Source organism: Coptis chinensis, chromosome 2 (assembly GCF_015680905.1).
Source record: "Coptis chinensis isolate HL-2020 chromosome 2, ASM1568090v1, whole genome shotgun sequence".
Classification (NCBI taxonomy): domain Eukaryota; kingdom Viridiplantae; phylum Streptophyta; class Magnoliopsida; order Ranunculales; family Ranunculaceae; genus Coptis; species Coptis chinensis.
The window spans coordinates 26,279,324-26,351,412 of record NC_141457.1 but is presented as its reverse complement, the minus strand read 5'-3'; the positions used below and the strand labels follow the sequence as shown (position 1 = coordinate 26,351,412).

At 37.5% G+C, this 72,089-nt stretch overlaps 4 protein-coding genes and 2 long non-coding RNA genes across 7 annotated transcripts; 2 read left to right on the top strand and 4 right to left on the bottom strand.

Moving 5' to 3' along the window:
* The first annotated feature begins 8,426 nt into the window (after positions 1-8,426).
* Positions 8,427-9,268, top strand: LOC147515559 (uncharacterized). Its single transcript, XR_015213458.1, has 2 exons — positions 8,427-8,821; positions 8,911-9,268. It is a non-coding gene; the product is annotated as an uncharacterized LOC147515559 (long non-coding RNA).
* A 6,360-nt stretch (positions 9,269-15,628) lies between these two features.
* LOC147515558 (alpha-mannosidase At3g26720-like) lies at positions 15,629-36,358 on the top strand. 2 transcript variants are annotated; one of them, XM_086588346.1, is made up of 28 exons: positions 15,629-16,182; positions 16,262-16,350; positions 16,422-16,596; positions 16,783-16,902; positions 17,048-17,131; positions 17,241-17,312; positions 18,427-18,540; positions 21,617-21,717; positions 21,815-21,908; positions 22,019-22,186; positions 22,263-22,352; positions 23,103-23,168; positions 23,295-23,351; positions 25,982-26,201; positions 26,320-26,459; positions 26,586-26,654; positions 26,776-26,835; positions 27,280-27,351; positions 30,722-30,769; positions 30,874-30,993; positions 31,180-31,245; positions 33,090-33,202; positions 33,317-33,401; positions 34,012-34,122; positions 34,206-34,301; positions 34,939-34,986; positions 35,648-35,716; positions 35,811-36,358. In XM_086588346.1, exons 1-28 carry the CDS (start codon positions 15,898-15,900, stop codon positions 36,021-36,023), a joined length of 3,045 nt encoding a protein of 1,014 aa, XP_086444472.1. In that variant the 5' UTR covers positions 15,629-15,897; the 3' UTR covers positions 36,024-36,358. The 2 variants fall into 2 exon arrangements, with proteins under 2 accessions (XP_086444472.1, XP_086444466.1); XM_086588340.1 differs by having other exon boundaries at positions 34,203-34,301.
* A 9,403-nt stretch (positions 36,359-45,761) lies between these two features.
* LOC147515557 (uncharacterized) lies at positions 45,762-46,169 on the bottom strand. Its single transcript, XM_086592962.1, has one exon. It carries the CDS (start codon positions 46,167-46,169, stop codon positions 45,762-45,764), a length of 408 nt encoding a protein of 135 aa, XP_086449088.1.
* Positions 46,170-46,208: 39 nt separating this feature from the next.
* Positions 46,209-47,828, bottom strand: LOC147515556 (uncharacterized). Its single transcript, XM_086592961.1, has one exon. It carries the CDS (start codon positions 47,826-47,828, stop codon positions 46,209-46,211), a length of 1,620 nt encoding a protein of 539 aa, XP_086449087.1.
* Positions 47,829-49,082: 1,254 nt separating this feature from the next.
* On the bottom strand, positions 49,083-50,012 carry LOC147515555 (uncharacterized). Its single transcript, XM_086592959.1, has one exon. The coding sequence runs from the start codon at positions 50,010-50,012 to the stop codon at positions 49,083-49,085; it is 930 nt and encodes a 309-aa protein (XP_086449085.1).
* Positions 50,013-59,411: 9,399 nt separating this feature from the next.
* On the bottom strand, positions 59,412-60,728 carry LOC147515554 (uncharacterized). Its single transcript, XR_015213457.1, has 3 exons — positions 60,344-60,728; positions 60,001-60,242; positions 59,412-59,915 (listed from the first exon to the last, which is right to left on the bottom strand). It is a non-coding gene; the product is annotated as an uncharacterized LOC147515554 (long non-coding RNA).
* Positions 60,729-72,089: the final 11,361 nt, after the last annotated feature.

Here is a 72,089-nt window from a genome sequence, read left to right as displayed (position 1 = left end):
CACCCCATCGCACCAAGTGGCACTTAATAGGTTAGCAACCATAGATGATAAATGGCGTGAAGCCCGGCAAATTATCATAGCATGGCAGATCGCCGAAGAAGGAGCCTCACTTCTTTATAGAAGTAGAGGATGACGAAGATGACGAATAACAGCGGAGTGGAGGTAAGTTTTAGTTTCGTTAGTGTCCGCTTCGTCCCCAAGCAATTTAATTCTGTTAACCCCATAATGGGTAGAACTTCGTATAGAGTTGTGTCGGTTTTATTTCCTATATTAGTACGTTCTAACCTTGTTTTACAGATGTTCCTGAATTTCACGCGCTTCAATGGTATTTTTCCTACCCTCTCTATTTAAATGCTTTGAGGACAAAGCATGCTTTTTTGTCAGCATAGAAACACGGTAATTAAGACATCTGCTAGGATATAAATATATAATATGCATTTGTTTTCTAGTTAAAAATTTCAAAAATTTAAAAATATAAATAAATAAGTCATGCTATACACTTAGGAATATTGGTATTGTTTCTTTCTCCATGCTCTTAACAATCTAGAAGTCTCACATAGCTTTTGCATCAGAATAATTGTTAGGAACTTAGGTTAATATGTAGGTAATAATCTTTGCATCTATCTATAAATATATTACATGAGTATCTATGATTGTTTGGCAAGATAAGTTTCAAATCTAGGCTAGAGTACTTATTCTACAAATCCTGTGAGAATATAGCCTAAAAGCTTATATGAAATAAACATTTGAGAAATGACACAAGGGAGAAGTAAAATCCGGATAGAGAAATCACACGTCCACTTGCTTGATCACTAAACCATATCCTAAGCGAGAATTTAGGCCCTTTTTGGATCGATATAGCGAGAAATTCAAACCCATGAATTATTTTCCGCTAGTCAAGCCCTTTGAGCCTTTCATTAGCCCTTCCATAAACCACAATTCCTTTACCCCCCAAGCAAAAAAAAAAAACAAAATAAATAAAAAAAAAAAAAATATATATATATATATATATATATATATATATATATATATATATATATATATATATATAATAAATCAACCTACCCAATGAAGATAAGTCCGAGAATAGAATGAGTGAAGAAAGAAGAAGAGAAAACCCCGTGTAAACAAAAATTAGTTAGTTGCTTAAAAAGAAAAGAAGTTTCCATCCAAGAAAAAAAGAAAAAAAAAAATAGAAATAAATAAAAACTCCAAAAATAGAATAAAAGGAGAGTCAAAAGCCAAAGAAAAGAAAAAAAAAAAAATATATGGCTAAGGATGGAAACAAAGTGTAGAAAAAAGTAAATAACAAGGTTTTCTCTAGTTACATAATATGAAGACTCTTATTATCTCGGACTTGTCCTTTTGAATATCCATTTCCTTCCTTCTTAAACCATCTCCTAATCCCCGTAACACCTAATAAAGACCTCTAGCTCAATTAGGAATAGGTTAGTGTGATAGTAAATGGCGGAGATGTGTTTAATCGACCCCGCTTCCTTTGTTGTCATTGAGATTGTAAGGTAAAGTGTGCCCACCGTATTAATCGGAGTAGCTAAACTTGAGTGAAAAAATCAGTGTTGTTTCTTGACTATTATTGTGAGAACCTACTTAAGGACGCTTATTCGAAGTTCTCGAAAACAAACCTCGCTAAACATTTTATAGTACTACTCATCATTGTGTATATGTTTATTGTAGATGCTAGATTATTATGCATATATTAGCTTAGGTTTTGACTTGGTTATTCTTGTTCATAGCTAGTGAGGCGATAGATAATTTGGAGCATGAATAAGGAAACAATAGTTTTATTTTCTTAGTCGTTGTAGTATAGATGAAGTTTGTGAGTACCTTCATCGAAAACTCTCACGAGGCTATAACTCGTCCACTAGGGAATTCCTAGTGGTTTAAGGCCTTGTTGCATATGGTCAATGCAATCGCGACTCAAATAAACGAGAGTAGTTAGAACTCCATTTTTGGTCACTTATTCTAATTTCTCATCTTTGCTTGAGGACAAGCAAAATGTTTGTTTGGGGTGGTTTGATAAGAGCCCAAAAAACTGTAGTTTTAACCCCTTAATAATCATACTGTTAGACCAATTATGTGAATAATAAGTAAGAGTTAATCTGATTACGTGTTTTATGCATTTCAGGCTTCAAAGTCCATTATGTGCAGAAATGTGCCACTTTAGCGAGATAAAGGAGCAAAAGTCGTGAGAACTTCCGAATGCCATATTTTTGGACTCGGACCTCTCGATTGAGGCCTACCTTATGTCAAAACGACCGGCTCGGAAAGAGCTTTGCAATGGTCCAAGCCTTGACCCAACCAGAGGAGCAGAAGTGGACGAAAAGTCTGTGGAAGCCAACTGCAGCTGAAGAGGCCTTTTTGGACTGAAAGAATTGGGTTTTGGGCCTGATTCTCTGGCCCAAAACATGGCTCCAAGCCCATGCACGATTTTTGGATCTGAATGTATAAGAACAAAAGCTTAACTCAGTGTTAATGGCAGTTAGGTTAGGTAGATAGCTTAGAATAGAAAGTAGCCATTAAAATAGCTTCTAGATCTAGATTTAATTGTTTTATTTAATTAGTTTCAAATCCTTATTTAGATTAAACCTTTGGATCTTGTTCTTCATTTGATTAGATCAATAAAGTAGTGTCCTTTATCAATTTTGTTTTTGTCATTTACAATTTATTAGATCTAAATTCAATTCTTGTTACCATTCAATTCTTAGTTATTAATTAGATTCCATTATTGTTTAATTAAGTAAATTTCAATGCTTTATATTATGTTTAGTTTTAATCTAAATGGAAATGATTATGAATGATTCAAGGCTAAACCTCCATTAGAGGGGTTGAGAAGCCTTGATGAAAGCTTGATTCCGTTTAACGTTAGAGTCGTCGTAATTTCTATTCCACGCCCGAGAAATAATTAGTTCACCATGAGAATGGGTTTGATTGTTCACATGCTAGTTATAAATTGGTAGAAATGTCATGTGTAATTAGGGATTAGGAAGAACCGATTGTTCGTGTAGCAGTTCAATTCGATTACTTACGACTTCCGCTAGTGGATTAAGTTGAGTTAAGGTGGAATCAATCCCCTCTAACTCCTTATCATCGAATCAACGTAGCATTCCCTTTAGTATTCCTCGATAACCGACTAGTGCATTTCGGTGGGTAGTTGCATCGTAGTCTAGTCCCCCTTCAAAAGCTCTCATTGACTTTAAGTAGAGTATTGAGACTAGAAAACAAGCATACGGAAGGACTAAGAGTGGAACGAATCACTCTACTCCACTATATCTCATAGGATTGAGAGTAGAAAATATCTTTGATAAACAAAGGATCACAAGTCTAGTTGTTAGTTTACTTACGTTGTGAATTCATCACTCATTTCGTAGGTAGACTAATCATTTTTATCGTTTATCAATAGTGCTGCAATAGTGATTTATATTAAAAAAAAGTGTGACTCTTGGTCATTTATTTCGTGATTGTTATGCCCCTGTAATTTTATTATAACTACAAATTTATCTCTACACCCAAACTAAAATCAAGTAAGTAAATAGTACATATAAAAAGGCTAAATAAGTAATTCAAGTTTTAGTGATTATTCTATTGATAGAATGCATCATACTAGTATTATATAACTATGATTAAAAATTTAAAATTGGAAATTGGGCCGTTATGATGCATTCTATCAATAAAATAATCACTAAAACCCAATTTCTAATTTTAAAATTTTAATTATAGTAGTTATATAATACTAGTCGAGCAATAAAATAATCACTAAAACCCAATTTCCAATTTTAAAATTTTAATTTATAGTAGTAGTTATATTATACTAGTACTAGTCCTCAACTAGTATAATTTTGTATTAGGCGCCACTCAAATTAGATCGGGCAGCCTCTAGCCCAAGCCCAAACAACAAAGCCCAATACACCCCCCCCCCCCCTCCACCAAATTGAAATCGGGAAAACCTACCCTTACCGGTCATCTCTTTCGCCCAAACCCTTCGAAACCCTAACAAAAAAACCCCAAATTCGAATTTCAATTCGTGTGCAAACCTTCGAGTGCCCGATTGAATTACCACAAATCTCCAACAATTCGAGTTTCTCACCGTTAAAAAACCCCAAATTGAAAGTTGAAAGTTGTCATTGAAAACTAGATTCAAGTTTCTCAATTCGTTCGAGTTTCTCACCTCTAAATTGAAAACTCCCAACAATTTTACCAGGTGATTCAGTAGCTAGAATTGTGGCTGTCAATGGAGTATTGAATTTCCTGAGCATCTACAACACGTTGCTGATTGTCAGGCTTGTTTTGACTTGGTTCCCTAACTCTCCAGCTGCCATTGTTAGCCCTCTTAGGTAGCCCTTTTGAATTTTGATCACAATATTTTAGTGGTTTTGAATTTCCTGAGCATTTACAACAGACTCGCAATCATGTTTGTTTTTGTGTTTTGTGTGTTTCTTTTTTAGATTAGTATGTTTGGAACTATCAAAAAATCTTGAGTTCTTAGTCTGTTAAGTTCTTGGTATATATCTTGAGTTGTTCATGTTCATGTTCTTAGTTGAAAATGCACTTGTGAGTATGTATTGCGAGTTGTGGGTGTGTATGCAAGTTGTGAGTATGTATTGCGAGTCGCAATACATATCGTTTGAGTGTATTGCGAGTTGAGAGTATGTATGCAAGTTGTGGGTGTGTTTGGGATTCGGTGAGAGTTTTTAATGGTATTGCGATGCCTGATTTGGTGTATTGGAGCTCATTAATTGAGTCTTATCTAACCATATTAGAATTTTAAATTTTTTAAGCAAGATTTGGAACTCTTGTTTTCAAAGAGGCCCACGGTCAGCTCCCACTGGAAAGGTGTGGCAATCATTGAGGTATGTTAATACTATTCAATTATACCTTCATGTATGCTTTGGATTGTAAAGTGGGGGTATATTTGTAAGAAAAAATGGGCAAGTGGGAGGATGTGTAAAGATTCCTCATCTTAATGGTCAAATGGAGTTGGGTAAGCACCAAGATCAAAGAGATATTAATAAACAGAAATGAATATGAAATGAAGGTTTAAGTAAGATAGATTCAATTTTATCTAATAATAAGAAACAAATAAGAGACAAAATGCGGAGGAAAGTGACTTTTGTTTTATAGGTGTATGAGTGTATGAGTGTAACTGATGAAAATCTATTAATCTTTAGACTTTGAAGAGAATGGCGTGTGCCTAGTCTATTAGGTTGTGTACTGGAGACAAATCTGAACTCAGGTTTTGTGTTTTTATAAACTTCTACTTTAGCAACACGAAATAAATGTACCAGATATAAATTGTAGGTATGTGAAAAGAAATACTTGAAAGCTGAAAACCAAGTATCAGAAAGTTAATAGTGAGATCGGCTAAATTTACCCTAAAAAACACCAAGTCTGCTCTATGTTTTCACTATACTTCATTCCGAGCATTACCTGAGTTTCGGATATTCGTTGCTATCATTCATTTAACACTAGATCTAGATACACATCCAAATGCATTAAACTATTCAATGGTGAAGAAATTTTGAAAACATGCTAATACATGCGCCAGATTCATTGCACAAGTGAATTTGTTTCGAAAGCAATGTCAGCAGGCACATTCAACTAATTATAGGTAAATTGCGATTTTGAAAGATTGAGTTCAAATACTCTGTTTCTTTCTTGATTTTGAAAGATTGAATTTGTTTTATGGTTTGGCTTAATTCAAGTGTCACTTGCTAAAGTGGCCAATACACCTCCTACTTGGTGTTTACATAAGGCGGCTTATAGTTTTGATCAGGATAGAAGATCAAGCTACTAGCTAGGTGTCTCAAGAAGAGAGTTAGAAATACACCTCCTACTTGAAGTTAATGGGGGGATCATCTCATTTTCGGTTCTATCCCCTGAGATAGAGAATGACAGTATGGTAGGTCGAAGAATCACAGTATAATTGGTTTGCTCATATGTTACTCGGATGAGTTAGTAAAGCATATTTTATGATACAGAGCAAGAGCCTATTGACTAATTGTTCTCTTATAATCTGTAATGGACTTAGGAATATAAAGTAGAGAACCCTCACTTGGTTAGATCAGTCACGGTTCACCCAAGTGTTGTATACCCAGAGGCTAGGGATGGAATTTAAGTGTGGGCTTGTATTGATCCATTTCATCATTGGTTAGATTTAAGGTCGCTTTCATGTTTTGAAATATTCAATACAGGTTGAGTCGTTGAAGGTTATTGTAGCAACAATTCAAAAGGTGATGACCTCAGGTCGTTCACATCACCTTAATGTTTGAGTGTTATGTACAGTCTGAGTTTTGGTGTGGTCATTGATGCTAGCTATAGAAAACATTAGGTAGTAGTGTAGCACCCTTAGTTTTATCTCTCTTTCTATTCGTCACTGACTATTTCACTCGTTGCTATGTTTGTGTTGTTGTGTTTCCCTCAGTTCTGCCTATTCACTTTCATTTTGCTAAGTAGCTTTTAACCTGCATGATTTGTGTAGGTGCTTTCTCTTTTGAGGTTTTACATTCTTCGCTATACATTCTTTATATCACTTTCGTGTCCCACTTCATTTACAGTATTTATAATTGCTGCATGATTGTTGTACGTAATAATAACAAAAACAGTCAACTATCAAGTTATTATTTACTTTTCAACAGATAATGTAAATCTCTGACTTGTCTAAAATTCTAACTACTCAATATAAAAAAAGAACTATGGCTGTGAATCAGAAACAGTGGGGGAAGTTGAGGTAGCAGGTTTATCAATCCAGAGGGTATTCTCAACTCGTTTGATAATAGGACTCTTTAGAATATGATGCTCCAGTGCTTCAAATAGAATATATATATATATATATATATATATATATATATTTTTGCAAGCCATTGTGGTAGGGTAATCATATAGTTATGAGTGTTTATTTTGGTACATGTAACTTTGTTTTTTTTGTTTTTTTGATAAATGTCATGTTGCAAACAGTAATAAGGACATGTAGAACGCACGGTGGGGGATGATTTGCTTTCTCTACACTTGTATCATTTGCTTTCTCTACACTTATTTATTTATTCGTTTTTCTTGGTTTGTTATTTTTATGGTTTTTGTGTTCTCACAAGTTTTCATTGCTTTCTGTTTCATTGATTCCTTGTTAATTGCTTCCTGTTTCATTGATTCCTTGTTTATACGTCGAAAATTGGCCAAAATTTCGAAGTTTGAAGATATCAACCTTTTCCCTTTAAACTTCCCTTTGTACTTGGATCTCGCATTTAGAGTAGAAAAGGCTTGATTAACTTTAGTTGTTAGTCTTTTGCTGCTGATACTTTCTGTTGTCCTGCACTCTAACTTTTATTCGATATTGTTATTGAATGTGAAGTTATCCTAATGGGATTTCAAAAATGAATGTGAAAGGTCTCCGAGATTTGCCGTGCAGTTGAGAAGGACTGGGTTGTTTGATCTCATGGAAGGTTATCACGAGCATATGGATCCACCATTGATCTCTGCATTTGTGGAGAGATGGCATCCGGAGACCAACACCTTCCATATGCCAGTTGGGGAGATGACTGTGACTTTGGACGATGTTGTCCAAATCTGTGGAGTCACAGTTAGAGGAAGAGCGGTGCAAGGGGACAGTGAGCTGAACTTACAACAATCGATAAATCTCCTACATCTTGGTGCAGGGCTCCCTATTGATTTGATTAGGGCGAGATGGAATCTAGCGGTGTTCACTTCAAAAGTAAGGCTAGAATTCATCCGGAAGCATTTTACTTAACAAGGTTCATGATAGCCCTATATGTGACACTCTTTGGGAAAGTAGTGGAAAGGCCTCGAAGTTTCCGGATGCTCAACGGACCGTTAGAGCTTTTATCCCGTTTTTTTTTGGATGTGCCATTTTTTTGACAAGTCCGGGACCGGAGTGCGATATATTATCCGAGGCCGTTGTTGAAATTCAGTGAGATAGAAGAGTATGCATGGGGTGCGCAATTTTGGCGTTTTATATATAGGTCTCGGGCTGCCACATGCGAAAGGTGAAAGGGGTTACAAGCTATATGACTCTTCTACGTAAAAACTTGAGTATTTTAGAGTTTATTTTTTAATGTTAATTTTATTACTCTATCAATATGTTAACTATTTGTGTATATTTAGGTATGGATCTATGAGTATTTTCCGTATTCATGACAATCCCAAACTTCAACTATATCTCGTCTCCAAGCGTGCTCATAGACACATCCCATTAAAACCACACTATTACGATACAATGTATGCATTGCAATTTTATCGGCGATAATTGATGATTTGAATGAGTTCAATGTAAGTATTAAATTCAATGACAATTTGGTATTTAAGTTTGTTTATATTTTTTTTTTAGTAATTAATCATTGGAGTTGTTAATGACACATTTGATTTTGTTTCAGGTTGTTTGGCATCCCTACAAAATATCGGAGATACAAACCCGATCGATGACATTGCATTTTTTGAGGGATTGCTATGTTTTTTCAACATTGTCGAGCTTTACGCTGTCGCAAGGGTGGTGCGTCAGTTGGGTCACGTGCAGCTTGTACCTAAAGATCCTCCAATACCAAATTGGAGGACAAGAACTGTGGCAGGACGCGGGTATGAGGTGAGCTGGACCAATATTGGGTCACTTTACTGAGAGTCGTGGCAGAATCACGTGATCCAACCCTGCAACCGAGGACCTATTTCGTCTTATCCATGGGAGTGTCATCAAAACTACATGACTTGGTATGCGAGGAATTCTCATGTAGTTTTGGTAAACCCTGAGCTTCTTCCTATTCATCCCTCCCTGGAGACACTGCCTAACTGTTCACCGATTGTAAGTATTGTGATTTTTAATTGAGTTTCTCTAACTGTGATTTTTTGCATTCGATTGGTAACTTATCTTGATTTTCCTTTTTTCGACAGAACGACATCATCGATGAAACCAGTCGTTTGCTAGAGAGAGGTCTGCAATTAGCTGGGAATGATATGCCAGAGGAAGCAAGGTCCTCCTTCGAACAGGCGTACAACTTGACTAGGTGCAAGTACATTGGTGGGCGCTATAGTTGATTTGTTTCAGTTTAGGGTTTGTAACTTTGTAATTTGTTTGATGGATGGATTATTTGAAACTTTGTTAACTTTGTTTCAGTTTTAGTTTGATGGATGTAATTTGTTTCAGTTTAGGGTTTGTAATTTTGTTAACTTCGAATGAATGGATGGATATGATGTTTGAATGAATGTTGCATGTTTGAATGGATGAATGATGTTTAATATTTGAATGGAATTTGATGAATGAGTGTTTGATATTTGATGTTTGAATGGAAAAGTCGAATTTGATGAATATGAAAGTGTTGTAAAAACAAAATGAATTTTGAAATTTTTTTTTTTTTTCAAATCCACCCCAGCGTCGTTTGGCATAAAGGCCAAACGACCTCATCAGATCGTTTTCCCTTTATACCAAACGACTTCAACAGATCGTTCTCTTTTAATCCCAAACGACCCATCCACATCGTTTGGCCTTTATACCAAACGACATGACCACATCGTTTGGTCTAAAGGCCAAACGACTTCGCCAGATTGTTTGACTTCTATACCAAACGACATGGTCACATCGTTTGGTATAAAATACAAACGACTTGTTCATGTCGTTTTTCTTTAATCCCAAACGATATGGCTGGGTCGTTTGGGATTAAAGCCAAACGACTTGACCGTGTAGTTTCGGTCATTATTGACAACATACGAACATTATTTCAAATCACTCGATTGCCGTCCGAATCAACTAGTCAATCACTCGATTGCCATCCGAATCAACTTAGTCGATTATTCGATTTCCAAATTACTCGATTGCCGTCCGAATCAACTTAGTCGATCGCTCTATTTCCAAATCACTCGATTGTCGTCCGAATCAACTTAGTCGATCACTCAATTTCCAAATCAAATCAAATAAAAGCCCTAACATTATTTCCAAATAACATAAAAATAAAATCAAATTACATTTGTTCTAAATTACATCAATATATCACTTAGTCGATCGCTCGATTTCCAAATCACTCGATTGCCGTCCGAATCAACTTAGTCGATTACTCGATTTCCAAATCAAATCAAATAAAAGCCCTAACATTGATAACATAAAAATCAAATCAAATTACACTTGTTCCAAATTACATCAAAATACAAATTACATCAAAATATCATATCAACAACATACAAACAACTTAGTCGATAACATGTATTGTTGGGTCTTCAACGAGCTCATTTTCCCATATTAAATTGGGAATGTTCAATGCCATAAATTGCAATTGCCTTGCTATCAAGGCCAAATTCCAACTTTCAGCAATATTATATCGAGCTCTAAGCCATTGGCGCATTACTGGAGGAACCGGACAATCTTCAACAAGTTCAACATTGACAAAATGATTTCCACCAACATGTGTGCTACCCAACACTTAGGTCACTCTCTCAGGATTTGCTTGGGTTCTCAGCGACATGAGAAGGAAGCACTGACGAGCTCCTAAATGCATAAGGACAACATTAAATCTTGAAGCAAATAAGTATCCAGCAAAAGGCATGCTCATCCACTTATTTAAGGGTCGTAACCTTCTTCATGTAAGATTTCCTTCATCGAATAAAAACCTCACTTTGATTGTACAAAGTACAATAAAGGGGAGGTTGTCGATAAGCTCTTCTTCGTTATAACTCCCTTCTCATCTGTGGCCATTCTTCTTGACTTCTTCCTAATGCAATGCAGAAAGCTCTATAGACGCAGTTGCCATCGCCAACAGGGTCATGGACTCTAACAATATATTTATGCATTTCTTCAGGAATATCCAACCCGTAATCTTTAGGACCCCTCGTCTTTCCAAAGTCTAAGCCATCTCTCACATTTCGTGGTGTGACTATTTTTGGAGAAGGCTTATTTCTTGGTGTAGTTGTTTTTGGTGTTTTTAGAGAAGGTTTATTTCTTAGTGTGGTTGTTTTTTGTGTTTTTGGAGAAGGCTTATTTGTTGGTGTGGTGTGGATGTTTTGGGTTGGTATTTTTGGAGAAGACTTCTTTCTTGGTGTGGTGTGGGTGTTTTGGGTGGGCGTAGTGTTTGGTTGTGACGAGACCCACTCTTCATGGTCACGTTGAGAATGTTCAAAATGAGATGGATCTCGCTCTGAAGAGTTATCATCTCCAGTTGGAAGTTTTCTGCTGCAGCTACCTTTCGGCCGACCTTTGGTTTTTGCTTCCTCACGAGGCGGTACTAGCCAATGTACTTTCTGGTACGGCAATCTCCATAAGCTTCCTAATCATAACCCTATGCTCTTCTTCAGAAACCATTGCAAACCTATTCATGAACAAGTCCATCAAAGGTGCAACATCGGGACCAACACCCACTAACACATTGGGAGAAGCAGACAATGTTTTCCAAAAGGGGTCGATAGCAGTCAAAGGGATGGACCGCTCTTGCTCTTCAAACTCAATTAATTCATGAGCACATGGCAGTCCATGGCTCGTGCGCAAATAACACCAACACCTTATCTCTCCATCTTTAACACGCTTTACGCGGGTATCTATTTCTTCAAATAACAAGTCCAAACACTTGCGTGAGACAAGGCTTCTGAGTTCACGAAACAAAGGAATCCGGTGGTGGTGCTGAGTTACAATCATACTTCTCTCGAAGGTAGCTCTAATCTCGGACATCTAGATCTCTAGATTCGGGTGGATTAAGCTAAACATACTTAAAAAATCATGACATTTTGCATTTCCTAGTACACGCTTCACCTGAGCATGAGATCCTTCAACTTTATTGGTCGTTGTACTCCCAAAGTGAATGTGTTGGTCAGTCCAACAACATACGAATCGATCCCTGTGAGGAAACCAAGTCTCTCGCAAATAACAAACAAAATTGGAGTACTCAACCCCCAGAATATTTTTCCAAAGCATCCCATCTACTGAAAATAACCTCTGTCTTCGATTTGACTCTGATGTTCCACGAACTGGGGCCTTCTCTAAAGTTACGTAGTTGAAAAAATATTGTAACATTTTGAAAGGGCGCGCGTGGCGATATGCCATCTACATAGATGCTTGTATCGTTAGGGAAAACTCATCAAGAAGACTCATCGGGGCCAAGTCCCCGCGGACACGCGATCACGAGATGGGCTTATGTCACCAAGCAAGCCACTAAAATGATGCGGGGGCCCACTCATAGTCGATTTGTTGTTTCAGATTAGGCGGCACGACACCGCGGTGAAAGATTTCCACGTTGAAGTCACCCCAACAAACTATACGAAAGGCCACCGATACCTGTTAGTTTTGTAGGTAGCGTCTAACATGAAAACAATTGGAAAAGTCCGAGCCAACTTAACACCTTCTGGATGGGCCCATAACAATCCCGTTATCTCCTCGGTATTCTCATCCTGTCTCAACTCCTCAAAATAATGTTCTTTTGCTAACAACTCACGCAATCTCTGCAATTGTGTGAGACCGTTCATATCCAATTTCCTCACCTTCTGCCTTGCAATGTAGACTTGGGATATACTAGAGATGTTATCATGATACCTATTCTTGATGGAATCCAATATTTGTTTAGGTTTTATTTCACACTTACTCATCTCTGACAAATACTCAAACTCTGGAACGGTTAGTCGAGTAGCAAATGCATGTCCTTCAAGGGTCTTCGCCAATGGATGGTTGTGAACACCATTAAGAACGACAATTTTCCAACTATCGACAGTACCACGTTGGAAAACACCTTTTAACTTAAATGGACATCCCGATTTCTTGGTTCCCGACCTTCTCTTATTAGCCCTCTTTTCGCCTTCCTTCTTGTGTGACCGATACACACCCGAGCACTCGCAAGCCAAATTCAATCTTGCTACTCGGTTTCCTTTGGCACACTCCGACTTTTCAATGACCACAACAACATTAACTTGTCTTCCTCTAGCGGTTGCCCAACCGATTGCCTCGCTACATGTATGAAAGACCTAAACACATAAAAAACAACTATTATTAATACACTAATAAAATTATATTTAGAAAATTTAAAAAAAAAATGAATTCAATGCCTACTCAATCATACCTCTTCCATAGTAAAAATTTCTGTTGTATCACTTAAAATCGGTTGACAATCCACATCATTCGAGTTTGCAGAGGATCGGTTCCCAGATAGCGGCAAAGAATTCTACATATAGAAGAATAAAACAAGAGTCTCAAACAATTTGCATTTAGTTTCAAAGTCACAAAAAAAAATAAAAAAAAATAAAACTTTTAATTAAATTTAGTCCAAACGACTCAGCCATGTAGTTTCATAGAGGGTCTAAACAACCCGCCCATGTAGTTCTATAATGTCCCCAAACGACTCGGATAAGTCGTTCTATAGTTTTACCAAACGACCCAGCCATGTAGTCCTATAGTGTAACCAAACGACCCGAACATGTCGTTCTATAGTGTTCTCAAACTACACCGCCATGTAGTTCTATAGTGTTCCCAAACGACCCAGCCATGTCGTTTGGGCTCGGGTTTTGCATTTATTCGTTTTGCATCTATTCATTCGTTCATTCAATCAATCAAGTGTTTTGTATTCATTTTAATCAAGTGTTATCTCATTATTTAGGTTTGCACTTTGTCGTCGACGATTTCTCGGCATTTCATTTGCTCGACTTGTCGCATCTTCAAATTCTTCACCTTGACCTTCAACATTTTGTTCCACTTCTTCACTTTTAACATATCTTCTATTTTCTCCTTCTCTAATTTGTTGTTCTTCTCTAATTTGTTGTTCTTCTCTAATTTGTTGTTGTACCTCAAACATTACCTCAAATACTTATTCTTCATCTTCATGTTCCATTTAGAGAAACTTAAGTATTATAATATGTAGAGAAATTTGAGTATGTAGAGAAACTTGAGTATTCTATGTAAACCCTAAACTCTAAACTGAGTGAATGAGTATTCTATATATATTTGAAATTTTGATATATTTCAAATAATTGAGTGAAATATATTTGTAAACCCTAAACTCTAAACCCCCCAAACTAGTTTATTATTTACAATTGAATAAAAAAAATAGAAAATAACAAGTTTAGATATAAAACAAATTATTATTTTAGATTTGGATAATTGAGTGAAATATGTTTGAAATTAAAATTTTTTTTTTTATGTGGATTTTTAAATTTGTAAACCCTAAACCCAACTAGTTTATGATTCAAAATTTGAAAAAGAAAATAAAAAATAATAAGTTTATAAATAAAACAAATTATTATTTTGAATAATTAAGTAAAATATGTTAGTACGAAATTTGTAAATCTAAACCCTAAACCCTAAACCCCAACCTAGTTTATGATTCACAATTTTAAAAATAAAATAAAAAATAACAAGTTTAGATATAAAACAAATTATTATTTCAAATAATTAAGTGAAATATGTTGGTACGAAATTTGTAAACCCTGAACTCAACTCCAAACCCCAAACTAGTTTATGATTCACAATTGAAAAAATAATAATAATAACAAGTTTAGATATAAAACAAATTATTATTTTAGATTTTAGCATGTTTGATTACATGTTTTAACTTGGTTATAAAGATACTGTCATAACAGATAAAGAGTGCAGAGTGCATGTAGTTTTATTGATGTAATTGTGTTGTTTCTAACCCAATTTTTTAAATCGGATTTCAATTTTTCTAATTCAATTGAAATCGTTTGAGTGCGTTTGGATGTGTTTGAGGGCGTTTGGAATCGTTTGAGTGCATGTCCACGTCGTTTGAGTGTACACTCAAACTACGTGACCAAGTTGTTTGAGTGTATACTCAAACTACATGGACAAGTCGTTTGAGTGTTACTCACACTAACACTCAAACTACGCGGCTATATCGTTTGAGTGTATACTCAAACTACGCAGCCATGTCGTTTGAGTGTACACTCAAACTACATGACCACGTCGTTTGAGTGTACACTCAAACTACATGGACAAGTCGTTTGAGTGTTACTCACACTAACACTCAAACGATATGACCGCGTAGTTTGAGTGTTAGTGTGAGTAACACTCAAACGACTTGTCCATTTCATTTGAGTATACACTCAAACGACTTGGCCATGTAGTTTGAGTGTAACTCAAACTCAAACTAACACTCAAACGATGTGACCAGGTAGTTTGAGTGTGACCACGTCGTTTGAGTGTACACTCAAACGATGTGATCGCGTAGTTTGAGTGTGCACTCAAATGACGTGGTCATATCGTTTATTATTAACTCAAAAACGACGCGACCACGCCGTTGAAAGAAAACATAAACGATCCGGAGGGTTCGTTTTGGCGATACTGGTTGAATTGGTTGCTGGGCTTGGGCTTGGGCTTTGATGGCAAACTTGTAATATGACAAATTTATAAAATTTCTTTTTTTTTGAAGGGTTGCCCAATCCAATTTGATGAGTGCCATGGAATCACCTTTTTAATTTGAGCGAGATCTAGGCAGAAAGGGGGTATGCGGACAAAAACCAAGTTGGTTGGTTTCTATCTATTCTCAACTTCTCTCTCATTTTTTTCTTCCCCCCTAACACTTTTTCTCCTTCACCCAACTCTCTCCCCCGCAGTTCCGCTCACTCCCTACTGCCACGCAGTATACTAGTAGTAAACGATATTGGCAGCCGGATGCGGACAAAAACCCAAGTTGGTTTCTGTCTGTACTCAACTTCTCTCTCATTTTTTCTTCACCCCAATAGCCTTTCTCCTTCACCCAACTCTCTCTCTCCCCGCAGTTCCACTCACTCGATTATATAACTAGGAGACGTGGCGCCTTCTCATAGGGCCAGAAGCAAACTAAAAGCATACCAAAATTGTAGCAAAAATGGGCTCGTCAACTGCACTGTCAAACGTTAAACACAGACAACATATATAATTTCAGCTCTCCAAATTTCCACTTCTCAAATTTCTCTCCAATAATGTCAATCCCACTTTTCCTCCTCTTCATTTTCTCACACTATTATTTGACCACCACAGAATCAAAATACATAGCATACAACACATCACAAGGAACAGTTCCTGGAAAACTAAACATTCATTTAGTTCCACACACTCATGATGACGTTGGTTGGCTTAAAACAGTTGATCAGTACTACGTTGGTGCTAACAATTCCATTCGTGGTGCTTGTGTTCAGAATGTATTGGATTCTGTTATTCAAGCTTTGTTTGCTGATAAGAATCGAAAATTTATCTACGTGGAACAGGTAATAATAATTATGTATTATGTTATTAGTTTGTTTTTTTAGTCTACGTTGACTAATATATATGTTTTAATGAGTGCAGGCATTTTTTCAAAGGTGGTGGAGACAACAAAGTGAGACATTAAAGATTCGAGTCAAGGAGTTGGTCAAAGCTGGTCAATTAGAGTTCATGTAAGTGTTTAGTTTGCAATTTGGTTGATTAGATATAAGTAGTGTGTGTTGATTAAGTGATGGTTTTGTAGAAATGGTGGAATGTGCATGCATGATGAGGCAACGCCACATTATATTGATATGATTGATCAGACGACTCTGGGACACCGGTTTATTAAAAAGGAGTTTGATCAAGTTCCTAGAGTCGGTTGGCAGATTGATCCGTTTGGACATTCTGCGGTTCAAGCTTACTTGCTTGGCGCAGAGGTATATTATTTCTCTTACATATTTTTAGTTATGGTGTGTAAATAATGTATCGAATACATGAAAAGGTGGGCAGCCTTGAGCCATTTCATATAATTTGAACTTTAAGCTTTATCATATAAAATGATGCAGTTAGCTTTATGAAACAGCAAGTTAAAATGTACTTTGGTATGCTTCTGTTCATTGCAGTTGGGTTTTGACGCTCTTTTCTTTGCTCGGATTGATTACCAAGACAGAGCAAAGAGATTAGATGATAAGACACTTGAAGTTGTATGGCGGGGATCAAAGTCCCTTGGTTCTACTTCACAGGTGAGGGAGTTTGCCTGGACTAGCTTTTAGTTTGAGGGAAGTAACAACGCCTCATATGATCATATCTTCTATATTTGGACCCTATCAACTTTTTTTTTATGTTAAAATTTTCCTGTTAGTCCTTTTTATGTTGCAATTTTTGCAGATCTTTACCGGTATATTTCCTAGGCATTATGATCCTCCGGACGGTTTCGTATTTGATATCAACGATGTGTCCCCACCGATTCAGGTTCAGATTTTTTAAATATCTAAGAGTGCCTTTTTTTCATTTTCATTTTATTTATTTATTTTCTATTACTACTCAGAAACTCATATTTATTTTTCTACTCTAATTCAAGGACGACATGTCTTTGTTCGACTACAATGTTCAAGAACGAGTGGATGATTTTGTAGCTGCGGCTGTAGCACAAGTACGAGTTTTTGTGCGACTTACGTAATTGAATAAAGTCATTTGCTTAAACTGTAACTGCTTTTTTTTTTATGTTTAATTTTATTGATGGGGTCAAGGGCAAAGCACAGTTACGAAAGGTGTGTGAGTTCCTCACACTGTAGAAAGGGAACTAAACATTTGTACCCGTACTGAAACATTGAAACAAGTTAGCTCCCCAGTATTACTGTAGACCAGCCGAGCACCATGTCCTATAAGACATAATTCCTTCGCTGCCCAGAAGTAGACATCCAATGCCGTAAGGTTCCTTTCACTTCCAAGATAGTTCTCTGCATAGAAAGTTCCTTGTTCTTGAAGACATGGTTATTTCTCGTTTCTGCAATTTCAGCCTCATTTAAACTACTGATACTGATACTGATACTGATACTGATACTGATACTGATACTGATACTGATACGTAATGTTGTATTTTCACTTGATTAAATGCGTTTTATGTACTTGAAATATTTTGTGCATTGCTAGTGATACATCTGGTGATTTTCCGATGCTGATCTCAAACATGGCCTTTCATTAAAAAATGACCATATCCTAATGTAAATAGACATGTTGTCGCACTGGGCTGGAATTGATATGTATTTGTCATGTAGGAAAGACCGTTTTGTAAAGGATTTTGTACTTTTAAAAGATAGAACTGCCTTGTCGGATATCGATCTCCACCTTTATATAATCTCTCTGGACCCATGGTGCACAAAGACACTTCGCAGTTTGATCCTCCAATACCAATTTTCTATTCATCCTACCTTTACCATCATTGAAATTATATATGGAGGGCAAAGGTTATCCACGAGTATCCTCGGTTTGGTATTCTATTCAGGAAAAGATCTTGACCATAGACAACATCCCAACACTTAAGCACCCCAAAAAAGAAAAGAAAAGAGATCAAGGGTAACATGTGAGATCAAAGGATCTCTCTTCCTTTCGTGTAAGTAGTAAATGGAGTACAAATCCTAGTATGATTCTCTTGCATTCACTTAGGAATGTGTTCTTTGCGATGGTTGATCTGTAGTTGTAGCTTATGTTCATTTATTGTATTTCAAGCCTGTGACTAAAGTTAGATAAACGCAATTTTACTGCAGGCTAATGTAACCCGCACAAATCATATAATGTGGACCATGGGTACAGATTTTCGCTATCAGTATGCAAATACATGGTTCAAGGAGATGGACAAGCTCATTCACTATGTCAACAAGGTAATGTTTTTAAATCACATATGGAGCTCTATCAGAATGCATGAGTTGCAGTTCATCTGTGAATTTAATCTATATCCATATGTTATCAAGGTGTTCTACTAATAATTAAGTCATAAAGTCTCGCTATAAAGACAAGAGCGTTGGCCAGGTGCCCCAGTGCACAAGGCTCCCTCCAGTGCAGGTTCTGAAAGGATCAGATGTATGAAATCCTACATCTTCAAGTGGAGAGGCTATTTACACGATCGAACCCGTGACCTCCAGGTTACAGTGGGGCAACCTTACTGTTGTTCCAAGTTTGTGTTCTGTCTCTTTGGTGTGTATTAGCCTTGCTACTAAACATATAAGTGAAAAGTTTGTGGTATGTCTTTTTCTTCATAGCATACCATCACAATCTCGAGATGTCTATTATAACTTATAACATGATTTTTTTTTTTAATCAGCAAGACAATATTTTATATTATATTAATAATAGTGATGTAGTGTGAGAGGTTCATACTACAAAAGGTACAAGCATATACAAGCATACAAAGGGTAAGTCTCAGTCACAACATCCCATCTAAATACAAGATCTTCCAATTTTAATGCCCTACAAATCGGTAAATACGACACCCAATCCCACATAAATGACTTGCATTTAACTATAAGTTGATGGACTTCCCTAGATTTGTCATCAAAATTTCTACGATTTCGCTTAAGCCATAATGACCAAGTGACTGTGTGAGCAACAAATCTTTGAGAGGAGATGACCCGTCCTTGAAATCTGACCTTGGGACATGCAATTAAATATACTCATAGGCCCTTGTAATGGATCTCCATGACACTTGAGAGACTGCATGAAATATTTCCAGACCACTTGCGCCATTTCGCAATCCAAGAATAAATGGTGAATTGTTTTCTCTTCCTTGATGTACATCACACACATGTTGACAAAGGATCTTACCCCTCTTTCTTAGGTGGGTCTGGGAGGCAAAATTCTTGTCAACAAGTGTGTCATGTGTTCCAAGGAGGAGGAAACTATTCAACACTTGTTCCTGGATTGTGAAGTGGCTCATGTAGTATGAGATTATTTCATGCAGTCTCTTAAGTGTCATAGTGACGCATCCCAAGGTTTGATAGGACAGTTCAACTGCAAGCCAGATGGTTTGATCTCAAACACCGGTCGCATATTGGCAAAAATTCTAGCTCACGCAGTTACATGGCCTATATGGCTGAAAAGTAATCGTCGAACTTCGATGACGAGTCTAGAGATGTCCAGCAGCTAATTGTCAAATGTAAATCACTTATGACTTATGTGGGAGTGGGTGTCTCTCTTACCCAGTGTTAGGGGTTTGAAATTGGAAGATCTCATATTTAGATGGGATGCTTTGTTTAAGGCTTAGCCTGTGTATGTATGTTTGTTCTTCTAATAGTGTGAATCGCTCACACTGCATCAACTTTAGTAATATAATATATTATTTTGTTGATAAAAAAAAAAGATTTTACCCCTCATTTCTTAGATTATCACAAGTCAGTGTCCTACCCCAACATAAAGCCCAAACAAAGAATGAAACCTTAGAGCATCTCTAGGTGGTGGAGGCATCAACTGCATGTTTAAGGCCGAAATTTGAATCAAGTATCCGCAAAATTTGACCAACTCTAGGTGGAGGCAAATATCAGTCGCAAATTTGTACGTAGGGCCTACCATGTACGACATTACCATTGTTGCGCGCCATTGGTATTTTCGTGTGCTATGTGAAAATAAATTCGTGCGACATTCCGACTGTAGCCATTTCACACATTTTGTTTTTGTATAAATAGTTTTCTAGTTATAAAAAAAAATGGATTCTAACGACGATTATGTCTATGATAATCAAGTAAGATGGAGTGGTGATGGCGAGGAAGAGCAAAACAAATTTGAATATAGGATTAGGTGAGCCGTTAAGATGTAGCACTGATACTTGTTCAAGAACGGTAAAACAGTGCAATGTTACCACTGTTTTGCTCTTCCTCAATGTCACCACTCCATCTTATTTGATTATCTTATCATAGACATATTCGTCGTCGGAATCCATTTTTTTAGAACTAGAGAACTATCTATACCAAAAAAAAATGTGTAAAATGGCTACAGGCGGAGTGTCATGCGAATTTATTTTCGCATAACACGCGATAGTGGTAATGTTGTTCATGGTAGGCCCTACGTACAAATTTGCGACTGATATTTGGCAGTTGGTCAAATTTTGCGGATACTTGCCTCAAATTTCGGCCTCAAACATGCAGGTGATGCCTCTACCACCTAGAGATGCTCTTAGTAGGGACTCTTTTGTTCCACACTTTTTCCATGGGAAGTTCAGACCACCCAAATGCAACACTTGTATCTTTCTCACCTAAATCAACTCATACATAGTCTTCAGAGTGAATGGTTGTACCTTTCCTAACCACTTCCATGTATCCTTATCTTCATGTACTCTTTGATTAGCAAGCACATTCAGAAGTTCATGAATCAGTTGCAACACTCTTTGAAATAAATTTCTTCTGAAATTTAGATCTCATGACCGGACCCCATTCTCCCATACAACATGTTGCTTAACAGTCCCATGCTTGTTACCTAATTATAGCAGGATTTAGAATGGATGAATTTACTTAATCAAACATTTCATTTTTCTATTGGGAGATGCTATTAAGTGAAAAAAATGGGTCGAAAATCTCAAAACACGTAAAGTAGGCAAAAGAAAAACAGCTTAGTAACAAATAGGTGAACGTCGAAACGTAATGCTTTCCTACCTAAATGTAAAAGCCACATGGAATCTCTCCCAGCTCCAAAAAGACCCTACAGAAACAAAAGAGCAAAAGCATTTTATTTTTGACCTCACCACTTCCAATATTTATCCATCTATATGGCTTATGGGGCAAGAATCCAAAACTTTTTATCTGCACAGGAGAAAGCTTAGCCAGCAGTTTTATAAATACTAGTGTTATCCCTAGCTATTGGCATTAGCGGTAAAACCAGCTTGCTACTTTAATGCTATTCTGATGAATTTTGCAGACGCTTCCTTCTATCTTTAGAAATTAAAACGGTTATGATCTTGAGTGCTTTCAGGATGGGCGTGTCAATGCCTTGTATTCAACCCCATCTATTTATACTGATGCAAAGTATGTTACAAATGAATCCTGGCCGGTCAAGACTGACGACTTCTTTCCGTAAGTTGCATAATTGAATCAGTACTTGGTGTTATTTGTTTAATTTTACATTTCTCACAAATATTCTCCTCTTAAATAATACAGTCCATTTCGTTAGATATGCAGATCACCCAAATGCATATTGGACAGGATACTTCACTAGTAGGCCAGCCTTCAAAGGTTATGTTAGAATGATGAGTGGTTACTATTTGGTAGGAGCTTTCTCTGTACCCTATGTTGACATCAAGGATATTCTCCTACTGTTTTTCCTTCAAGATTTTAAACGTGTATTTCTCATACGAGCTTTCTGTTTTTTCTTCAGGCAGCTAGGCAGCTAGAATTTCTTAAAGGGAGGAGTAATCTGGGGCACAACACGGACGCATTAGCAGATGCCTTGGCAATTGCTCAACATCACGATGCAGTTACTGGCACACAAAGGCAGCATGTTGCCAATGATTATGCCAAACGAATCTCAATGGGATATGACGAGGTAAACACTTGGTTGGATCACTTCTCTAATTTTCTTTACTTCTCTTCGAGTTCAAAACTTCACTATTTCATTGCAGGCTGAGGAATTGGTTGCATCTTCTCTTGCATGCTTAGCTGAGTCAGCATCGAAAACCAAATGTGGGAACCCTGTGGCAAAACTTGATCAGGTAAAGTATTTAGAGCCTTTGCTTAACTGTTTGTGATTCACATGTCCAACATTATTTTATGTTAATTCAGATTCTGATGTCAATTGTGGGATGGTACTGTAACTTGGTCCTTTCTGTGTCTGTTTCATGTTACTCCAAGGATCTCATCATGCTTGTAGGAGACAGTTACCCTGTTACTTGTTTAAAACAGGGTTCATAAGTTAGAAGCTAGTACTAAAGTAGCATAACAACTAAAATAGAACTGTCTTCCAGCAAGTCTGGCATCATGCTGATGTCAGCAGCTAATGCTCCTGCATCATCACGTGTGGCGTAACCTGAGGCAAACATTGTAAATTAATTTTATTGGTGACTTGGAGTGCGTGGGCTTTTGGTCCCAGATGCAATAGCTGCTCTGATGCAAGGCTTATATGGCATCATACAAGGCTTTAAATCCCCCATGTGGGACTATATAATTCAACATAAAACTTAACAGAGATGAAAATAATGAACTTTGAGAGACAGTTTAGTGATTTTCTGAAGATGGTATTTTGTCCAAGCCCTGACTATTGTCAGGGTCTTCCTTTCAGATAATTGGGCAAGTTGGTCATCGCTACCTTTCTTTGCTTTTCATCATCCTGTTTATTAGTAGGTCTTTTGATCCTAGATTTTATTTCTGGGTTCTTTATTATTTTTATAATGATCAACTTTTCCAATTTGTTTATTAAGTTGAACTTTTTATCCCTGAAATTTTGCTATCATTTCGTTTTTCAGTGTCCTCTCTTAAATATAAGTTACTGTCCTCCATCAGAAATTAACTTGTCTCCTGGGAAAAGCATGGTAAGGTTACCAGTTCTGTCACAGTTAACTTTAGTTTGTATATCTATATTTGTGCGTGGGTGGTAGTTGAAAACTGTATAAGGTCAGATATTTACACTTCTCTTCATTTATTGTATTTCATTGTAGGTCCTTCTTGTCTATAATCCCTTAGGGTGGAAAAGAGCGGATGTGATTCGCCTTCCTGTGAGTGCTTTACTCTGCTTTTTGCTGTTGTCTTTACTAAAGTGTAGTCGTGTAGAGTATGTTGCAAATTGCAATAGCATACCATGTGTAGCAGGGATCACCTAGTGCAGGCCAGCTTTAACACTGAAATGATACTGAACTTAAGGACACAAGGTAGACTTAATGCCACAAGTCGCCATCTGCATCTTCAGACCATGAAGTGGCAACTCACCCGTTCCATGTGAGTGCTAAGCTCGTGGTTGTGATGGAACAGATAAGTTGATGAATAACAGCTTGCTTCCATCCATGACCTTCGTATGACATGCCCTGCTTTGAGATGTTTGACTTGCTCTAAAGTGCCGCCTGATTGAATTCAATTTTGATTGTACCTTTGCGTTGTAGCCATTTACTTCCAGGTTGGTGTGTAACCACCTTTTGTGAAGCAATGCTTCCAATGCTGTATCCGACCACGCCCAATAGGGACAAATGCTGCTTTTAGAAAATCATGGTTTGCGGCGTGTGGGAATTTTTATGGAAGGGAATGGTTGGTTGAGTCAATATTCAGACAATTCAGTAGAAGATACAAACATGGGAGGAGGACTTCAAGATTGAATATAAAAAAGAGGCTGTCTAAATTTGAAGTCTCACACACACACACACACACACACACACAAAACTAAAGGACCCCTATTCCCCTACCATCTCTAGTAAAGGAGCTCTAGGATACAGGAACTAATTTGTAGTCCCTGTTTTTCCAATTAGCTTTTACCTTGTGCCTAATACTTTTGAACGTTGTTCAGCCAAAAATATAGGTATTCATTTTACATGTTGTTATGCAAATTTATGTTAGGTTGTGGCGTGTGGCAATGTACTATGACAAAAGCCGGGTGGGTATTATGATCATTTTAGGTGATTCTGGCCAACTTTGTACTATTAGGTTGCGCGATGTGGTTCGTCTTTTTCAGATCACGTAACTCTAACGTTGATGTATCCAGTTTTGCATGAAATTCGTACTTTTGTTGTTTATAGGTGTAAAAGAAATACATTTTTCATTTATCCATGTTTATTGTTGTTGTCAGTGGAAAGTTATTTATTGTGCAAGTTGCATCCACACATAGATGCATAATGTTGCATCCACAATTCTGGATGAAATTCATACCTGTTTTTTTAGGTTAAGAAATATTCGGTTTTTGAGAGAAAATTTCATGTGTTTATTTGTTGCTTTACAGGAATAAAATGAGATCCATTCCCCAGCAGAACAACCTTTAAAGGAGTGTATGACTGATTTTAGGCTTAATTCCTTGCATAAACACTAGAAATTAGTGTTTTTGGATAAAAAGAGTAGGGACTAGAAATTAGTGGAGAGCCACATGGAGGTAATTGGGAATTGGGGATCAATGGCCAATTCTCTTAAAATTTTGAAACAAAAAAATGAAATCAATACTGAATTTACCTCTCTTCACAATAAAAGGCCAACCAGTGAAGTCATCCAAATGATGCCCATGCAGGTGCTAATATTATGCCTTCACACCCACAATCAAAACCTATCAAGTGAAGGTTTCTCAGCAGTTGAAACTGGAAACATATAAGAAGAAAGGGAAAGGAGTGTTCAAGTAAGACGATAATCGATCTTAAAACGTTTTTATAAGCAGCAGTATTAAACTGTATGTCTGTACCTATGGGTCTTGTCATCAAACAAATATAAGGGTCGGAAGTTTCAGGGTCTGTATTAACTTTAAGAACAAAGAAAAAAAAATGTACAAAGTCTGTTACCCTGGTAAACCTGAATACCATGAGGAACCTCATACTCTCCTAGAGTAAGCTATCTAAATCTATTATAAAGCATTTGAGGGTCCTCCACTTTATAAAGGGTCGGAGGTCTTAGGGTGGAGAGTCTCGTTTTAGGTTGGGGAACGTAATTATGGGCGTAGCTTCCTTGAACTTTGGTGAGTGGCGATGTTACATATCGTGTAATACTAATACTATTAGTGCTAAATTTTACATTTACATTTGAGGACTTCACTGTTACCAAAAGGCAGCATACAGAATGATATTATGCACTTAGGAGGAGCCAGGAACCTTCTCAGGAAGGGCCATGATCATCTATATTTATTATTCTATGCTTATAATCTTAAATTCTTTTATACCTGGGTAAGGGATTTATAAGTCCCCCCACCCCCGTCTGCCCTGGTTATCTTGTCCCTGGGCACATGTGTGACATTGACTTGAAGTGACAAGGTAGCATAGGTGCAATTCAGTTCTGCTGCATGTTATGGAGTAATGTACTTGCATGATTCAACGGAATTCATTGTCGGTGAACATCACTGAACTTTGATCTCATTTTAGATTTGAGGCATGAGTAACAATATAATCGGCAGATCTGCTTCCAAATTTTTTTGAATGAATTGTATTGGAATAAATATATAAATGTAAAATATATGGAAGTGTGTGACTTCTAAGCTCCTAGCAGGATGCAATTAGACATTCTTCATGGCATGTTCATCCACTTTACTTTCTTTCTAGTTGATAAAAGTTTCAGGGGACTTAGTTATGTTCATTCTATTCAGTTTCTGGTGAATAAGACTCGGACTGAATTATTTTAGCTATCAAATTTTCATTTATTTTACTTGTGTGGTTATAATCTGTTGCAGGTGATTAGTGAATCCGTTTCTGTTCATGATTCCCGTGGAAGAGAAATTGAAACACAGCTTATACCTATAACCAATGCCTCTCTGAACCTGAGGAACAAGTATGTTAAGGCATACTTGGGAAAGTCTCCAAGTGTTACACCTAAATACTTGCTTGCATTTGTTGCATCTGCACCACCTTTAGGATTCAGTACTTACATCATCTCAAGTGTAAAAAGCCCAGGTTAATGATTCTACAATAATGCTCCTGCACAGTTGAACGAAATGGAAAGGATTTTATCTCTTCCGTTTTTACTCTTGTTAGCTGAAGTGAAATTGTGTAGTCTGTTTTGCAAATGTAGGTAGCTTTTCAACACTTTCTACCATGTACTCATCACTGGGAAATGAAAATGATACCATAGAAGTGGGGCAAGGAAATCTAAAGCTTACTTACGCTGTTGGTGCACGCAAACTTACTCGCTACTCTAATAGCAGAAGCCTGGTAAGCATGGGTTTCCACTATCTGTGTGTAGACCATTCTGTTGTGTGACTTGCATCCACAGTTTATACTTCCGTTAGAGTTCCTTTTTTGTCAAACTCATAATTTCCTACTTGTGTGTTGTCTTAGGTCAACACAGATATTAATCAGTCTTACATTTTCTACTCTGCAAAAGATGGAAGTGGTGTGGATCCTCAGGTATTTAGTGTTTCCTTACGAAAATTTCATACATTTATTCCCAATTTTGGCTGTGAGTATTCTTTTGTTCCAGTCCACTTTTTTTCTTTTGGCAGCTAACATGTTTTTCTAATTGTTGAAGGCTTCCGGAGCATACATTTTCCGCCCAAATGGTGCACATCCCATCAAAACTGAAGAACAGGTGAATTCATCCTTGGTATATAGTCAGTAGGAAATATGATGCAATCACAACTGCAGTAAAACGCATTCCACGAATGCTCAACTAAAAATCAATTTAATTCAAACTCCAAAACTGCTCTGGCCAAAGGCGTGCATGATTATTTATAGCCTTTAAAGGCTTACAATTTAGAAACTTACGGAAAAAGAAACTAACAAAAATACCTAAATGCATAACTAAAAATAACCTAAAAAGAAAGTTGCTCAATTAGTAATTATTAACCCTAATCACATCAAAATACTAACATTCCTATGATATTTGGCTATTATCAAAGGCCAAAAATTGTTTTTACATCATAGGTTTATGAAATATAAATCCTTTTATTTTATTATTTTCCAAAAGTTTGTTTTTACATCATAGGTTTATGCCATATAAGTCCTTTTGTCTTATTCTTTTTTCTTCTTCCAGGTTCCTTTAATTGTTTACCGAGGACCAATATTAGATGAAGTACATGAACAAATCAATACATGGATATCTCAGGTGCTTTTGTCTGCTCATTAGCTCTTAGTAGGCTGGCTTTTCCCAGTCAATTATTTTTTGCTCAGCCCGTAATGTATAGTTCAAGTACTTTGTTTTGAGTTGATTAATATTTAATAGTTATGGTTCACATGCGCACCCAAAATGTTAGTTATACCAATTGTTGAGGGTCCACATATAATATCATATAAGAAACTCTTTGTACACTATAAACTGTTTATTTCAAACACTTTGGGGAGGAGAAGAGAATGCAACTCTACCATTTTCTTAAAATTAGGAAAAGCTCAGGGGCATGTATATTCTACTTGTTACGTGCCAAAACTTTTGATACAAGAACTTCCACATAAGATTGGTAAACATTGGGGGATTCAACTCAAATTGGTGATGGAGAGTTTTAGCAAGAAGATTGCTGGATGGAAAGGACGCTTGACCGGGTCATTTTAATCGACTGGGTTATTTTAATCAAGAGCACTCTCTCCAGCATGTCTATGTACTACATTTTCACATGCCATTGAGTGTTGCACATAGGTTGGATGCGATAATTATGAACTTTCTTTGGGATGACTCTGGGGAAGGATGTAGGTTCCACGTGGTTGGATGGAATAGGCTCTGTTTGTCGAAGCAGGCAGGTGGTTTGGGTGTCAGGAGTTTACACGAGTTCAACCTTGCTCTGTTAGGTAAATAACTATGGCGGTTCAGGGAGGAAAGAGAGCCTTCGGAGGAAAGTGATTACTTCTAGGCTTGGTGAGAATCATATGTGGTGCATTAGTGGTCCGGTGTCCGTTCCTTATGGAAAGGCATTTACAATATTATGGAGTTTTTACAAAGGAACACTATATTCATTCTGGGTAACGGTGAGAGGATCCAGTTCTGGGAGGACGTGTGGTTGGGTGAGAGACCTCTTTTCCTTATTTTTCCTAGATTATATGGCTTATCTTATCTTAAAATTGCCAATTTCATTTGTTCATGCGAGAGGAGAATGGAAATTGTGCTTGGGACTTGGGAATTCATGTTGCTCTCTCGAATAGGGAGATAGATAGTGAGTGTGTCCATGTTACGTAGGTTTGGAGAATTGGTGATAATGATGGTATGATAGCTATATTATATGTAGGACCAGCAGCTGATTGTTGCCAGAGTGTTGTTAGTGTCCTGTAATTTCTTAGGTCTCTCTTTCATTTATATTTGGGGTTGTTACCCATTCCTGTTGTGAAACACTCTCTCACCCCAACCCTTATTTGGAACTAATTTTATCTTTTTTAATAAAGTTTCAATTATAAAAAAATAAAAAATAAAGAAGAAGAAGAAAAGAATTGATGATAATGAAGACCACTTTTCAATGGAAGTTATAAAAGCTAAATTTGGTGTGGAAGGGTGAGGATGAAACTCTAGGCCGAAGGTCTTGTCTATGGATGTGCTTTGTGGAGAGTAATAGTGAACAAGAAGGAAGTCTTGCTAAGCACACCAAGTACAAAGTCGGTAACGGGAAATAATTCTGTTTTGGGAAGACGTATGAATTTGTAAAAGGCCACTAAAAGCTGATTTTGAAGTTCTATGTGTACGATCTGACAAAAGAACATCTCACTGACGTTGTGCTAGTTTTGGCGGTCAAACAAAAAAAAAACAAAAGAAAAAAGAAACAGTGTGCTAGCTGCACATGTGATGATGGACACAATTCGTGCGAACCTGGATTGAGATGTCGCATAAAAGATTGGGAGGTACAAGATTGGTGGATTGATCCAATTGCTTGATCAGATGTTGTTGTGGGATAATGAAGGTAGACGAGTTTGGCTTGGCACAAAACAACATCTTCACATATATTGTGTTGTGAAGATTTAAACAAGCAACAAGTTGTTGACCCCAAAGACTAGGTGTGGTCCCACCTATGTCCTCCCGAGCCTCCTCTCATATTCATAATAGAATGTCATTATACATAAGTTCGAGCTTATGGAGAAATTGGCAATTTAACATGGTATTAGAACATTTGGTTTCTATGAGGTCTCAGGTTCAACTCTGTCTAGGTTAAGTTATGCACACATAAAAAAATGTGCCCACCTGTTAATTTCCAGTGTGTCCCAGGGGGGGGAGTGTTGACCCCAAAGACTAGTTGTGGTCCCACCTATGTCCTCCCGAGCCTCCTCTCATATTCATAATAAAATATGCCCTTCTACACAAGTTTGAGCTTATGGAGAAATTGACAATTTAACACAAGTGAGTGATACGATCTTTGCAACCCCAAGTTCGCTCATTGAAAAGAATATGGGCCTAGAAGGACCTCATGTGTGGCGGTACCGTTATAATCGACTACTTGAGGAAGAGAGACAAGTTCATGGCAACCAATGCATCTTGTTTGGGTTGGAAGATAGGAATTTTCAAAGTTTATTTTGGTAATGTGATTGGGCAGCAACATTTGCATTGTGTTACTGGCTACTTTTCTTGTGTTCAAGGGGTTACAAGGGCTATTTTTTCATGCATTTGTGATTCACTTAATTTCTAGCCACCTTTCTTTGTCTGGCCAAGTATTTTGGAAACTACATCTTCAAGCAATTTTTGTTGGGGCATCTGGAAGGAAGGAGGATTTTAAGAGATGTTTTCATGGTTTGACTAAGTTATATTTAGCATAAACCATTTTTGTGGGTTTGGGCTTCCTGCCTTCCTCGGATGTTATACTGAGAGGATCTCAATTTTTGGGTAGATATGAGGACCCCTAACTTAAGAAGTAGATATTCTGTTGTGCACATGGTGCATTAAATAGAATGGACCAGTTTGTGGATAGCCAAGAGGGAGAAAGTGCAGCCAGAAGGACTACGCATTAAAATGAGTGACTTTTGAATGATATCAACAAATATAGGGAAGACTGCTAATCTGGGGAAGTAATCAGACTATTCATCAGCACTAGTCATAACTGTTCCTAGAATTTCTTCAATGCAGCTTGCCGTGTCATATCCTATTCTTTCTGTTGTGCAAATCTATTGTTGTGTATGGAAAAGCGTTTCCCCATTCATATTAAATGCGCCATACGAAACCAACTCATTGCCGACCACTTCTGGAATCTTTCGACTGTGTACAAGTTGTTACTAAAGTATGTCATACTTGTTGTGTGGGACTTCACCCATTAGACAAATAATTGAAAGTGAACGCAACTTTTTGTTTGGTCTGTTTTTGTATAAAGTGTCCAGAACCGGATGCATTTAAGAATAGTTCCACTCAGGACTAGTGGATGACTTTTAAGAAACAACGTTCTGTTTAGAACGATATTCCTGAAGTGTACTTTATTTGGCATGAGTAATTATTACCTGCACTATACATGTTTGCATTAATTATCTCTTTCTTTTTCTTTTCGTCCTTGTTTCTGAGATGGTGTAAACATGTGTAGATCACCAGAATTTACAAGGGAAAGGAACATGTCGAAGTTGAGTTCACTGTAAGCTGAGCATCGTCCCTGCAGTATTATAATTGTATTTTACTGTTAACTATGCCAGTTACTTCAGATTAATTATTATCACTCGATGACTCTGAAATTTATAGGTTGGACCCATACCTTTGGATGATGGATCTGGAAAAGAACTTGCAGCACAAATTACGACTTCCTTGAAGAACAACAAAACATTCTATTCAGATTCTAATGGACGTGATTTTATTAAAAGGGTATGTCATATGAATGTCGTTGATTCTCTTTACAGCCATTAGCCCTTCAACGTTACGCTTTCAACTGGCCAAATGACATTTCTAATTGAAAGATAAGTGAGTCAATTAGGTATTACAGATGAATAATTGGATGATGTGCTTGTGTTTGAAAATATCCAACTTACATAGTTTTTTTTTGGTTTACAGATTCTAGATTATAGACCAGACTGGGAGCTCCAAGTGAACCAACCTGTTGCTGGAAATTATTACCCAGTAAGTTTACTTAATAAATGAAGGTAGTGAAGTTTAATTTTCTAAGCAATTGAATATCAAATATCTGAATCCTCATTGTACACTCTTGGCAGAACATTTGGGAGAAAGATTTGTATTTAGACTATTTGATGAAAAAAAGAGAATAAGAAAAAGATTTTTCAGAATTATGTGAGGGTGAAACGTAAACATACAGTATTGATATATTTTTGAAAAATTATCATTTTTTGGCAATTTTATTTATAAGTAGCTTGTTTAAATAATATATTACTGCCTTCATTTTGCGAATAATTGGTGTGTATCAGGTCAATTTGGGAATTTACTCGTTTAATTTCTTTAATGGAGGATGATGAAGCGGAAGCAAATAAAGCTTGATTTCACAAGGAAAAAGAAAATAAACACCTTTGGTTCCACAAGTGGAAGAAAAGGAAAACTAAAATTCTAATCCCTAATAAACTTTTTGGTTGCAATTGCAGTATGTTCAATTAGACAAAAGCAAGCGAAAACCTAGAAGCCTTTTAAAACATAGTAAGGAAACTCAAAATTTCCTAATTTCAGGGTAGCATAAAAACCAAGATATTGGTTGAGATCGTGGATACTGTGTTGAAAACCTGAGGGTTTTGGGTAAGACTTCTGTAGAGACCTAAAACTATATTTTAATCTCATTGTTTAGAGATAACAGGAGTCCCAGATTGTTGTGACCTCGATCCCTTGATATTGCTACTGGTGCACGGAGGATGGAGATCTAACATGGTCTGGGAGTTTTGGTTTTTTATAGGTTGGACTATTGTGCCCTCTAGTTGCAAGTAAAGTGCCTGTTTGTTTTAGTTCCAGCGTGTTTCCACTGAAGGCGAGTCTTGTAACCCTGACCTCTTTGATATACATCCTCTCTACACCATTTAGGGTGATTGGCAATTTAACACGATTAAGAGCTTTGCTTAATTTGTCTTTTCTAGGACAATGCCGCTGGTTGGAGTTTTACCTTTGTTTGCTTTTTTGCTTGCCTCCCATTTGTTGATCTAGGTTTCATCATGTCTTCAACAACATTTTAGTTTTCTTAAGTCACTCACCCTCAACTTATGTATAGGAATGAACAAAATTTATCTAACGTGAGATATTGATAATATATTTCCTCGGTCTTCCAATGTCTGTAAGTCTGTCTCTCTGTCCACTTCATTAGTCTTCTAAATATTTCAAAAATCTTTTAAGACAAACCACTAGTGACCGTCATATTTCTGCAAGAACAAGCTTAGAGATCCTCATACATATGCATTGGTTTTTGTAAATTAAAGTTGTTCGACTTCATCCATGTTTATGATGACACTATGTTTGACTCATAAACATGTCGGATCATGACTCTTTGTTTATTAATTTTTTTCGGGTTGTGAAAACTTGACTTAATCCCCCGATCTGGATATGTTAAACTTTGTTAACAGGTTTCTACAATTTCTTTTGTTGTGTCTCTTCCATACTGTGATTCTAACAGACACGTCTTTTTGCTGGGTATATGACTCTCTGTAGTATATGTATTTGCAATTAGTTTCAGCCTGATTTCATTTTCTTTAGCAAATTGTAAAATCCTAAAGTTAAATTGCCAAATCCCATACGGAAAATATGTAATTTCACATAGAAAAGACACTATAAGAAGGGCAGTGCTGGAAGCCTGGAATTTTCATTACGAAAAAACAAAACCAATGTACTCGAAGCATGAACATACATACTGGACCTCTGGAAGTATCAAATCTAATTATTTTTCTGGCTGCTAAAAAAGGAAAACAAGAAAGTCAAATTCCTTCTTTATTGTAGGCTACAAGTCGGCCTACAACTAACAAAATTATGGTTTTCAGATAAATCTTGGAATATATATGGAAGATGACAAGACAGAGTTCTCAGTTTTGGTGGATCGGTCTGTTGGTGGATCAAGCCTAGAAGAGGGACAAATAGAGCTGATGCTCCATAGGTTTTTCCTTTCCAGTTTTGTATTTATTGGTTTCTGTCACGATAGGTTAGATAGCGAACTTATGGATCATACTTCTTTGCTTATTTATGACGAAGTTTTCTTTCTATCGTATAGGAGGTTTGAACATGATGATTCTAGAGGTGTTGGAGAGGTACTAAATGAAACAGTCTGTGTTCTCAACAAATGTACTGGATTAACAGTAAGCAGATCTTTCTCAAATTTTATTCACAAATTCATGTTTGGTAAAGGCAACAAAGGCATAGGTTGGAACAGGGTCCGATCTCGATCTCTCGTGATGGAAACCTGCCTTTGTCATATAATCTCTCGTGATGTGCATGAAAGCAAGGCCTTACCTAGTTGGTCCTTTATTATTCTTTTGGTCATAAGTGGCTTTTAACCATCATAAGTATACTACATAAGAACTGTTACATAGCAATCAGGATAAATTTGTGTAACCTCAACACTGCTTATATATGAAAAGTTCTCTGTCGACTTGTCTGACTTAGAACCTCATGTCAATACATGTAACTGCAAAAGTCAGAGCTCTATTCTTGAGACCCATAAGAATGCTGGTACTGGTAGGGTATTCTTCCAACTGTCCTGCTTCTTTCCCATATTTAGTTGCTATTTGATGACTTCTAGATGGTGCTGGATCATTGGTGTGTGTTCTTTTAGATATGGTGTAGTGAGCTATTCTTTAGCTTAGTTGAGTTGTCAGCTTCTTGCTTAATCAGAATACTATATGGAAATTGTTGCTAAACTTTTTCGGTGTCTCCTAAAGGTTATATTTGATCATGTTCAATGTGCAGATCCAAGGAAAATTTTACTTCAGGATTGATCCCCTAGGAGAGGGTGCGAAGTGGCGTCGATCAGTTGGACAGGAGATTTATTCTCCACTTCTATTGGCGTTTACAGAACAGGTGAAAAAGTGCCCTTGGAGTTTGCTCGGCCTGATGTTGTAGGCTTCCCTCTAATGCTTGCTTGATTGGCTCCCATGTAGCAGGACAGAGATAACTGGACAAATTCAAATTTATTAACTTATTCATGCATGGATCCGTCCTACAACTTACCTGATAATGTTGCAATGGTTACCCTTCAGGTAATTATTATTATGCTTATAGATAATGATGTGAAACCTTTTTTACGTTTTGCATGCTGGATGGGAAATATATTTCGATTTTGTAACTTGTGTTAATATGTATGTTAAACCATATTTCTTGCTAATTTAGGAAATTTGTGGATCTTTTTACTGGATAGTAAAAATGATTTTTAGCGTGTTTGCAATGTTCAGGGCCAAGATCTGTGGGCAGTTGACAACCCTTATTAAGTTTATTTATACATACCGTATATTTATATACTAAATTACTTGTTACAATAACAAAATCCTATTTTTAAATAGATACTTTTTTTTCTAGAATAACAAACTCGAAATTCACTGTCAGTGTAAGTTGTCGTTGACTGAAATTAGTAAAATCTAGAATTTAACAAAATAAAAAACTGTATTGTTCCATATTTTTCTTTTTGTGTACTGTGACACTCTATGTCCTTTACGGACTAAGCTGAACCATACTGAGTTGTCTATGAGCAACATAAGGAACGGAAGAATCGACTTGTCATATGCTGGCTGTTTTTCAGGAACTTTTTGGCTCTTCATTGTTCAGACATCCTATAGCAGGGTGGTGCTCTCTAGTCTCTAGTACATTTCATTGATAGGGTGCTCTTTACCTGTTTTACAGGAGCTTGATGATGGTAAAGTTCTGCTTCGATTGGCACACCTGTATGAGGTATTGTTAATGTCTTTCCGAGCTAGTCGAGAAACTAGTACTAAACTTCTTTGTTGAATGTCAATTTAGAACTTTGGGGACTCCACCTTGTTTAAATGATTCTTTTGGTGCTTAAATACTTACAAGTCTATTGCATATCAACATTTTAGTCTTTGGAATCTAATTTATTAATCAAGTATATGCATATTTATTTCCTTATTAGTTTCTAAACGTTTTCTTTGTGGGGTTGGGAAGGGGAATTTTGATGATTGACTTGCTTTTTTCTTTTGCTATGAAGGGAATTAGACTTTCGAGTTTCAATGAGCAACCTCCTTTTTTTCTTATATTATATAGTTGTCTTCCAGGTTTTGTATTGATCTACTATAGGCAAAATATCAGCTTATCTATATGGCTATATCTAAAGCGAGAACTTGTAATGTTTGATTCTCTTAATGACAAAACCATGTTGGTTAATACAATCTCAAATATCAAACAAGTTCTGCACGATTACATCATTCAGTGTCTGCTTGATTAAGTAGTCTTCCTCATCCATTTTCCATGGACTTTTTATTTGATCAGGTGCAATTACTAACGTATATTTAGGATTTTCTTTTTGATACTGAAAAACAAAAATATTTCCATTCTCACATGGTCTTTTATTCTGTTCATTGACAAATACTAGAGTGGAGAGGACAAGGACCTTTCATCACTAGCAAGTGTGGAGGTGAAAAAGCTGTTCCTGGGCAGGAAGGTAAAACCCAAAAGATTCTTCTGTGTTACAATATTGTTACTCACTCTTCAGCAACCCTTATTTTACTTATTTTTGACTATATTGTTAATTGCAGATCACCAATATAATAGAGACGAACTTATCAGCAAATCAAGAAAAACTGGCAATGGAGAGAAAGAAACTGCACTGGAAAGTTGCTGGTTCTGAGAATAATGAATCTCAGGTTGTAAGAGGAGGACCTGTTGATCCTGAGAAATTGGTGGTGGAGTTAGGCCCAATGGAGATACGCACCTTCGTCATTGGGTTCGAGATCATCTTTGCCCAATAAAAGACATGCAACATAAAAGTTCTGTGGGTATCTTATAAGGCAGAAGGAAATGGCTTTCTTGTGACTGAAAATGCATTCCAAGTAAATGCATGTGGAACCTTCTTTTAAATGTCTACCTTAGTGTGTGATTACTTGATTCGAGTCGATTTAGGAAGGGAATAACACAGTTCGTCAGTTGACGTTTAAGCCAAAAGTTTTGTTATCCTTCTAAGTTATAGTTGGTTTACCCGCTGTTATATTAAACAAAAAGTGATGCTTCTTGATAGGTTGTCAGTTTTTGTGGTGCAAAATTCTGACATACTAGGCAAAAGAATAGACGAACAATTATCTAAAAACAGCTGCATTTTGTATTGCGCATATTTCTTCTGATTTTCACGAGATGTAAACAGTCTGCTTTACTAGTGAAACACCAGTCATAAAATCCATTCTCTACTTTCGCCAGTAGAGCTTGCATGTCTGCCTTCATAACTCTAATCCGTATTTTTAAGTACATATGACGCCATTGAGGGGTTTCAAACCTTCTAGCACACCTTTTCTTACACATATTTTCATTTCGATCACATATAAACAACTTGATGACCTCAATAGACGTTTATTATTAGCATACTAAGTATGATGAGAATCGGAATGTTCCAGCATATGATAAGAATCTAGACTTGCATTACGAAAATCTAGTAATAATTCTCAACCAAAGCCCAAAGGTTGTTCCCAAATCTAGCTATAACTATTGGTAACCCAAAATACTGGACTGATGAAGACAGAAAGTTAGATAGCGCTTGGGCATTCTCTGTACTTAACTTACTCCTGTATAAAGTCAGAGATTGTGTTTAATCTCCATGCTTAAAAAACCGGTACATTAAAACCCCCTCAAATCCTAACCACTCACAAAACCTCCCTGTTGTTTTGAAAATAATAAGCTCCCTCAAATCCTAACCACTCACAAAACCTCCCTGTTTTTTTGAAAATAATAAGCTGACAAAAATACCCCCTACTTAACAGACCCGTGAACCTGTGAATCCTTGTATTTTCTCTCTTCCTTCTCTTTAGCTCTTTAGGTCTGAAATTTCTTCTCCTACAAATCTAAATTCACATAGTTAAGATGGCAAAACAAAAGAAAATAATGGTTGAATCACCAACAAAAACTATGAAAGCAATAAAAGAGAAAATGGCAAAACAAAAGAAAAAAATGGTTGAATCACCAACAAAAACTATGAAAGCAACAAAAGAGAAAATGAAGAATTCTACAATCTCGAAAAAAGCTGAAAATCCAAAAAAAATAATAAAAAAAAAATTCAAACTTTCAAGTTCTAGAAAAGATGGAGATGAAATTGAGAAGATGACTGCTCTAAAAACTTCGGCGAACAAACTAAATCCGGTGAGAATCTTCAACCTTTAATCATATTTCTATAAATTTGTATGAAAAAAATGAATTTTCATATGCTTGTAAATACGAATTTACGTTTGTTTAGTGATTTTACTATGTATTTTCTAGTTTTCATAGTTTTGCAATTTCATTATGCATTTTTATGTTTGTGTAGTAGTTATACTATGCATTTTTATATTTTCATAGTAGTTTTTACTCTGCATTCTTAATTTTTTTCTTGTGCTTGTTTTTTTTCATGTTTGTGTAATAATGTGTGGTAGTTTTTACTCTGCATTTTTAAATTTGTGTAGTAGTTTTACTATGTATTCTTAAATTTGCATAGTAGCTTTATTCTGCATTTTCATGTTTGTGTTGTAGTTTTACTCTGTATTTTTAAATTTGCGTAGTAGTTTTACTATGCATTCTTAAATTTGCATAGTAGCTTTATTTCTGCATTTTCATGTTTGTGTTGTAGTTTTACTCTGCATTTTTAAATTTGCGTAGTAGTTTTACTATGCATTCTTAAATTTGTATAGTAGCTTTATTCTGCATTTTCATGTTAGTGGACACTAGACAGACAAAAATATGGTGGGTTTCTCATTAGTAGGCTAGCAATGACTTAGGTCTTAGACTAGTAAGGCTACAAACGAAACTCCGATCCACTATGTTCCAGTCCAAATCCTCTCTCTCTCTCTCTTTCTCTCTCTCTCTCTCTCTCGATCGAACGAGAACCCTACAATTTCAAGCCTCGTCTACTCCAATTTCCAGTGAGATATCCACCAAAACGAGTTCTCTTTTGGGAGGGGTACTATGAAGTCCACAATTTCAAGTTTAGTTTTCGGTGTTTGTAGAAGTCTTGGAATGAAATATTATGAAGTCATTTGGTACACTCATGTCAGTTAAACTGGAAAGAAGCCAATAAAGCCATCCAAAAACTGATGTTGTTTTATGATGTTATGTTTTATCTTTTGTGGGATCTATCTATTATGTGGTTATCTATTATGTGGTTGTGTGCATATTACATTGTATAAATGATTGGTCATCTCTGGGTTCGATTATTAAAGATTGTTTAGTCCATTGTAGTTTTATTCTGCAATCTTAAATTTCCATAGTAGTTTCACTCTGCATTCTTAAATTTGTGTAGTAATACATTTATACATTTTAAAGTTTTCCTAGATTATATTTGTTATTAATTGGTTTTCTCTCATTATAATAGAATGTAAACAAGAAAAAGGTGTACAAGATATTTAGAGCTTCCGCAGTAACTCTACTGGGTCATGTGCAAGATTTTAAGACAACTCTTAGAGATGACCATATTGTGAAGCTGAAAGAAACACCATTTGAAAAGTTGTTTATGGTGTTTCACAATGGTACAATTACAAAGACAATGTTAGAGAAGCACAGACACTACACATAATCAAAGTCTTACAAGCATACTCAAAGAAAATGCGAAAATTCAAATTCGGAAAAAATAAGTTGGTGGAACTGACTCAAAGCTGTTACTTTTCGCCAGGAAAGATAGTGTTATTCCAGTTGAGAACCATCCTAACTCGGGAGTGTTCGATTATGATGTACTATTACTGTTAATATGTTGGAATTGTTTAGTATTCATATTCCGACCACAAACTTTGAAGATCGAAAACAAGTTGAAGATAATTAACAAAAGAGAATTCAATTTCTAAATCTTCTCTAATGTTGGAGTTGTTTAGTACTACTACTATGCATTTTTAAGTTTGGATAGTACCAATCTAGCTAATGTTGTATGATTAGTTTAGTTGATTACAATGGTAATACATGAGTTGTATCCGTTATTCATCTTCGTGTATGAAAATAAATGCAGTCAAATGTTGAAAAAAAATTAGAAAAAAGGAAGAAAATGTTATTGTTAATCTTCTCATCTTTTCAGTAACCATTTTCTAGAACAAACTATTCACATGTACATACAAATTTGCATAGTTTAAACTAGTATGAAAATACAAATTTTCATATGTAAATATAACTTTACATAGTTTAACTAGTATGAAAATATGTGTTTTCATATGTAAATATAAAATTGCATAGGTTAAATACTATGAAAATATAAACTTTCATACGCTATCTCAAATTTACAGACATGTTCAGTTTCAAAAACTACTATGCAAATGACATTTTACGTATGTAAAAAAAATAAAAATCATGTTAACCAACTACGTAAATATAAATTTTCACAAGAAAAATCAGAAGTCATGCTTGTTCAAATTTAAAAATTTGGTACAGTGCCAATTGCTAGTTCAATTGAGGCTTGCGCTTTTTATTTTCCTCTTGCAACACCACTACTTTCATTCATTTTCTTGTTTCATATTTTTATTGGCTTTTTTTATTGTGTTCATGCAATTATTTTTCTCTTGGGCATTTCCACAAATACGCAATAAGCATATTCAACTTCTCCCCCACCTTGAATATATACCACTCAAATTTATACCTATAAAATATGGTTATCCATAAACCCATTTTCTATCACAAGAAATCGGTGTTCTTTTTTTAGTGTAATGAAGAATCTTTGCTGCTTTATTGGAAAAAGTAGTTCTTCTTCGAATGATCTTGATTTAATGAAAAGGGTAGAATAGGAAACCAAAAATTTAAGGGGATAAAAATGAGACTGCAAATTGCTTATAATTTGGAAAGTCAGGAGTTTATTTGGCAAGGTCTAAATAATAGGGAGGTTCTACGGATACGTTCGTGACTAAAGAGTTTACACATAACCAGAATGGATTGAGGGGGCTGAGGCCCATTTCTTATATATAAAGGACCGTAAGGCTATTTTCTCATATTTCCACTATTACCCATGCTACTTTCACTAATAATATATTGGCTGAGATATGAGAGCCAGGTACCACTAAATGTGCATAGCACGTGCATTATACCAGTTCTAATAATAGTTGGGAGCGATAACCAAATTAGTATAAAACTCGGTAACCAAAATTTTCTTCTATAAATACAACGACTATTAAACAACGTGATAGAGAGACACAACGTGAGACGTGAGAGCCGACCTTGGATCTCTTCCACAGTTCCACAACCTCTTTCTTATTTATTCAATGGGGCTACTTCGAGGTATGCTGTCATCCACAAGTCTTTTCTGTTCTTCATGCTTTTTTCCTGCTAAAGAAAAGAGTATTAGCAATGGGTTACCCGTGACATCATTTTTCGACAAATACTCGTCCACATTCCCACAAAGACACTTTCAAAACTCAAGTGTGTGTCTAAAACTTGGAACAGAAGAATTTCTGATCCATGGTTTGTAAAACTCCACCTGGACAGATGGAGATCTCTTCCACCCGGATGCATCAAGGAATATCAATACTTTAAGGATGACTCTACTGGAGAGAGATTTCACCTAAAGCTGCAGAACATCTTCACTGACAAAAGGGGGTGTGTACTATGGGACTCTTATGATGGTTTTCTTATTTTGAGTGTTTATGAAACGGTTCGTTCTCTAGTGATCCTTATCACTCGCTTTTCAACCAAGCTACCTTTTTCCCCAGAGGAGTTTTATGATTATGTTCGACTAGTCTTTGATGATACCACCAACCAATATAAGATTCTTGCTTGATTATGTTCGACTAGTTTTTGATGATAACTATGACTCTCAAAATGAGGAAGATGATGTTGATGATTTTGCGGAGGAAGAAGATGTTGGTGATTCTGCCGAGGAAGAAGAAGATGAGGAAGGTGATGTTTATGATTCTGCAGAGGAAGAAGAAGAGGACGAGGAAGATGATGTTGATGATTCTGGGGAGGAAGAAGACGAGGAAGTTGATGATTTTGTGGGGGAAGAAGATGATGAAGTTCGTATTGATCATTATGGAATTGTCATTCCTCGTGGTCATAAGGTTGGATTTGATCCTCATTATCATAAGCTCTCAGTGTTGACTTTGGGTGAAAAAACATCTTGGAGGACGAGGAGGTTGAGTGTATGAACAAATATCACCACCTCTAATCTCACTAGTCTCTCAAATATTACAACCCCTTTCTCTTCTCCCTCTTCTCTCTTTTCTTCCTTCTTCCTCCTTTTTCTTTTTCCCCTCCTCCTTTTATCCGCCTCTCTCCTCCATGATCTCTCCTCTCTCCACGTATTGCAGCGGTTACCCTGCAGTTAAGCTTCCGCTCCCCATCTCTCCACGTCTCGCAGCAGTTCCAGAACGGTTGGGATACCGCGGATCTGGTCTTGTGCAGCCTGTCTCTCCCCGCTATACTGCATCCGGTCCCATTGCTACCAATAATCTCCTATGTCATGTAGATGTCCTATACAGATGCCCTCTCTCGGTCGTATTGATGGTCCGCGAACGACAATGGGGCTGAGAACTACCCGGTCTCATTTCATACCCCTTTCTTGGAACATTTCTCTTTCCGGACCCTCCCACTCTGTCCCCCTCTCTTCATTCCCTCCGCATGTGCTCCACGTGCTTCCTCTGTACTTCCAACTGGAAATACGGCGCATGCGCCTCGTTTCCTGTTTCCTTCGAAAATCGTGACTAATACGTGTCCCCATTTCCTTGGTCCTTTGTTGGTTAATACCATTATACCCCTGCCCCTTCAAATCCCGCTCAAATCTCTCTCTTCTCTCAAAACCCTTAACACCCTCATAAACAGTAAACCATCACCATCTCTTCAAATTCCCTTTCTTCAAACTCTTCCCTCATCAGTTTCTTCGATAGCTCTCCAGCACAATTTGGTTCTACGCCCTCCATAGCTTTGGCCCTCTCTCGTTACAGGTTTGTCTTCCCCTTTAAACTATTTTCCTTTCCAATCATTATTTGTGTATTCACTATTTTTGGAAGGTTTGCTTCCATCAGTTTCCTCTTTTCTAAGATTGCGCATCTGTCTTTTTGTAAACTTCCCTCTTAGTACTGTTTCCATTATGTCTTCATCGGAATGTGAGGCTATCTCCTCCACCCAATCCTCCGCCACCAAATCCGGTGAATCTGGATCCTCTACCCCTAGATCTAGCCAGCACTCCGCGGACCGATCTGAGTCCCCGGTTTCTGATTCTACCGATCCCACCGTTGTTCCATCTACTTCTGGAAGGAAACCTTCTCTGCCTCCACCGCCGTCTTACTACCGCAGACCCAATCTAGATGCCGTTAAAGCCGCTTATGGCATACCTAGTGACATTATTCTTGAACACGTGTCTGGTGTCACCCATTTTCCTCACTTGGTACCGCCGCAGTCCGGTTGTCTCGTCGCTATTGTAGGACAGATAGCGGCTGGTTTGCGTTTCCCCTTGACTCTCCTTGACGTCGAGGTCTGTAACCATTTCAACATTCCTCCATGCCAAGGCATAGGTAACTTTTGGCGTGTTATGTATGCCGCCAATCACTACAACGAGACTCACTCTCCCAAAATTCAACTCCGCGACATCCTTGCCACTTCTATATAAAAAAAAAGCACTAAACTGGGGAGTGTGGAATATCAATCCTTCTGCACCCGTCCACAAAAGAAGTCTTTCCTTCTTCACATCACCACTTCCGATAAGGTGTGGTACCAGTACCCGTTGTATGTGTCCGGTAGTTTTTTATCCGCGGACCTCCCTCCGGAAGTTTCTCTGAGGCATCTCCATTTCCTATTAAGTGGTAAGTAAGCCGTTTTAAGTCGCGGTATTTATATCTCACTTGTCGTTAACTTGTCTTTATTCTTGGTGATGTAGGTTGGAGACCCGATTCGCGATCCCAGATATACAACGGTGTTTATTCGGAAATTTTCCAATCCCTCCGCGAACTAGGGAGTGCCCAGTGCGAAGTGCTCGGCATTGATCCGGAAAAAGCCACTCCTCTCTTACTTGACCCTTCTTTAAAAGACATTGGCAAATACCAAGGTCCCCTCTATCGTCTGCCGCCCCCCAAAGAAAGAAAGCCCAAACCATCTCCCCTCAAAAAGAAACCAAATTCTACAAGTCTTTCAACTATACCACCAAAATATCTCATTCACGAGCAGTCGCCCAATGTGCCGCTGCCGCTAAAACTAAGACTACTACCGCGGAGAAGCTTAATCCTTCGTACTCCCGTGTGGCTGAGTGGGAGGACGATTTTGTCCATACTCCCGCCCCCTCTCCTGCTACTGAAATGGACGTGAACAAGTACAAGCTTTGGGACAGCGACTCTGATGGAGATGCTCCTGTCGAGGTGTCCAACAAGAGCCCTCCAACCAAAAGGGCTAAAATTTCTTCCACTGTTCCTCCACCTACCACTGGCCACAATGAACCTCCGCGGTCAGCTATATCTTCTCGCCGCCCCAAACAGGATTCTTCTTCAGGTGGTCCATTAACATCTGGCCCTGTCGAAGTGTGGCAGCCCAAGTTCACGGCTAGGGACCGCGATGTCACTACGCGAGACTCAGCTTTGGACAATCCAGCTGTTGCCGCCTCCTTATTCTTCAGCTCTCATCTCCCTCGAGATCAAGCTTATGGAGATGCTGGTACCGTTGCCTCCCATAGGGCCTCCATTTACACTGGATGGGAAAAGGTATGTTTTATTGACTCTATTGCTCATTATCTTTTATGTCCTGATTTCGTTGTGGCATATCTTTTGTGCTACCCTTTAACCCATTATGTCTCTGCAGTTAAGTCTAGATATCGGCTATGTGCTGCGCGGCCTAACCAGCACCGTGGAGAACTTGGAGACGGCTAAGCAGGAGATACATGGCCCTGATGGCTGGAAAGCAAAGTATGCCAAGCTGGAGAAGGAAAGGGATGAGTTGCGGATCAAGGCAGTCAAGATCCATAAGGAGCTCCAGGTGGTTGAGGACAAGCACCGCGACTATGTAGCGGGGGTCAATTCTAAAATGGAAAACCTCAAAGAGACGGAGAGACTTGCCACTCAAGCTGCTGTAGATAAGGCCGTCAAAGAGGCCGCGGATCGATTCCGGGGCCTCGCTGCCAAAAAGATTGCACGGGAATTAAAACAACAGCTTGATCAGCTCCGCGTTGCAGGGCGACTTCTCCCGGCGCCCACCCCTGCTGCAGATACGCCGCACGTGGTGTCGCCAACCGTGCATCCCGAAGCTGCCGAGACGCCTACCTTTGATGAGACGACTCCTATGACTAGTGCTGACCCTTCACCAGTGGAAGCCAATGAAGACGCCAGCATGGCTGTTGGTGAAAATGAAAATACTTCTCTTGAAGAACCGACTACTAATCCTCAACAGTGACTGTTGGATTTCTTTCTTTGCTGATGCCTTTTGACTTGTAATATACTTTGAACAATTATTGTGTGTTTGAACAATGCCTTTTGTGCTTTATCGAGATATTACTATTGTGTAGTATTTGTCATTCGACTTGCCTTGTACTCTTTTTGCATTATACTTTATTATCTGTCTTACTTCTTATATCGGCATACTTCTACGCCGTTATGCACTGGAGCCATTGAGCTATATGGTAACTTGACTTAATCTCTTTTCATTTGCATTTGCAAACTCGGTTAGCGTAGCAATAGCTAGGGTTGCCTCCATGTATTCGGACGTACAGTTGGCGATGGTCTCCCCCCTAATAGCTGTGAAGCTACTCAGGGTTGTCCCAGTTTGAGTCGGATATGAAGTCCACGAAAAGCTCTTCCCCTTTTCTTCATTTGTATAGCTGTGAAGCTAGTTAGGGTTGCCCCCAGTTTATTTCGGACATGAAGTCCGCGAAGGGCTCATCCCCCCCGCAATCTCTATTTATATAGTTGTGAAGCTAGTTAGGGTTGCCCCAAGTTGGATTCGGACATGAAGTCCGCGAAGGGCTCATCCCCCCCGCAATCTCTATTTATATAGCTGTGAAGCTAGTTAGGGTTGCCCCAAGTTAGATTCGGACATGAAGTCCGCGAAGGGCTTGTCCCCCCCCGCTCTCTCTGTTTGTATAGCTGTGAAGCTAGCTAGGGTTGCCCCCAGTTGGATTCGGACATGAAGTCCGCGAAGGGCTCGTCCCCCCCACTCTCTATTTGTATAGCTGTGAAGCTAGTTAGGGTTGCCCCCAGTTGGATTCGGACATGAAGTCCGCGAAGGGGCTCGCCCCGCTCTCTCTCTTTGTATAGCTGTGAAGCTAGTTAGGGTTGCCCCCGTCTGGATTCGGACATGAAGTCCGCGAAGGGCTCGTCCCCCCCGCTCTCTCTGTTTGTATAGCTGTGAAGCTAGTTAGGGTTGCCCCCAGTTGGATTCGGACATGAAGTCCGCGAAGGGCTCGTCCCCCCCGCTCTCTCTTGCTGTATAGCTGTGAAGTTTGACGGGACAGTTATATTCACCCTTTATTTTATTCTGCTATCTACTTCTAACTCGTTTGGAAGAAGTGCTTGTTTATATCATAGTCATAAAAATAAACAATACAGATAATGTGCTATCAACCACGAAAAGATTAAAGAAAGGTCCTACACATGGAACTCTTTCAGCATTCTGATCTTCCACGGTCTGTCTATCTTTTCTCCTACTATAGTCTGTAATCCATAAGTTCCAGATGTACCCTTTTTACTGACGACATATGGACCCTCCCAGTTTGGCCCCAATTTTCCGTCGTTTTCTTTCTTGGTGGCTGGAGTAATACGTCGCAGCACATAGTCACCCACATTGAAATTCCGTGGCTTCACTCGTTTATCATATTGCCTCTGCAGAGTCCGATGGTACTCCTCTAACCGAATACGGGCTATCTCTCTTTTTTCTTCCACAATATTCAAATTCGCGGCTAATATTTTCTCATTCAGGCCGCTTTCCACCGCTTTGGTTCTTGTTGTGGACTCTATCATCTCTATTGGTATGACGGCCTCTACTCCGTACGCCATTGCGAATGGTGATTCATTAGTGGATGTTCTTGGGGTAGTTCAGTATGCCCACAGCACGTGAGGTAAGTGTTCAGCCCACGAACCCTTCCGCTCCTCTAGTTTTTTCTTAAGGTTATCCATGATGACTTTGTTTGAAGCCTCAGCCTGTCCATTCCCTTCCGGATTGTATGGGGCTGAGAACCCTTGCTTCACTTTGAATGCTTGAAGGAATTTTCGGACTTTCTTCCCAGTAAACTGTGTCCCATTATCCGCTATGATTGTATGTGGCAATCCAAACCTACAAATGATATTCTCCCATAGGAATTTGATCATATTCTCTTCCTTGACCTGTTGCAACGCCACGCCCTCAACCCACTTGGTAAAGTAATCTGTTGCCGCTAACATAAACCTCCTTTTACCGCTTGCCGTGGGCAGCGGTCCCACTATATCCATTGCCCACATGGCGAACGGCCAAGGGCTGAGCACACTGTGTAACGGCTCAGCCGGCGCATGAATCAGCGGTGCGAACCTCTGGCATTTTGCGCATCTCTTGGCATATTTTGTGACATCTCTCTTCATGTGTGGCCAAAAGTATCCCTGAGAGAGCAATCGGTGTGTGGTTGTTCGTCCCGTTGAGTGACTTCCACAATCCCCGTCGTGTACTTCGGCCAGCAGTTCCTGAACATGCGGTGGCCCTATGCACTTTAACATTGGTCCTCCGAAACTTCTCCGATATAGGTTCCCCTCTAGTAGAGTGTATCTCTGACTCATCTGTTCCATTCTACGCCTCTCCTGTGTGTTTTCAATCTCTATTCCCATCAAGAAAGTCTTGATGGGAGCTATCCAATCAGGATCAATCTCGGTGGTAAGACAAACATACTCTCCTTCCGCGGTACTCGGCTTGTCCAACACCCTTATTTCAATAGACCGCCCCTCCGAACCTGGTAATACCGCCGCAACATAAGCTAATGCATCGGCATGCCTATTTTCTCCACGATTTAAATGGGTAAATTTGATCTTGCTGAATTTGCTCGCTTTCCTTTGTAGGACCTCCAAGTATCTTGCCATCCTTGGGCAGCGAGCCACAAAACCCCCGTTCACTTGGCACACCACCAGATTAGAATCAGAGTAAACATATAATTCCCTCACACCCAGATCTTGTGCCAAATCTAAACCCGCTATCACAGCTTCATACTCTGATTCATTATTTGAAGCCGCGAACCCCAGTTTCATTGACAACTCCAGCCTAGTGTTCTCTGGGGTTACCAGGACTATGCCTATATCGTTCCCTGTATCTGTAGCAGAGGCATCCGCGAAAACTCTCCATCCATTCCGGGCATCCCATGGGTCCAATGGGTCGTGGTTAGTCTCTCCTTCGTGGTCCATTACCATCTCCTCACCCCACGTTGGGTCCTCGGCTGGGAACTCTGCCAATACCTCCGCCATTGCTTGTGCTTTTTCTGCGGTTCTCAATTGGTACTGAATTTCATAGCAACTCAGCATTACCGCCCATTTAAGCATTCTTCCTGATTTTTCTGCCTTCAAGGCCTGCTTGAGAGGCAGATTTGTTATCACTACCACTGAGTGTGCCTCGAAATAAGGTTTCAACTTTAGGGCAGAAAATACCAAAGCCAAAGCGTATTTCTCAATTCGGCTGTACCGGGTCTCTGCTTCTAACATGGTCTTGCTTTGAAAGTACACTGGCTTTTCTACTTTGTCAACCACGCGCACCAAGACCGAACTCACCGCGTACTCCGAAACTCCCAAATACAAATATAGTTTTTCCCCTTGTTCCGGTCGCGACAATAAAGGCGCTTTCCCTAGATAACTCTTCAACTCTTGGAAGGCTTCTTCACATTCCGTGGTCCACTTGAAGTCTTGTGATTTCCTTAATAATCGATATAGGGATCGACATTTATCCGATGACTTTGAAATGAATCAGTTAAGTGCTGCTACTCTCCCTGCTAAGCTTTGCACCTCCTTCACATTCTGAGGGGACGGCATTTCTATCAGCGATCTTATCTGTTCAGGATTTGCCTCTATACCGCGGTGTGTAACTATGTAACCTAAGAACTTTCCAGAAGTTACCCCAAAAGTACACTTTTCGGGGTTAAGTTTCAGTTTATGTGCCTGCAGTATACGAAAGGTTTCCTGAAGACCTTCCAAGTGTTCCTCCTCCGACATGCTCTTTTCCACCATATCATCAATATATATCTCCATCCCCTTCCTAATCTTCCCTTGAAACATTTTTTCTCCTAATCTTTGGAATGTCGCCCCTGCATTTTTCAAACCAAAGGGCATCCTGGTGTAACAGTATGTTCCACCCTCTACCACGAACGTGGTCTTTTCCTGATCCGGGCCGTGCATAGCGACCTGATTATACCCCATGGACGCGTCCATGAAAGAGAACACTTTGAACCCTGCAGTTCTGTCCACTAACTTGTCCACCCGTGGCATCGGGTAACAATCCTTTGGGCACTCTTTGTTCACATCCGTGAAGTCAACACACATCCTGACCTTACCATTCTTTTTTGTGACCGCGACTACGTTAGACAACCATTCTGTGTATTCAACCTCCCTTATTATCCCCGCCCCTTTCAATCGTGCCACCTCCTCGCGAATAGCATCAGCATATTTGGGACGTAAACTTCTCATTTTTTGCCTAACCGGCTTGGCACTTTCATTCATGTGCAAATGGTGACATGAAAACTCTGGATCTAAACCCGCGATATCCTCAATCGCCCACGCGAACACACTTGAATTTTCTGTCAAGAACTGCACTAGCTTCTTTTTCCATTCTTCGGGCAAATCAGTCCCTATGGATGCAAATTTCTCTTCAACTTCCGCTCCCAAGTTCACTACTTTAATCGCATCCAATGTCTTCGGGCCCAACGACTGCTCGCACCCTTTCATCACCGCCGCTTCCTGTAATTGCTACGCGAATCTTTGTTCCTGTGAATTCCCTTTCCCATTTGTATCTCGGACGAAACTTTTTACCGTGACCTGCTGGATGTTCTGCGCTGCCACTTGATCCCCCCTGATTTCATATGTTCCCCCATTGGAGGGGAAGCGGATCACTTGGTAATATGTCGATGGAATGACTTTCATTTCGTGAATCCATTTTCTTCCTAAAATTGCGTTATACTGCGACGCAGTGTCCACCACCATGAATCTAGTGAATACCGTCGACGGGCCTGCAGTCACTGGCAGCGTAACTTCCCCTATGGGCTCTGTCATACTGCCGTTGAACCCATACAAATTGGTTTGAGGAACCTTCAACTGGCTGCTGTCGATGTTCATCTCCTCCATGGCTCCTTTAAACAACAAATCAACTGAACTGCCGCAGTCTATCAACACCCTCCGAACTAGATAATTCCCCATTGCTATGGTAATTACCAAGGCGTCCTCATGCGGCGTAATTATCGGCTTCAAATCTTTTGGTGTGAACATAATGATCCCGTCGGCCGTCGCGGCTCCGCTAACCAACCGTGGTACAGTCACCACCTCATTCACCTGTCGGAGGCTTGCTGTCTTCCTTACTTTGTCCCTGTGTGCATTCCTCCCCAGAGTCTCTCCACTAAAGATGACATTGATCGTACCCAAAATTCTGGCCGAAGCTGGCACTCTATCGGTTTGACGCACCTCCGTGACAAACTCTCTGAGCATTCCTTTTTCAATCATTCTCTCTACTAACCATTTCAAGGCATAACATTCGTTCGTGGCATGGTTTCGGATTTGATTGTACTCGCAAAATGGTTTCCCTTCTATCTCCCTTGGGATACTTCGCGGCCCCTCATAACTTTGGTGCTCCTTAATTAGAGTCAAGATTTCCTCTAATGGTCGGTTAAGAGGAGTCTGTTCCATTTCGCGGTATGGTCTTCTCTCTCGCACCTCTCTTCTGCCCCGATCAAGTGTTCTCTCTGGCCTTCGCGTTTCTCCCCTCGTAAAGATCCTCTTTCTCGTCCCTCTATTCTACCTTTACCCGCCGATCATCTTTCTCAACCTCCTTTGACCGCCTTTCCGACCTCTTACGTTTCATTTGCCGTTCTCTGCATTATATCTTCATATCGTATGTATTTCTCTACCTTCGGGTATAGGGCATGCAACGTAGTAATTTCAATCTTAGACACAGACTCATGAACTCTGGTTCCCGATCTCAAACCATGCTGGAAGGCTATGACCGCCGTATGTTCATCCAGACTTTCCACTCTCAGCGTCTCCTCCTTGAATCTGCATAAAAACTCCCTCAATGATTCCACGGCCCTTTGCTTAACGTTGAACAAGGCCGCGATATCAACCACCCTTCTCTTCTGGTGAATGAAGTGATCCACAAAGGCGCGTTCCAGCTCTTCGAACCCTTTTATGCTTCGCGAAGCCAACCGATAATACCAGTCCGAGGCTCCCCCCCTTAAGGCTGGCCGGGAACATCATACAACGAAGTCCATCATACTTATTCTCTTGCCATAACGGTATCTGTTGCCGAAAATGATGCAAATGATCAGTAGGGTCTCCTTTCCCATCATACCGTTCAAACTTGGGCTGAGAAAACCTCTTAGGTACTTCGGAATTCCATATTGAATCTGCCAGTGGATTTTTGTTGAGGCTCGCCACCTCCTTCTGTGCTGCGCTCTGGTTCACTCTTTCTGCTACGCGATTCACTTCCCGATCTCTCTCGATCATAGCCTGAACCACCCCTAAAGTAATGCCAACTGTTGGTTCGACGTCCGGTAGTGGGCACTCTATATTCTCCCCTTCCGCTTCACTGCCCCTGGGCTCCCCATGCTCCGTTCCACACCGTGTAATTTCCCTCTCCTTTCTCAACTCAACATTCTCCTCTCTTAACCTAACTATCTCCTCCTGCAGAAGTCTGGTGGCGTCTGCCGCCACATCTGATACTTCTTCTTCTCCTACCCCTTCCATCTCCGCACTCTCTACTTCCTCAATGGTTTCTCTGACTGGTCATTTCTTAGGCCTTCCTACTCCTCTCTTTATTACCGTAGCCATTTTCTCTTCTTTCCCCACAGACGGCGCCAAAATGTATGAACAAATATCACCACCTCTAATCTCACTAGTCTCTCAAATATTACAACCCCTTTCTCTTCTCCCTCTTCTCTCTTTTCTTCCTTCTTCCTCCTTTTTCTTTTTCCCCTCCTCCTTTTATCCCCCTCTCTCCTCCATGATCTCTCCTCTCTCCACGTATCGCAGCGGTTACCCTGCAGTTAAGCTTTCGCTCCCCATCTCTCCACATCTCGCAGCAGTTCCAGAACGGTTGGGATACCGCGGATCTGATCTTGTGCAGCCTGTTTCTCCCCGCTATACCGCATCCGGTCCCATTGCTACCACTAATCTCCTATGTCATGTAGATGTCCTATACATTGAGAGTGCCAGATCGTTGCACGACCAGATATAAACCTATGGTGTGTAACAGAAAAGTCTATTGGGTTTCTTATATTAAAAGTGTCCAAAGACATACAATCCTCTCAATGGACATTGCAAGCGAAAAGATAGAGAAAATTAAAATGCCAAACCATGGCATTGATTTGATTTTGAGGTTGAGTTTATGGTTAATAGTGGTCAAGGGATATTTATATCTTGTATATGGTTCTGTTGATCGCCAGTGTTACATTATCTGGATTCTTGTTACATTATCTGGATTCTTGATGACATGGGGAAACATATATGGACTAAAGCTTCACCAAAAGAAATTTGAGATAAATCATGATTCTTGTGTTTGCAGCTCCGACTCAGACTATATTATGGTTCATGGTTGTCGAGAATCGGCATTAAGTGAAATAGAATCTCAAGTGCGAAGTGTTAATTATGACGCTTGTGAGGCAATGTATCATTTCAAATTTTCAATAGCCTCGCCTGTCTGGAGAACATCTAATGTGTGGATGGACCAGCTACTGTTCACTCGTCCCTTGCGAAATTAACACAAGAAGAAGATAGCTACCCAAAAGATGGTGTTCGTGTTTAGCTTATAAATAGTTCAGTCTAGGTCATGTAAGATGCATTCATTATGGAATTATATTAAAATTTATTATTTTCTTCAATATTCTGGTTAGTTTTCTTCGGAATCCTTTTCGATCTTCCAAATCTCTACATCGCTATGCATCGACAAGATATATAGTTTGTTAAAAGATGGTGTTCGTGTTCAGTTCTATAAACTTCACAGTAATGTTATAAATCGTTCAGTCTAGGACATGTAAGATCCATCCATTATTGAACTATATTGAAATTTATTCTTCTCAAACCCTAATTGTTCTTCCTCAATATTCTTCTTCTTTCACAATTCTTTCGTCTGAATCCTTTTCTTCCAAATCTCTACATTGCTCCAAATCAACCAGATATATCGTTTGTTATCAAATCAAACAAATTAATTATTAACTGCCTGGCTTCGAAATGTGAAGAAACAAGTTATGCAAGCAATGTATCCGGCTTAGACCTGAAACTCAATGCGAATGGGGCCATATCTGACTCAAGGATTGGATATGGTGGAGCTATTAGAGACCATGATGTTGAACTGCTACTACCTAATTCAGGTTCCTATGGTCTTGAACTCTGAAGTCTATACTTTTTCAGGAGTCACAAGGTATCCAGCAAGGATTAAAAGGGTGTCTCATGCAAGAATGCTTCAAGCACTAAAACCATTTCAAAAATGTTAGAAGGCCGGATGAAGTCTTCTTCTGCAGAGGGAACCAGAGGAAGAGAAGCCAAGCGGTAACTACAGTAACAACAAAATCCATTATAGTAATACCATGATCAGAAACAAAAATGATCTGTATACAATCTCTCCTTAGTGTACCCTGCACGTTGAAAAGAATGATCAAGAACACTACCGTCTGATCTCACTTGGAGCGAGAGTCTTGAGTTTTTTTAATGCAGAGCATGGGCAAAATTGTAGGGTGAAGTCTGAGACCAAATCAAGAATCACCAGCATACTAAAAGTTCCAGGTGGTGCCTGATAATTAATGATGAGCAGACATTGGAAGACCATCCTACAGTTGCTTTTCTCGAGAACTAGCTATTAGCTAGATAAATCCACAGGACAGGTTCAAGCAATCAAGCAATGATGGAGCTGCCTTCTATATTCTGACAGGGATGCATTTCTTCTATGTGAAGCAGTGATCTCACGTAATATGATAATACTTTTGCAATATTCTATATATGGCCGATTACAATCTATATATAATTGACATATCTGAAAGTACGATCTAGAGGCTTTGAGTTTCTTGTTGGCGTTTGTTACACTGGAAGAACGGTACATTAAAGGTACATGTTGGATGGTAACCAAAATAAGTGGGAACAAAAGAAGAACTCTTATAAAATGTTGTTAGAATAATTGTATCAACACAGCAACTAGAATAGAGCAGAAGGAACAGTATACAATGACAGAATTAACAGGTAATAACCAAAGCGCGGATTAGGCTGTCCTTAAGGAAAGATTTCACCCCTTCCATGGTGCAGAAAGACAGCAATGACGTCTTTCTCACGATTCAATGGTTAACAACAGATCGACTTTGCACTAGAACGCATCTACCCTCTAGAACATCAATATAACTCTCTCTCTTTCTGGGGAAGAAGAAAGAAGAATATGATATGTTATAGTTTCGTTTCTTTGAGATGGGTTTCGATCTATTAAAGTCTAGGGTTAGTTAGACTTACTCCCCTATTACTAGTTGCAATTAGTGTTACCCCCCCCGTTTTTCAAAATATTAGTGATACCCCATTTGATTGATCCAACGGCGATTTCTTCATCCGAAAAAAAAATTCATCTCAGAACCGTTGGATCTTGCAATTGGGGGGGTATCACTAATATTTTTTTGAAAAACGGGGCGGGAGGGGGGGAGGTAACACTAATTGGAGCTAGTAATGGGGGGGGGGTGGGTAAGTCTAACTAACCCTAAAGTCTATCCCCTCTATGGACTCACAGTCCTATTTATAGAGGTTAGGTCGGTCTCCTAAACAGATAAGGAAGAGAGACCAACTCCTAATAGAACACCAAAACTTGCTGCTCAAGAAAAAAGCAAAATAAGTTTAGGCAATTGGTCAAACCACTACCCACAACAGTAAGCCCAAGCCCAAGCCTGAACCCGACCCGATGTGGTGGATAACCAATGTGGGACTATCTATTATGCACTAAAGTGGAGAGAACACTATTTGTTCATCTCCTCCACTTTGCACACACACACACACACACACACACACTACTATTTAGAAATACAAAAGAGATTCCAACAATCCCCCACTATTTCAAAATACTAATAGTCCCCCACTATTTTGGAATATGATATTACAAAAGAAATGGGTTGACTAAATGCTAGAGAGAATCGAAAAAACAATGCATAAGATACTGGTGCTTTACGGGCTTGAACCAGTCATAGAATAGCATGTCTTATAATACGTGAAAGTGGTGGATTAAAAAATCTTTGAACCAACATTCCCTTGTAATAAAATAGATCACATGCACCCACATTGTTCTTTCATTATATGCTTGTTCTGCGGTGTTGCGCTCTTTGGCCCTTGCGCTGCCTGTGTTCCATGAATGCTCTAAAGTACTTGCCCATATACTCATAAGAACAGACCCAGTTCTACATTCACGTAGGTGGATATCCATCAAATGTACATTGCAGTTAAAATACACTATCTCATTATAAAATGGACTATCGATTCCAATAAGAGTAAAATAACTCATCCTTACTCATTGCAATTCTAGTTATACAAAATATACTATAGTACCATCTCGCCATAGGGTGGGACGTCTCGTAAATAAATAAGACGATAGTACTGCAGGACGACGAAGTGACTTGTTTTTCCCTTTGAACCTACTTCATGGGATCTCCAATCACATAGGTAGGGTTGTCGTCAGTGTCGCCCTATATATGGGCATAAGTCTCATCCCCCTTGACGTATAACCACTTGCCTCCAAAGAAGTGGTGTGGTTAGACATGTGGCCAAACTAAGTCCAACCTAACATAATCTCTAGCAGCTGCTTGATTAAGTTATATCTCAAACTTATGTATATACATTTCCCATTGCACATATTTCTTTATGTCTTAGCTATTGCAATGAGACAGTTGCAAAGCATAGACACATCAGGAGGCTGTTTAAAGCCAATGGGATGATTTGCCAAGAGGTTGCTAACCCACTCAATATAATCACATGCCTTTTATAAGGCGATTAGCTTGGATAATATCCAAGACACTTAATTTCCACCAAGGGTAAACACATAAACATTACTGAATCCAGTTTATAACACATTACCCTTCCAACAATGATGGAAATCTACTAAATATAAGTCCATAATCAATGGCTCCGCTATAGTACTTGGATAAACTGACAATATACATCCAATATTTCTTATAAGAACAATGGGTTATCAACTCAGTATGCCATTAATGTAGGCAATGTCATGTCTCACATATATAATTCATCAAGTACAATAGGCTACCAATGATATTGACATATTTAGTATGAGAAAACACAAGTAGATTATTTTTTATAAGATGGATATTTGCCACAAAAGGTGTTAATGCATGCTTATTATCAGAATACCTATACTTTTCAATGAAAAATATTTCTACTGCGTGCTAAAACAATATAAACATACCAATATGAGTTATAATTCCTATATTCACCAATCATTCAATTTTGTAGTGCCTGAAATTCTCCTAGACCATCCGGCCGGTCTGGTTTAAGGTATGCTATGGGCTTCAACCATATTCAAACGTCAACATTTTGACAACTGAATATAGCAGTTACAAAAATGAGTTTAACAACATAATGAACTATCGTTTTCAATGACGGTCTATTATTCGTTTCAAATAGGAATTTCTCTGTCTCATACACATTCTCAATACTAGCACTCATGATATTAAATCATCTAAACAATGAGAGATTAACACATATGTCTTGCTTTACTCTAAAGAAAAAACACATCACTTTTATCAACAACGGTACTTTGACATCCATATGACACTAATATGTTATTGAATTGCTCATGCCATTTATAGGCGCTTGAGTCAACTCATATAAAGATTTAACTAAATTGTATACCTTCAGCTCATCATCTGGTACTACTTGGTATTGTAGTTCTGCACAACTACTCAACTAGAGTCTTTAAAATTCTGTAGAAGAAATTCTAGTTACATGAGCAAGGTTTCAAAGTAGTATAAATCTTATTTCTGATTGAAACCCCTTGCTATTATTATTAGCCTTGTATTTTGCAATACAACTATCACGTTTTAGTTTTCTCTTGAATATCCAATTCAACCTATAGATCCCCCAATAAAACAAGAGTCTAGTTTAGAGGAGTTATATCCTTCAAAAAAGGACACTTCTCATAGATAGACAACTTTCTTATAGGTTAATGAATCTTCCTCAAGAAACATATAAACATCATCACTGTGAATGGTGGATATACTCACTGATAGTCTTCCAAATTTCGTATTCATAAATTATGGGATCCTCTTACATAGTTCATTATGAACATCCAACCACTTTATGCCAATTTCACAGAAAACATATCCTCAAATAAAATTAGCATATAAGACATTCAATAATAGCGTGGTATCTACAAGATTGTTATCACACATGACAACTAAAACAAACATCACTATTATGAGTTTCACCAATGAACATCTACTAGATAGTTCTAGGTCTCAAAAATATTTCTTTTAGATTCATTCACAATAGCCTTGGCAAGACACCCCCCACATTTTGAAACATTTTTGGATAGGGCCAAGACATTTCTATACTTTGTAGTTCAGTGTCTTTCCAATTATCTTGTGAAATGAACTATGGTAAAACAGTGTCATGCATATGGGTCACCACCCCCCCCACAGTTCCATGGTTACTCAACCTAATCAAACTTACATGCAAAACACATTATATCGCTACAAACACTAAAAGAAACAATAACAATAATATGCACTCTTATGACAAGAATATACTTTACTCAAGTCTATGATTATGAATCATATTAAACATAGTCATATTATGTTCATACTATCTATATGAAAGGAAATCCACAAGTGATTCAAATGAATTTTAAAGAATAGAAGAATTAGATGAAAAAGGTTTTACCCAAGATAATATCATTATCATTCTTCTTTTCATCATTCAACATTCCAACTTACACAGAGAGACAATCCACACACTTGTACATCACCTTGGCTATTTATTCATAGTCATAGGAGGATAATGCCTAATAAGACAATCCACAAGCGTTACATCTCCTTGTCTAAAATAGTCACTGGAGGATATTGTCTAAGAAGACAATCCATAACCTTACATCTCCTTGACTAAATTAGGTTTAGGAGGATATTGATTGTTTCCTCTCGTAGACAATGATGCTCATTACTTAATAATATATGACATGGTTAAACTTCATGCCTATGCTCAATAATGCATTCATGCCAAACATGGTTAATATCATATCATAGGTTCAGGAAAAGTAAACTTTAATTGTACCCCTTACAACAAAAAGTATATGATATTTAAGCAAATCTAGCCACTGAATATGCAAAACAATTGAGGACTTCACCTCCTCTTTTTACATGAGCTCAAGCAAGATAGGATACCCTATTAACAAGACCTCAAGTATTACCACAATATCTAATGGCTCAACCCATTAATATCTTAAACTAGAAAAATTTACCAATAAACTATCATCAAGTTCAAAATAAATCCACGATGATTACTATCCAAAACTAGCATGCTATACAACTTTAACATATGTTATATTGGATATAAGCTACGAGTTACTTCATCTAACATGTATTTTCACAATAGTACAATTATAACTATTGTCTAACAACACGTACACATAATAGAGGTAAGCAATTATGTATTGAATACATTATAATTACTATCCAAGATTTGAGTGTGATTGATATTAAATATCTTAAGGTCTCTCTTAGACCATCTACATACATCTACATATGTACAAAAAAATAATAATATCAAACTATTTCTAGTCAAACCAATTAATATTTTAGTGATAAACATGTATAATTTATTAAAGAAGTTTAAATTTAGGGATTTCCCTCCTAAGAAAACTATCATGCAACTCAAGGCAAGAATATCACCATATAATCCAACCAAAAGAATTGCAAAGAATGAAAGAATACGATACCTAACCGATTGAAAAACCGGATTGCCATATTTTTCTCCTTCTAGAAAAACAATTCAGAAGAACTGTAATTCTGAATCAGCTCAGGACGGATTGGGTATCAAGCCTTATACCACTGGAAATCTCTTTGAATCAGTTATCCAACACAAGAAGCGGATTGCAAAACCGAGCTCTGAGCTGAAAGTTATCGCAGTTTCCGTAACGAGTGACGCAGCTATCAAAAAGACGAACTTTGACGTTTTTTTTTATTTATAGAAATCTCATATTTGACTCCCACAAACGTAGGAGAAAGGTCTACAACCATATAGGGTTAGATAAACCATAAAAGATCAATAAATATTCACTCTTTAATTGGTTTCCCTAACAAAACGAAATTATTAGAAAATTTCTAAAGTCATAACCCAATAACACAAACAATAACTCAAAGTAAAAGACTTATCTTTTGATTGTCGTATTAAAGCACTCTCCTTTATTCTACTATGAAATTCTCTCCTTAAGATTGTTAGAATAATTGTATCAACACAGCAACTAGAGTAAAACAGAAGGAACAGTAGACAAGGACAGAATTAACAGGTAATAACCAAGGCGCGGATTAGGTTGTCCTTAAGGAAAGATTTCACCCCTTCCAATAGTGCAGAAAGGCAGCAATGACGTCTTCTTCATAGGATTCAATGGTTAACAGCAGTCTGACTTTGCACTAGAACATACTACCCTCTAGAACATCAATATAACTCTCTCTGGCGGCTACAGGAAGAAGAGAAGAAGAATATGATATGTTATAGTTTCTGTTTCTCTCGAGATGGGTTTTACGATGCATTAAAGTCTATCCCCTATGGACTCACAATCCCTATTTATAGAGGTTAGGTCGGTCTCCTAAACGGATAAGGAAGAGAGACCAACTCGAATAGAACACCAAAACTTGTCTTTCAAGAAAAAGCAAAACAAGTTTAGCCAATTGGTCAAACCACTACCCACAATAGTAAGCCCAAGCCCAAGCCTGAACCCGACCCGATGTGGTGGATAACCAATGTGGGACTATCTATTATGCACTAAAGTGGAGAGAACACTATTTGTTCATCTCCTCCACTTTGCACACACACACACACTAGTATTTAGAAATACACAAGAGATTCCAACAAATGTGTTATCTATGACTAACTAATTTTTTTTTTGATTGGCAAGCCTGTTCATCACCCAAAGGTTTTACCGGTTTGCTAGTCGGCACCTGCGCTATGACTAACTAACTCACTCTCATGTGCATTTAAAGAATCAAGAAAAAATGAAGCACCAATCATCGTGCTCACTGTCAGTACATACATTCCGATCCTCAAGCTTTCAGAGCAGAAAAGGAAACTCTTCATAATGCTTCATCTATAATAACTAGTTCATTGTGTCGATTCTTTGACATGTACTTGAGGATGCCAATACTTGGATATCAATCGGGTGGCAAATGCGGGATGGTTTTCCAGACCAGGTCCAGTTAGCAAGCAAAGAGTTGACAGCAGGAGTGGGGTGGTACAAATCCCACCAGACATAGATGGATGGATTGGCGCATGCCATCTCCTCGGTTGTGCAGCCTACAATTCCACCATATCAGCTGAGCCCACAGCATGCTCGCCTCACGTCGGAGAACCCTGCAGCAAGCATTGCAATCTCATTCGCGACCTCATAGAGTTATATGTCAAGAGTGTCATTTAGGATAAATCAAGAATAACGTACCATAGTGTTCTGGATCACTTAAACCTTCATCATCCCTTTGTACATATCACAGAAGACTATCTCTGCATCCAGTAATTCATAATTCAGGATTTGAAGGCGTTCAGACAGCGTCACATTGTATTGTAAGATGACCTCATTGATCTCATCGTTACAGTTGTCATGTAGATTTGTATAATTGGGTGCACACCCTAATGGTCCCATTCCATACAAATGATCTTCCTGACATTAGCATTTTACAGTTCCTAAACACAACACCATTTCAATTCTCAGAAGTGTTTTATTCAGTATTCAATTTAAGAATTCAAGAACTTGAAAAAGGAACTAGTTGAAACTAATTGCATACCTTAATTACCCTAGTCATTTCTTTCACTAGAATGTGTGCTAACCTTGCAACGCCGTACTTGAGCCTCAAGCTAGAGAAATCACGCATGAAGACCTGAACGTAGTCGTCTTTGTTCAACGAGATGTAGAATAGAGATGATTGTACCAACTCAGAGGCTGTGCTCTGGCCCAGTTGCAGCTGCATCACCTGAAGAGCCTCTAAGAGTTGGCGTAGCTGAATGTTGAGTGCTTCAAATTGCAAGTTCCCGGTGCTCTTGATGGTGCCCTGAGAATTGTTAGAGTCCAGACCAATGACCAGGCCTTTAGCACTAGCAGTTTGACCATAAAATGGAGGAAGCATCATGTTTGATCCCATTTTATCCGCTGCCATAAACAATGAGAACAGTAATTTTTTTTTTAATTATTTTTTTTATCTACTCCTAGTTGTATATAACAAAGTTGAGACCGGTGATCACCAGGCTTTCAATACTAGTAGCATTTTTGTAATGACCACTATTTTTATATATGGTTAAAAATTATTAAATATTATATGACTTTCTGATTGTTGTATTAAAATGTTATGCTTTTTTCTAAAATTTATTTATTATAAGTAATAAAAATTAAATACGGGTTTGTTAGAGTTATATTTGGACTTATTTGATATGTCAAAATTAGCCCATGGATTAGCATAGGTCTTTGGGCCTTTTTGAGACCCATTAGAATACCAAATATGGTCATAATATGTTTTTCAAAATTAGGTTTTAATTAAATACGAATATAACTATTAGAATACCAAATATGGTCATAATATGTTTTTCAAAATTAGGTTTTAATTAAATACGAATATAACCATTAGAATACCAAATATGGTCATAATATGTTTTTCAAAATTAGGTTTTAATTAAATATGAATATGAGATCTATTTCCATTACTTTCAATTATTTGAAACCCTAAAACAAAATATGAGAGATTGGTGAAGAAGTGAAGAAAGGAAATCAGGATATCTAATTTTCGCATTAAAAGGTGAGTAGACATTCGTTAATTTTTAATTGTTATTGTTATTGAAAATACTTATAGGTTGATTAAGAAACAAATGGTTGTGTTCTAAATAAGTTATAATGTAGATTTATACCACAACCATTTGTTTCTTAAACAACCTATAAGTATTTTCAATAACAATAATAATAATAAAAAAAAAAATTAAAGAATGTCTACTCACCTTTTAATGCGAAAATTTTATATCCTGATTTCCTTTCTTCACTTCTTCACCAATCTCTCATATTATCTCTCATATTTTGTTTAGGGTTTCAAGTAATTGAAAGTAATGGAAATGGATCTCAAATTCGTATTTAATTAAAACCTAATTTTGAAAAACATATTATGACCATATTTGGTATTAGGGTCTCAAAAAGGCCCAAGGACCTATGCTAACCCATGGGATAATTTTGACATATCAAATGAGCCCAAATATAACTTTAACAAACTCGTATTTGATTTTTATTACTTCTAATAAATAAATTTTACACAAGAACATAACATTTTAATACAACAATTAGAAAGTGTACTATGAGACATATAATGTTTAATAATTTTTCGATTAATTTTTAACCATATAGAAAAATAGCAGTCATTGCAATTTTGAGCATAAAATAGAATGATCATCATTTTCAAACAAAAAGATCAGTAAAAACCAATTCTCTATCAACCTAAAATCTCTACTTCAAATTAATTCCTAGTTCAATATTGCAAGAGCCCACACTCAATACAAATCTCCAAAGAAAAAAATCCATTCTTTTAAATCTTGAGAAACCCCATTGCTTGAACACAATTTTTACATAAAACAACCTAAATCTTCCAATAACAATGACCATATATATAGGTAACTCATAACAATATATACCAATGCCCCATTAACCGAAACCAAATAAACAACCATTTATGGCAAACAAAGACATCCCATAGCTTAAATGACTGCATCAATTTGCACAAACACACTTTTGTTCCAAAGATCATACCCAAAATGATCGTGCAAACATGAAACATCCCCCATTCAAGAAAATTAATACAATATAGTGTATAAAAAACATGAGAGTGAAAAAGAATTACCTAGGATATCATGAAGAAGGGGAGTGGACTTGGTGGCACATTTAGCACAAGAATCTCCAAGAAGTCAAGAACGAAGAGAGTAGGATGGTTAGAGAAGCAGGGAGGAAGAGGAGAAATGGGTATGGAGCTATCAATAAAAGATAGAATAATGGCCATTAAAAAAGACAACACAAAAAGAAAGAGAATAATTCTTGTGGTGGTGGTTATTGTTCCTAACTCATCTACGTGGTTATCTTCCTCCTCCAACTCCATATCATTTGCACCATTATCACCCTCCATCTCCAACTCATTATGTTCCACAAAATCTTGATGCCTTCTTTCTAAAACATTCAACTCCAAAAAGTCTTTGTCTCTTTCAATATAGATCATGTTAGAATAGTTGTATGAACACAGCAACTAAAGTAGAACAGAAGGAACAGTAGTAATGAAGAAACAAGGACAGCAGTAACTGGGAATAACCAAGGCGCGGATTAGGCTGTCCTTAAGGAAAAATTTCGCCCCTTCCAATGGTGCAGAAAGGCAACAGTGGCGTCTTTCTCACAGGATTCAATGGTTAATAGCAGCCTGACTTCGCACTAGAACAGACTACCCTCTAGAACAGCAATATAACTTTCTCTGGCCGACAAGAAGAAGAGAAGAAGAAAAGGGACTGGTTTGAGTTTTACGTTTCTCACGAGTTGAGTTTACGATCAAGTCTATTCTCTCTATGGACTCACAGTCCTATTTATAGAGGTTAGGAGGAAGAGAGACCAACTCCTAATAGAACACTCAAACTTGCTCAAAGAAAAAGGCAAAACAAGTTTAGGCTATTGGTCTAACCACTACCCACAACAAGAAGCCCAAGCCCAAGCCCGAACCTACCCGATGTGGTGGATAACCAATGTGGGATTATCTACTATGCACTAAAGTGGAGAGAACACATATGGTTCATCTCCTCCACTTTGCACACACTCACAAGTATTTGAAATACACTTAGAGATTCCAACAATCCCCACTATTTCAAAATACTAATAGTCCCCACTATTTTGGAATAGGATATTACAAAAGAAAAGGGTTAACGAAATGCCGGAGAAATCGAAAAAACAATGCATAAGATCTTCGGTGCTTTTAGGGCTTGAACCGGTCATAGGGTAACATGTCTTATAATACGCGAAAGTGGTGGATTAAAAATCTTTGAACCAACATTCCCTTGTAGTAAAATAGAGGACATGCACCCACATTGCTCTTTCATTATATGCCTGCTTCAAGGTGTTGCAAGCTTTTTGGCCTTTTTTACGCCTGTGTTCCATGAATGCTCTAGAGTACTTGCTTGAATACTCATAAGAACCGACCAGTTCTACATTCACGTAGGTGGATATCCATCAAGTGTACATTGCGGTTAAAATACTATCTCATTATAAAAAAATGGACTATGGATTCCAATAAGAGTAAAATAACTCATCCTTTCTCATTGCAATTCAAGTTATACAAAGTATACAAAAATGCTATCTAGTCATAGGGTGGGGCGTCTCAAAGAAAGACAATAGCATACCAGAGCGCGAGGTGACTTGTTTTTCCCTTTGAACCTAAGTCATGGGATCTCCAATCACATAGGTGGGGTTGCCGTCGATTATGTAAGCCCTCTATCTAAGGCAAAAGTCACATCCCCTCGACGATAACCACTTGCCTCCAAAGAAGTGGTGTTGTTAGACATGTGGCCAAACTAAGTCCAACCTAACATAATCTCTAGCAAATGCTTGATTAAGTTATATCTCAACTTACATGTATTCTTTTCCCATTGCACATAAGATAACATGTCTTAGCTATTGCAATGAGATTCGGTTGCAAAGCATATACACATCGAGGAGGTCACATTTTAGAGCCAATGGGAAGATTTGCCAAGAGGTTGCTAACCCACTCGGCATCATCACATGCCTTTTCTAAAGGCGATTAGCTTGGATGATATCCAAGACACTCAATTTCCACCAAAGGTAAACACATAAACATTACTGGATCCAGTTTATAACATATTACCCTTCTAACAAAGATGGAAATCTACTAAATATCAGTCCATAATCAATGGCTCTGCTATAGTACTTGGATAATCTGACAATATAATCAAAGTTCCTTATAAGGACACAATGGGTTATCAGCTCAGTATGCCATTAATGTAGGCAATGTCATGTCTCACATACATTATCCATCAAGTACAATTGGTTACCAATGATATTGACATATTTAGTATGAGAAAACACAAGGAGATTATTTTTCATAAGATGGATATATGCCACAAAAGGTGTTAACACATGCTTACTATCATAATACCCATACTTTTCAATGAAAAATATTTCTACTAAGTGCTATAACAATATAATGAGACCAACATGAGTTTTAATTCCTATATTCACCAGTCATTCAATTCTGTAGTGCCTGAAATTCCCCATACCATCCGGCGGGTCTGGTTTAAGGTACGTGTGGCCTTCAATCATATTCAAACGTCAACATCTTGACAACCTAATATAGCGATTCTGAAAATGAGTTTAACAACATAATAAACTATCATTTTCAATGACGGTTTACGATGTGTTTCAAAAAGGAATTTCTCTGTCTCATACACATTCTCAATGCTAGCACTCATGATATTAAATCATCTAAACAATGAGAGATTAACACATATGTCTTGCTTTGCTCTAAAGAAAGTACACCTTTTTTTTTTTTTATCAACAACGGTACTTTGACATCCATATGATACTAATATGTTGTTGAATTGCTCATGCCATTTATAGGCGCTTGAATCAACTCATACAAATATTTTACTAAATTGTATACCTTCAGCTCATCACCTGGTACTACTTGGTATTGTAGTTCCGCACAACTACTCAACTAGAGTCTTTAGAATTCTGTAGAAGAAATTCTAGTTATATGAGCAAGGTTTCAAAATAGTATAAATCTTGTCTCTGATTGAAACCCCTTGGCTATTATTATTAGCATTGTATTTTGCAATACAACTATCACGTTTTAGTTTTCTCTTGAAGATCCAACTCAACCTATAGATCCCCCAATAAATCAAGAGTCCAGTTTAGAGGAGTTGTATCCTTCAAAAAGGACACTTCATGTATAGCATAACTTCCTTATAGGTTAATGAATCTTCCTCAAGAAACATATAAACATCATCACCGTGAATGGTGGAAATACTCATTGATAGTCTTCCAAATTTCTTGTGCAAAAATAATGGGATTATCTTATGTAGTTCATTATGAACATTCAACCACTCTATGCCAATTTCTCAGAAAGCACAACCTTAAATAAAATTAGCATATAAGACATTCAATAATAGTGTGGTATCTACAAACTTGTTATCACTCATGACAACTGAAAACAAACATCACTATTATGAGTTTCACCAATGAACATCTACTAGATAATTTTAGGTCTCAAAAAGACTTCTTTTAGATTCATTCACAATAGCCTTGGCAAGACACCCCCCACATTTTTGAAGCATTTTTGGATAGGCCCAAGACCTTTCCATACTTTGTAGTTCAATGTCTTTCCAATTATCTTGTGAGATGAACTATGGTAAAACAGTGTTATGCATATAGGTCACCACCCGCCACAGTTCAATAGTTACTCAACCTAATCAAACTTACATGCAAAACACATTATACCGCTATAAACACTAAAAGAAACAACAACAATAAAATGCACTCTTATGACAAGAATATACTTTACTCAAGTCTATGATCCTGGATCATATTAAACATAGTCATATTATGTTCATGTTATCTATATGAAAGGAAATCCACAAAAGATTCTAATAAATCTTAAAGAATAGAAGAATTAGATGAAAAGGGTTTTATCCGAGATAATATCATTATCATCCTTCTTTTCATCATTCAACATTCCAACTGTCATAGGAAGACAATCCACGCACTTGTACATCACCTTGGCTATTTATCCATAGTCATAGGAGGATAATGCCTAATAAGACAATCTACAAGCGTTACATCTCCTTGTCTAAAATAGTCACTGGAGGATATTGTCTAAGAAGACAAACCATTACCTTACATCTCCTTGACTAAATTAGGTTTAAGAGGATATTGATTGTTTCCCATATTGTTTCCTCTCGTAGACAACGATGCTCATTACTTAATAATATATGACATAGTTAAACTTCATGCCTATGTTAAATAATGCATTCATGCCAAACATGGTTAATATCATATCATAGGTTCAGAAAAAGTAAACTTTAACTGTACCCCTCACAACAAAAAGTATACGATATTTAAGCAAATCTAGCCACTGAATATGCAAAACAACTGAGGACTTCACCTCCTTTTTTTTTTTTACATGAGCTCAAGCAAGATAGGATACCCTATCAACAAGACCTCAAGTACTACCACAACATCTAATGGCTCAACCCATTAATATCTTCAACTAGAAAAATTTACCAATAAACTATCATCAAGTTCAAAGCAAATCCACGATGATTAATATCCAAAACTAGCATGCTATACAACTTTAACATATGCTATATTGGATATAAGCTACAAGTTACTTAATCTAACATGTATTTTCACAATAGTACAATTTTAACCATCGTCTAACAACACGTACACTCAATAGAGGTAAGCAATTATGCATGGAATACATTATAATTACTATCCAAGATTTGAGTGTGATTGATATTAAATATCTTAAGGTCTCTCTTAGACCATCTACATACATCTACATATGTACAAAGAAAAATAATATCAAACTACTTCTAATCAAACCAATTAATATCTTAGTGATAAACATGTATAATTTGTTGACTAGGTTATTAAAGAAGTTTAAACTTAGGGATTTTCCTCCTAAGAAAAACTAGCATGCAACTCAAGGCAAGAATATCACCATATAATCAAACCAAAAGAATTGCAAAGAGTGAAAGAATACGATACCTAACCAATTGAAAAATTGGATTACCATATTTTCCTCCTTCTAGAAAAAACAGTTCAAAAGAACTGTAATTCTGAACCAGCTCATGAAGAATTTGGTATCAAGCCTTATACCACTGGAAAGCTCTTTGAATCAGCTATCCAACAAAAAAATCGGATTGCAAAACCGAGCTCTGAGCTGAAAGTTATAGCAGTTTTCGTAACGAGTGACGCAGCTGTCAAAAAGACGAACTTTGACGTTTTTCTTGATAGAAATCTCATATTTGACTCCCACAAACGTAGGAGAAAGGTCTACAACCATATAGGGCTTGATAAACCACAAAAGATCAATAAATATTCAATCTTTAATTGGTTTCCCTACCAAAAACGAAATTATTAGAAAATTTCTAAAGTCATAACCCAATAACACAAACAATAACTCAAAGTAAAAAACTTATCTTTTGATTGTCGTATTAAAGCACTCTCCTTTGTTCTACTACAAAAATTCTTTCCTTAAGATTGTTAGAATAGTTGTATGAACACAACAACTAAAGTAGAAACGAAGAACAAGAGTAATGAAGAAACAAGGGACAATGATGGCGGGAATAACCAAGGCGGATTAAGGTACAGCCAAGGAAAAATTTCACCCCTTCCAATGGTGCGAGAAAGGCAACAAGCGATGCATCTTCCTCACAGGATTCAATGGTTAACAAAGCCTGACTTTGCACTAGAGCGACTACCGTCTAGAACAACAATATAACTCTCTCTCAAGGGCCGACAAGAAGAAGAGAAGAAGAAAAGGACCTGGTTTGAGTTTTTCGTTTCTCCTCGAGTTGAGTTCGATCAAGACTATTCTCTCTATGGACTCACAGTCCTATTTATAGAGGTTAGGAGGAAGAGAGACCAACTCCTAATAGAACACTGAAACTTGCTGCTCAAGAAAAAGGCAAAACAAGTTTAGGCTATTGGTCTAACCACTACCCACAACAAGAAGCCCAAGCCCAAGCCCTAACCCCCATGTGGGTGGATAACCAATGTGGGACTATCTACTATGCACTAAAGTGGAGAGAACACATATGGTTCATCTCCTCCACTTTGCACACACTCACAAGTATTTCGAAATACACTTAGAGATTCCAACAGATCACACCTCTCTTTGGATTTGAGCACATCTTCATCTTTTACTAAAATCGAAATACTAGAGTGAAATTAAGAAAGGAGGAGACACTTGTTTTGTGGAGAAGATAGAGAGCAGAGAAGAAAGAAAGTTGACGAGAGAGAAGTGTGGTGAATTGTGAGTGCTATTTATATATGTGTGACGGGGGTAGGCATTATTTAAAATTTGAAGAAATCGGCCCACCAAATGTGATTGGGCCGAGTTTGAGTCCAAAACTCGAGAGCCTTGCGAGTTCTCCCCGACTTGTTGATCAGGTTTCTATTTTTTAACACTAACATACATGTACACGCTCCGCGTGTGATATTTTTTTTGTGTGTATTTTCTCTTTTTTGATGAATAAAAAATTAGAAAATTTATATAACAAAATTAACCAACTAATTATGATTTTAACAACTAAATAGGGATTACATAGGAAAATTTGAAAAGAAAAAAAAAGAAATAATGAGAAAATAGAACAATAGTTGACTATTGGGCTTCCTTCTTTTTGCAAATTTAATTATTGGGCTTTTGAAAAATGATGTTATGGCTATTAAGTAATGGGATTCTAATAATTGGGCTTGTTTTCGTTGAATGGATACTTGGGTCCCACCTATTCAGTTAGTTTTGGGTCCCACTCTCTCTAGATGTTAAAAAAAAGTAATTATGGCATTACATAGTTGCCTTTGACTTAAATCTAATTCACTGTAGCTATTGTATTTTTGGTATGTAAATTAGCAAAAAGTGAGAGGGCAAAATTGGGAAAAAAATTCAGTTGATGGGAGAATTCCTGTTATTGGAGGAGTTTTCTTTAAAGAAGAAGATAATGAAATCTTTTACTATTTTAAAATTCCTAACCTTGACCTACAGTCCCGCAACAGTATTTTATAATATTTTATGTGTAACTCTTCGTCTTTTTTTTGGACAGTTTTATCCCTATTTAAATTATGAAATTTTAGTAGTTACTTTGTCAAAATATATGGTAATAAGTGTTGTATTGTAAGGGTATAAAGGGAAACCGAAAAAAGACAGTTCGGTGCTACATCCTTCTAGCAAAAAGATTGTGGGCTCCATATCAAAAGATTTTGGCACCACCATGTGTTACTCTCACACGTGCGTATGCACATGCATAATACTAGTGCAATATAATGAAAATCCACATGTTAACCAGTAGGGCTAAATGATATTACAATTTACTATTTCCAAGCCCAATAAAAATTCTTCCCAAGTCCAACAAACAAAAGCTATTAGCTATTATAAATTTATTTTTAAGCATTAATATAAATGTAGAGTGTAAGTTAGAATGTTTAAAGTAACGATTAAAAGGTTTTGATGAGCAAATAATAATAATAATAATAATAATAATAAAAGAAAAATATGGTGTCACTTGAGATGTAATACACACCAATAAAAAAAGCACACGTGGAAATTGGAACAACAACAGGAATACATGAATTTGGAAATGATTTACAGCCGATAATATATCATGTTAGTAATGGTAGAATCAACTATCGTTATGACGACATATGGTACCCTTCCATAGTAATAGAAAGCATTCATACAAATGGAGTAATAGAAAATTAGAATATATAGTATATAACTCACTGTTATAGTGGATGCTATTGATAAACACCAAAAACTGTAGTTTAAACCCCTTAAGGCTCTGTTTGGCAGTAACAACTTATGTTGTACTAGGTGGTACTTAGCCAAATTTAGAGTATCCAATTCTCGTGGTTCATGTCCCAGAGATGATCAATAATATAAGTTGTTTGGTTCTTGCCTACTCTTCCTCAAAACTTATTGCACCCCAAGTTAGAAACACACAAAATAATCATGAAAAACTTCAAATAGAAAACCCAATACAATGCAATCTTAAAACAGATTGTTAATCAAACTCCCAAATTAATATACCAAAACAACCACATATATATTTCTATTTTCTTGAAAGAAATTTACAAAGAAATATTACATAAACTTCTTTAGTAGCAACAATTCGAAAATCGCCAAAATCATTATATTCAAAATTTGAGAAATCAAGAGATGATTTGAGTAGAGAGATGTTCAAATTTGAGAAAATGGAGATTTTGTGTGATGAAAACGGTGGGTTTTGCTTTGAGATATTGCACTTTTCCTTTTTGTTTAAGTAAGAAAAGCAGGGTGTGGAGAGAAGATGGTGGGGAAGGAAGAAATAAATTGTTGAAGTGGTGAAGAAGAAGAGAGTAGGGCTATGTTTTCTTGTTTTTAATTTTTTTTTTGGTCCTTTTCTTATTTATTAAGATGTAGATCGAAATCCAACCTTTTCCAATGGATACCGTTATTCATACTTTTGTGGTTGGGCCAACCAACTAGTAGCTTAAGGTCTACATGCCCAAAAAATAGGAACCAAACATAAAAAATGGGATAGTGCACCCTAACCCATGAATGGGTTGGGCAATACACGCTACCAAACAGGGCCTAATAGTATTCTACTTAGGCTAATAATGTGTATTAATAATGTGAGTTTATCACTATTTACTTGTTTTTGTGTATTTCAAGCTTTGGAGTTGAATAAGTATTGAAATGATGTCAATTGTGCGTGAAAAGAATCTCAATTGATTGCTAGGTGAAAAACATGGATAAAGACCAAGATTTATGGAGAAAAACCCCATAAAAAAAGCCCAAGTCAAAGAAGCCAAGCGAAAGTCAACCCATATGTAAAACTGCTGAAAAATTAACTCATTAATTAGAACTTTAAACTGGCATATCTTTGGACTCTAAGTTCTGATTGGGGACTATTTTATATCAAAACGACTGGTTTAGAAATAACTTTCTAATAGTCTAGACCTTGACCCATTTGGAATAGTAAAAGTTGACGAAAAGTGAGAAACAGTAAAATGTTGTAGATTTGGACCCTAGTGAAATATTTTAGCCCATGAGCTCAAGCTATGATGGAATTTCGACCAAGTCATGTAAAACCTTACTTGTTCACTATAAAAGTAGAGGTTAACTTCATCCCTAAACATCAATTGTATTATCCAACTTTAGTTTAGTTTTTAGGGTTAGAGAATTAGGGTTAGTCACCATTATCATTTTTTTTCCTTCACCATCAATAAAAGTCCCAACTTTCATATTTTGTTTTAGTTCTATGCTTCAATTTTATTATTACTATTGTGTTAATCCAATGAAGCTAGGCTAAAACTCCTATTATGGGGAGTTTTAATGAAAGTTGTGGAAGGATTGTTTATGATTTCGTTAGTTATTTGTGTTTATATGTTTAAAGTTTAAAGCTTTCATATTTTTAGAGATAAGAATTGTTAGTTTTGAACTAGAGTTTAGTAATTATATACAAGAGATTGATAGAAATGCTATTCTGTCATGCTAATTAATTATTGACTAGAGATAGTAGTAGTTGATTGAGGATTTTACAAAAGTAGGAATCTTTATTTCATTGCATTGCGGAATTTGATAAAGATGATAACTTTAACACATGAACTAGTTGAATCAGGAATAAACTTAGATATGTGAATTTATTACTTCCTCTATAAACTTCTTTTCCATCAAAACCCTATTTCTATTAGTTTAGTTAATTTAGTCTTATTTGAATTTACTAGTTAGAGTAGTATACAAATCAAACAAA

Coding starts and splice junctions, on each gene's coding strand:
- LOC147515555 (XM_086592959.1), bottom strand. CDS start 50,012: ATGGAACAGACTCCTCTTAACCGACCATTAGAGGAAATCTTGACTCTA.
- LOC147515557 (XM_086592962.1), bottom strand. CDS start 46,169: ATGGCGTACGGAGTAGAGGCCGTCATACCAATAGAGATGATAGAGTCC.
- LOC147515558 (XM_086588340.1), top strand. CDS start 15,898: ATGTCAATCCCACTTTTCCTCCTCTTCATTTTCTCACACTATTATTTG. Junction 30,770..30,873: donor ATGTCGAAGTTGAGTTCACT/GTAAGCTGAGCA, acceptor TGAAATTTATAG/GTTGGACCCATACCTTTGGA. Junction 31,246..33,089: donor TTGCTGGAAATTATTACCCA/GTAAGTTTACTT, acceptor TATGGTTTTCAG/ATAAATCTTGGAATATATAT.
- LOC147515556 (XM_086592961.1), bottom strand. CDS start 47,828: ATGTTAGAAGCAGAGACCCGGTACAGCCGAATTGAGAAATACGCTTTG.